The sequence below is a fragment of the Raphanus sativus genome, chromosome 5 (genome assembly GCF_000801105.2).
Source record: "Raphanus sativus cultivar WK10039 chromosome 5, ASM80110v3, whole genome shotgun sequence".
NCBI classification, from domain to species: domain Eukaryota; kingdom Viridiplantae; phylum Streptophyta; class Magnoliopsida; order Brassicales; family Brassicaceae; genus Raphanus; species Raphanus sativus.
The window spans coordinates 7,151,842-7,217,520 of NC_079515.1; the positions used below are offsets into that span (position 1 = coordinate 7,151,842).

Consider the following 65,679-nt stretch of genomic DNA (forward strand, 5'->3'; position numbering starts at 1 on the left):
TCTATTACACACTTCCAACAACTTTGAAAGAAAATGAAAAAAATATATAGAAGAACTTCTAAAAGCACTTTTATCAAAAAAAAAAAAAAAAAAACTTCTAAAAGCATACTAATAATCATCAGTTTGCAGATTACAATTTCGAGTGGCATAATGAGCATATAGATAGTAACACCTAAAGAAAATGCAAGATATAAAAGCAGTTGAAAAGCCCATGGGCTTTTTTCTTGGTTTAAATTTGTGAGAGATTTCCAGGCTAGAAAAGCCTTTCGAGTGATTTGAATGTTGACTAACCAGTGACTGATTAACCAGTGTTCAAAACTAAATCTCACATTGAAGAATTAGAAAATGAGTGTCTAATATACAAAAAGGTGTCTAATTCTAATTAATATAAAATCTTTTGGGAAAAAAACTAAAAATAAATTCATGTGAACTTGCTATTAAGACACAAAATAGATAATATCGTACTAATAATCGGATAATAAAAATCGGACACAGGGTTTCACAATCCCAACAACAACTGGTTTCAAACCAGCTTCTAAATAATATAACTTGCTTCCGTGTAAAATTATTTTTATGAATTTTGTTTTGTTTATAAGTTTTTCTTAAGATTTCTCCCTCATAAATCTCATAGCATAAAGATTTATTTTACTTAAACTTACTATTTTTTTGTGCAAGTATAATGGGTTTCTAACACTGTCTTCAAGTACAGTAAAAAACCATAACAAACATATGCATCCATAACAGTTTGAACTTTGAATCCATAAGCTCGTAAAACTCAAAATCAATATTTGAACGAATTTATGTCAAAAAAAAAATATATTTGAACGAATTTAAATAATAATATTACATATCAAAATATGTTTAATCATGTTTGAATATATCCAGACCACACAAAAATTAACGACTATACACGAACAAAACTCCGTAATAACATTCAGTATCAGTATCCATGAATATAAAACTTTCTTTTCTTCAGTAAACGAGAACGTACAATTCAGTAGTCAAAGCTTATCTAATCTTAAAAAAGAAAACCGGCTCAGAAATATATGTTTTAAAATCAAAAGGAAAGTGGGAATGGGAGAAAAAGAGAAAGTCAAAGTTTGGGAGGCACCGGAAATTCGTACAAGTCACCTAATCTACGGACCGACCAAACCGCAACTCTCTTTTCATCAGTCAATAAGGCAAACAAACAAACAAACTATCTAAGCTTCCTGTTTGGTACTTCTTCTTTTTTGCTAAAAGGTAAATATCATATATGAATAAAAGATTTTACAAGAAGATCTAATGTCTGAGCAATCTTGGCAAAAAGAAAATAAAAAACAAGATTGATCAAAATGGAAACCACCAAGAACAGATCAACTAAGCCAAATAGCCATAAGATCACGGTAAGCTTTCTTATGTCTTCTAGCCGAGATGATGTTCTTAACATCTCTATCAATAGCATGAAACACAATGGGAGCAGGAATAGAAATCTTGTTGTGTATCAGATTGTTCCTCTGCTTCCATATGTGAGAGATAACCACTTGAGCTGCAATCTTTTTAAGAAAGGAGAGCTTGGCTGTTGCGGAGGTTCTGATCCATGACAAAAGCTCGGACCAGTTTAAGATGACAGTGGCAGACTGTGAGCATCTTATAAATACTTCCTTCCACACCAGAAGGCTGTAGTTGCACTCCAGGAACAAATGATCACGAGTTTCTGGGTAACTGGAATAGAGAGGACAGAGAGGCGAGATAGGAACCCCCCATGACGCCAGCCTTGCCCTCGTTGGGAGCCTGTCATAATTAGCCACCCACATCGTAAATGACAGCTTCGGTACTGCGCCTTTGAACCAGACCACATCGAACCAGTCCTTGATCTCTTCTCTTGGTCTCAACACCTCCCAAGTGTTTTTGTACTTCTTCACTCTTTAGATTTGCCTTTTTAATTTCTTATTCGCTTATAACAGTGTTTTTGAATCTGACCGACCTAACATTTTTGAGAAAAGATAGCTACTCTATAAGGTCAAAACTAGAACCATCCATACGCTGCATGGTATACCATTCGGTTTATTTGCATCACCATTCAAAGCTCTTGTATATTTTCTAGATATAAAAAATTGTAAATGAAATAACCCCATGTAATCATCATGATTCTAATTCTGCGAACTGCAGGAATTTGTCTTGTTTTTCTTTAAGTTATCATAACGAATTTTAAAATGGGATACAGAAGATATTAGTAAAGATAACCAGGTGGTGGCAGCCTAATGGCAATCACTTGGAAGTTGGTGTATACCCACATCAGTTTTGAGTTCGATTCTCTCTGGAAACTAAATTATCATCATTTGGTCAGTATGGACTTGGGCTTTGGCCCAAATGGTTTACATGGTGGATCGTAACAGATGATCGGTTCACCCCCTGACATTAGTTGGAAGGTATTCCAAACTCGGGTTAGGCAGTGTGGTAGCCAGTCCACTCTGTAGCACTAAGTGCGTTCTTCTCGGGGCCGACCGGATCAGGGTTTATCAAAAAAAAATATATATTAGTAAAGAAAAGAAACCACATCTATAAGTTAAAACCAATTATACTAAGAGACCTTAGATTAATCCCCCTCCCAAAAGAAAATTTATAACCATAAATACGTCGTGTATTGAGGGTAACTCCGTGTGTGATCATAGTACCACGAACCAAATCATGTGTTCTACAATATTTATATATTTCCTTGGTGTTATACGATCAATTAAAAAGTTTGTGAGAAAGAGAAAAATAATTATGCACCAATGAGCTGAGTCTATTGGCTGGCATGCGGGAGAATATAAACAAAATAAAGGAAGTGAGTCTTTTTATATTTCTAGAAAAATAAAATATAAAATATAAGAGGTTTTATTTAAATAAAACGACAGACTCTATTGTAACGAGAAGATGATACATGCACTGACACTGTTCCTCTCATGCAAAAGATGCTTTTAATGCATTTTATTAATTTTAAAACCAAATATCAAAAAGAAGAAAATTGAAGCATTGCTTTTAAGCTACGTTAATTTTGCTATTCGGGTTACTTGAAGTAAACATAAATGTACTATGTATCGTACATATGAAAAAGAGATCTTGTAATTTGGTGCGTGCATACGGCTGAATTCAGAATGTTCATCCCATGCAAAAAATGTTCTCCAATCAATCTGAAAATCGATTAAATAAAAATAGTTTTCTTATATCTCAAACATGATTAAATTAAAAATTCGAATCAGTCGTATTCAAATTTAGATTAATTATTTTGTCATCAAAATGGCTAAGAATCTTATAAATAGAAAGAGCTTTATTAGATAGAAATAACGGGGAAGGCATCAGAATTTTGTTTTCTGTTTACCCAGTCCTACTATAATATAAGCTTTTGATATTAACTAATTAAAGATAAAATGTTTCATTATACGTTTACAACTGCATAAATTTAGACAAAGCTATCTAGGTTAATTTAAATTTTCACTTATTCTGTTAAAATTATTTATCGCTTAACGCTTTCAATTTAATTTACATGAAACCGAACTCATTTTATATATTACACTTTATATATACAAGTATACAATCAAATGAAATCAATGTTAAAACCTCCAAGTAAATTAATTGAAAAATAGTCAACAAAAGGTAATGGTCTAGATTATCAAGGAAACAAAAGCTTGAGTGAACACAAAGATGAGAACACCATTTTTATGATATGGGAAACTATTGATATATTTAAAATATTTAGTGGATAAATTATACACTGAGATATATATATATATATATATATATATATATATATATATATATATATATATATAACGAGTAGGAGAAATATTACATTTTCTCAAAAGGGGAAAATATTACATATATATATCGTGTTCAAAAAAATTTACATATATATACTATAAATTAAATACAAGATGTGTATGGAAAGAGGGTAAGAGATATAGAAGCAGAGGAACATGTGAAATCACATGGGCTATTGCTGATCAATCTGTGCCCACCTCAATCCTCTAATTCATTGGTCCTCCAAATTTTATACATTCTTACTGTTATCTAGCCACCTCAATCTTCTAACTCGTTGATACCAATTATTAAATTTATAACTGGTATCTACACATATTTATATAGGTTACATAATCAGTATAACCATCTTTATCCAATGTGTGCTTCACAAAATAGTAAGTTTATAACCCAAACCGTATACCTTATTACACACACGGTTATCGCTTGCTCGTGGTGAAATTATTCATTTGCTTGAAGAGCTACCAATGAAGATAGCAAAAAGAAAGAAATATATGTAAGGTGGACATGATAAATAAATAAAAAAGGGAGATGGGCACGTCTAATACAGTGGGGGAAGTGAATGAGAATGAGAAGGTGTAGTAAGCATTTGATGATTTAATTGTCAGTAGCAAGGAGTGGGAAAAGGTAAACTCTTGACTTCATCTGCTTCTCTCATATGTACTGATTTGGTTTGGCTCGGTTTGATCCGGTTTGGCTACATGATACTACACACAACCTGTTGATCTTGGATGTAAAAGGGAGAGATGGAAGATTTCACGTGGGGAAGCATGTGGGAGGGTAGGGAGAGGCCTAAACGAGGTTAAATGGATAACAAAAAGTTAAAAGAAAAAGAAAAAGAAACAAATTAATGTTTCTTGGAACCTCTCATTGCGGATCTTGCCTCTCTCTTCCCTTTGCTTTAGCATTACTAATCACTCTTTAGTTTATTAATTAGTAACTGTTACTCTAATATATTTTAAGAGAGAAGGTGCGTGTGTATAAATACACATAACAAGTCGTTCTCGAGCTCTCCCAATCCGAATCTCCGATTGGAAGAAGAAGCTTTCCTTTGTTTCAAGAATTGAGTAAACAGAATATTTTTTTAAAAAAAATGGTATCATGGAAAAAAACAATAGCAACACCATTCAAGAAGGCAGCAACATTCTTCAACCAACCGCAGCAATCACCAACAAAGGGTGGCCGCGGTGGAAGGATGGATGCAAAAGCGAGGGAAGAGCACGAGAGGAGGATGGTACAAGAGCTTCAAGGAGAAGTCATGGCTTGTGGTTACGATGATGTTCTCGTCATGTGGTCTATTCTCGACAAATCTAACTCGTCCAACAACCTCACTTCTTCTTAACCCCAAACCAAACACCAAACAAGAATGGTTTTCTTATCCGCTTTTTTGTATATATATTAAAAGCGGTACTAGCCCTCCATTGCAACCACCTCCTCTTCCTTCTTATCTTTTCTTCTTCTGCGGTCATGGCCTAAGGTCTGGTGAATTTTTTCTAGACGAATTATCGTCCAGAATTTGGAGATGTTACTCTCCTTTTTCTCTCTTTTGATAATCCACGTGATTATGTTACGGTGGGATTTTTTTTTTATTTTGTGGAGGAAAAACTTGTCTTTCTTGAGTTCTACATCAATTGTATGAGATGATTAGCATTAATTGTTTAAGAATTCAAGAACTAGTTCTCCATAATGTAAAAGCTATGTAATGACCGAAGTTGCCCATGTGTTAAATTATTAATCAGAAGACCAAAAAAGTCCATACATAGTATTGAGATTGATTATGAAATTGTGGCAATGTAAACAGTATTCAACTCACCGACAATTCTGTTTTTGTTTGGACCGACTAATTAGTCAAATATCAGGATGCAAATTATAAAAAAAAGTGTGTTAATTTTCAAAGGCAAGTAATCATCATTTTTGTTGCCAAGAGGTAAGTAATTATCATATTGTTCTATCATTCTCTTTGAAGCTAGTAATATTTTTGGCATTTTCGGCATACACACCCTATCCACTGAGTTGTTCCTAACTTCGGACAGACACATGGAGAGTTAAAGACTTAAAAGCTTCACGTACGCTCAAGTCAACCAAAAAAAAGAAATAACAAATCAGTCCCAAGTAAACCCATCTCTGTTATAACGACAAAGAGAAAAGAAACGGTAAGGTATGACCTAAATTTGGAGCTGGGCATTGGTTTAATTGGTTTCTTCAATTTCAGTTAGGTTTATTACCAGACAATTACCTATAACTAGAAGAAAAAAGGAAACACAAAAGTTCACTATAAGTTAAGTATGTATCCCTAATCAAAATAACAATATGTGTAGGTTATAGTATGATGATATGCCACACAACATAGAAGTTCAAAAAATAAATTCAAAATTCTTCCACTCATCAAATAGAATTCCATAATTTAATACATTGTGTTCTTAGTATTGCTCTACTCAAACTTCTGCTGATTCAAAAGAGTACAAGTACAACTCACAAATTATACACAACAGAAACTGATCAATAATCTTCACACAAGATTACAAAACTTCCATCAAAAACAAATAATATTAATTTCCGAATAGAAGTAAAAATAGTTAAGATGACAGCAGCTTGAGCTTAGAGGGGGGACCCAATCATTGAACAAGCAAATGCTAAAAAATAAAAATAGAAATGGGGAGAAGAGAATAGAAGCAAAGTACGACCGTATTATCGACAGTGGGTTTAATGGTTGATGATGAGATCTTGTTAAACTCTCTAGTGGGACACTTTAATTCTCACAACGTGCCTTGTCCTCTGAGTGAGTCTCTCCTAACTTTTCTATTATTTTCGCTTTTGTATTATACTCTTTCTCTCTAAAAATGCTCAAAGTTTGGGAAACATCTCAATCAAGAGATGGTCTCACTCAACTCTGCAAACCTAACATGTCCATTTGAGGTTAACTCCAACATCTAATATTCACCATTCAACACCAACTTGTGCTTCACCTAACCAAAGCTCAGACTTTATACACATGTCTTTGTTCTATCGGATCCGATCCACTGACTAATGTAGATGATTAAGTGTCTTATAAGATATGAGTCTATATAATTTGTTGTAAGAATGCTAAGTCGATCAATTCAAGAAAAGTTCCCCCTAAGATCATAAGATTCCAGTTAACCATAGTACAACATCATTTTGAGTTCGTGCTAATCTTCATTTTGAGTTATGTCCTAAGACATATACAATGTTCCACGAAGCTCTTCTTCACCTTGCATGCCTCTCTTCTCTGCCTTCAAGAGCATCGACTTCCTCATTTGTTAGCATATCCACCATTGGTTCATAAAAATCCAAGTCTTTCCTTTTCCTGTCAAGATCATTGACAAAACATTTGTTATAAAAAAAGAACTTGTTATCAAGTGGAGTTTATGAAAATCACTTACCGAACTACACTGGACTTAAAGCTGAATAATTTCACTAAGTCCATTGACAAGCCAGCCTTGCTGCACATAGAAGATGTATACTTATTAAAGAATTGTTTTGACGAAGCTCAACTATTACCAAAAGATATAACTTGGGGGTAGAGAGAATAGGAGCAACGTGTAAAGACCTCGCTGAACCATAATCAGATCCTCTGCGGCTTTTCTTGCTTAACCTACTCTCCCTAGCTGAAGTTACACTTTGAACTGCAATCTGGAAAGTAGAAACAACAATACGTCACCACCAAGTTTAGCATTCTTGTTGTACTGAAATCCACAAAAATTAAGGTTAATGAAACAACTAGATCTTTCACCTCGTAAAGTTGTTCTCTGATGGCAAAGGCAACAGCAGGCTTCAGGAGAGAGAGAGAGAGAGAAAAAAAAAGAGAGACAACCAAAGATCACTTGTATCAAACATTTGAAACTGAATTTGGTTTAACAAAATAATAATAAAAAAGTGAATAATTGAGAGCGGTTATCTTACGCCAACTTCAGGATCTTCAACACCTAAATCCTTACACAAGGTTCTTGCAAATTCCTCAGGATCACTCTCAAAATTGTTTAGGTCCTGCAAATGGCCAAGCCAAGCTACATTTTGGTTCCACGAATACACAAAACAAAAATGAAAAAATTCATGATCACCACATATTCTCTCACCCACAAAAACTGATCCTTGATGAGGGTATGGTTAACTCGGAGATCAAGCTGAGAAAGAAAAAAAGGAAAGATAGCTCATCAGCTTCTAGACATTACTCTTTGTCCGTCCAGCAAATCACACTCATGAACAAAAGAAAGAGAGAAAGAGGGCATAAAAACCTTGATTGGTATGATTTTTTCACCAGTGTACATATCTTGTCCTTCATATGCTCTAAAATCTGCGAGCTGAGACTGATAAAAAGCAGGACAATTTAACCAAAATGTGAGAGCATAAACGGAAGCAAAGAGTACATCACAAAAAGCAGTCTTCTATAAACCTAAAGAGTTGGAACAACCCATAAGCAACACGTGACTAGTGTTAAGACAACGTTGTAAGAAGAACCCCCACATTCAAATTATCTACGAGGTGTAAACATAAGTGGTTAAACAGAGAAGGTCCCCAACCTGAATAGATTGAGAAATCTGAGTGTTGAACGCCTGTGGAAGTTTCAAGTCTTTAACAGTCCTTCTGGCGAAGACAAGGATCTCACTATCCGGGTCTTAATAAAAAAAAAAAAAAAAAGAATCACCTTTTTAATCACATTCCAACAAAAGAAGATATAATAAACCAAAGCAAAGCAAAGCAAAGGTAGGGTTTTTAAACCTGAAGGGTTCCAAGTGAAAGCGTCTTTGTAACGCTGACCCTCGAATTGAATGTCCAATCGAATAGGTACCAAGTTCTCTGCAGTAGGCCTACCTCCCCCCCATCATCATCATTCACGAGGTTAGTTAGTTAGTAGTAAGCAGAGAAGACATTAACTAACATACGAACTCGATTCGAGTAAGAAGAAGAAGAGGAGGAGATGAAACTTACATCCTGAACTTGACGGGACCTTTCCAACCACTAGACCCTGAAGCCTTCATCCTTCTCAATTTTTTCACAGATTCGATTTTGCACAAAGGACGACGAGAGACGAAGAGAGTGGGGGAGTTTTCAATTTCTCTTGTTTTTCCGGCGATGCGGTAAATATTGTTTTAGTTTATTTCAGAAACACCCCTTATGTTTATGATCACTCCCACATTTCACCCCTACTTATTTTTGTGTATATACGAACTATGTGAAATTTAGGGCCGTACTATACGGGCTTTCTAGTCGGATATATGGGCCTTGAGACGGGCTTAGTCACTAAATATTGAATCAAGGAGAGTACAAGACAAAGAGAATCAATCCCTCTCTCTCTCTCTCTCTACATGTTCGTGCTACCAACAACGTTCGTGTGTTTCTTCACGGTCATGTACACATCCAAAGGTACACGATTGCAAACATGAAAAAAAAAAAAACTCTTGGATATTTTTTTTAATTTATATATAGAGGAAAAAAACACACTCATAGGTGTTAGATAAATATATGCATCAATCCTCCAAGTTCTTTAAGGCCTTTTGACTTTTGTTGCTAATATGCAGCAAGAGTTATGTCCCACATGTAGACTCTTCATCAATTCCTAAATCTCCCAAAACTGTGGAAAACAGAGTTTTAACACCTCTCCGGTCTTGTGATCTTCAGTCTTCTCACTGTTTCAAGAAACATACTGAACAAAAAAACATCGAACCAAAGTCAGAGATACATAACATACCAAATAGGGGAAGATTATGAATATGTCAGATTCAAGATTCTTACTCCCATGGAATATCACCGACCATCATCCAATCTCCATCTTTGTCTTGATATGTCAAGACATGGTGTTTTATATCTCGCTTACCGCCTGTATAGAACCAAAGACATTGTATGGACATTTCTTCAAAGTGTTCGGATTTAGTTAAATGTTTTGTTCCAGGACTTTTACTTACAGATAACTGAAGTATCGAACATGTGAGACAGATTTTCTAATAGACTCTCGTAGCTTGAGAATGTGGAAAGATCGAGCTTTCTCCCAATGGGGACTCCTTCCATATAAACCTTAACAAAGAGAGCTCTGTGGTAACCGCGTTGACGAAGACGAAGACCCTTTAGTGTGTCTCTTAAACGAGGTTTTATAGGTGGCCAATCTTGGCTTGTCTCTCTACAGAACAAACGCAAGAAACTTCAAATGTGAACTAAAAAAAACAGAGCAAAAAACAGAACAGAAAAACAGAGTTGTGATGTAAAGAATACCTTTGTGAAGAAGTAGAAGGAAAGGTGAGGCTAAGAGAGAGATTAACTGAAGATTCAGAAGGTGAGGGCTTAGTACTGTCGACAGAGGATGAGGAATAAGGAGAATAAGAGTTAGAATTCTCCATTGATGAGACCTTGAAGCTGTGTAACCTCTCTCACCTACAACTGTAACTGCATGATTCCTTATATTCTCCCTTGAGAGTGCTCTTCATGTCTCTCTCTTTTTTCTATATATCCATCTGTTTAGTAAACAATCAGAGACTAGCAGGTGTTGAGATTGGATAGGTTTATTTTAAAATGATTTTATTTAATTTTTATTTAATTTTAATCTAAATAAATATTAGTTAGAATCTAAGGAGTTCACCGCTTTAACTAAGAACTTTCAACATTTTCTATATATGAACACACATGAGTTTTGATAACCATTGTGATAATTACCTGATTAGATAACAAACTCACATGTTTAGTTCCTTAAAGCTTGTTAATAGTAAAACACAAGGTTATGGTTTTCACATTTGTTTACATGTAAGATTCGAAGTTTCCATAAAAAGGATGAATCCAAGGAAGGTTGTTCAGATGGTGTTGGAGCTAAAGTGTTAAGGCTTCGATTTAAATTTTCTCAACAGCTCAGATACTTTAATTAGGAGAGATAAAAGGGCCAAAAGGCTTTATTGTCTAGCCTTAAACAGAAACTGAGCATCACATCACTTTCACTTTCCTACATCAGTATTTGAAAACTGAGTCTATAGACTATGAACTTGTGTATCAATTTTAGACCATTCTGTTGATATGAAAACTCAATTGTCGCTGTGACACATTAATGTTACAGACCATAGAAAATTGCGGAACCAATAAAAATAAAGAAGACCTGAAGAGTTTTGTGTATGTTGTCATTGTGGAGCAGACAGATGTTCTTTTCTTTAACTATACGTTTTCTGTTAATGTCTCTTTAGGAGCCCAATCTTTTTACCTTTTGTTTTCAAAAAATACATTCATTAATTATAATAACTAAAAAAAATAATGTAGGCATTATACATTACATAGTGTTTATTGGCTGTTTGATAATAATATTACATCTTTGAATCATCATGGGAAATGTAATAATTAATTCTAATAGTTGCTTTGTTATAAAGCCTACCTTGAATGTTGGATCCTTAAGACTCCTATGAGTTATTTTGCGATCTGTCTTTGGACATGCATGTCTGTCTCTAGGGATCCTTCTTGTGAGAATTTCGATATAAATAACTTTATAATGTCTAGTAGTCTAATGATGAATGTCAAGTCCTCTTTATACTTGTAATTATTAGATAATATAAACAATTATTTAATTTTCATATACAACATGTCTAATGAGTATAATTAGTATTCATCTCGAGTTAGAAGAGTCTGGTTTAGTCGGTATAACTCATAAGTAAGAACAAAAACAAAACAAAATAATTGTTCTTTTACATTATTTTAAAGAGATCCAAAATGTTGCCATAACACTTATATATTATGACCTATCTCATGCATACATCTTTCATCTTTGCGACTATCGTAGTTTAACTTAATAATGTTAGAACAGGAAAAAAAATATCGTTTGTATCTTAATTACGTCTTTGTGACTATCGTAGATTAAACGTTTTATGGAAGTAATATATAGAGGCATGTAAGACGTTTTCTGGAAGTAATATATAGAGGCATGCAATAGAATTGTACCCAAAAGTTATAGCAAGAGAGATCATTATCATGAGATGTACTCCTAAATTAACGTGGCATGTTCATGCATAGACAAAGATGCAATCATATCTCCACGTTTGCATACAACTTCATATAATCAAATCCATCATATATATAGTCCTACAAACAAAATGAATGTCTGCTAGCTGCTGATGAAAATCAATCATTTGGATAGTACTTCGTCGAAAAGTGACTCAAATGATTTTAGTTGATTTTAAGGCACGGGGTCCCTTTGGGTGATACACATTACACATAGTCATGACTCATGAGTCATGATCCATTTTAAAGAAGAAAACGAATAAAATAGCACAAACAAAGGTCGGTAATGGGTCCAGGAAGATATATAGATCGGTCGACAGGCCGTAGATTTTTAATGTGTATTAGTCCTGAATCTTGAAAGTTAGTACGACAAAAGGTTTATGTATGTTAATTTTGTACTATATCTTGTAAGACTGCTAAAGAATATTATTTTAACCAAACCAACACGGCTGGTCCAGTGGATATTACTTGAGGGAGCTTCGGTTCCGGTACAAAAAATTACTTGAGTTCGATTCGTGCTGATCACCGGAGCATTCATATTTTCTCTCCGGGAAAATGAGGGATCACCCATACACTACCATAAGATTATTTTAACCAGCATTAATAAATCACCAACAGAGATATCAAACTGTGTTTTTCTTAAATGACAATCCAAAAATTTATTAAACACGCAAGAAGCTCCAAAATCCAACATTAGATCCAGCCATCTAGGGCTGGTTGTGGTCACAAGTCCGAGTCTCAATGTTAGCTTGTTGGGGAAGGGATTAGGTTATATGCTCTAGTTCAGGATCCACAATGGTTAAAGGCTCGAAATTTCTTGATATCCTAAGAAGAAAATTATTTAACCTGTTAGCTAAAATTATAGTACTAACATTTACGATCATAAAATCTTTAAAAATTATAACTGCTATAAAGCCTGAAAATTTGCTAATTCATTCTACCACTGTGTTAATTGCCAATAAAATTTATAACCAATAGGGTTGTGGTCTATGGTTTGTTTGTGTGCGTAGTTGACTCGCTCGTCATATGGATAATGACTAGGAACCGAGTTCCACAATTTACTAAGATGTTAGTGTACTTCACTTCGAGTGGCAAGTATAGCCGCACTTCTACAAGCCTTGGGAGTTGGGACTAGTTTGGTTTTGATCCGGAATCCATCCTATTATTAAAAATAATAGGAAATAAAGGTAATAGTAGAAATTAAGGAATAGAAACCAAACAAGGTTTATATCAGATTATCATCAATATATGGCTACATGATGAGTGTGATGTGCATGCCTTATACGCCATGCAAACAAATACACACACATAGTCTCTGACGTTGTTTTGAAGTACGTTTGAATTGTTCTAAACAGTAATTATGGTCTTAAAACCCACACGCTCTATTAATAAAGCTTTGTTTCCATAAGAAAATATCATGAACAAAGACTTTAAAAGCAAAAACAGAACAATCAGTTGTGGTCTCAATCAAAGACTTTAAAATATCAATCAGGTATAGTAAAAACGAATATACATTATATATGCGCTGCTGGTTTCGACCATTGGACTAAGAGAGACCCATGCACTTGTGGTCTTGCATTAACAGTAACAGACGTGTTCTTCTATAAAGCCAAACATAAGATTTTCAAGACTTTTACGTTAAAACGAGTTGCAGACTTGGAAGGTGTTTGATTGGTTTCAGATTTTGCAGTGGTCCCAAAGAAGGGAAAGAGAAGCCATTTCATTGGTTCGATATTCTCTTTAGCATCTTACTCTAGGTCTTCAGCAAAATCTGAAAAGACAAGTAAAAATACATTAATGTCTCTTCAACGAGCCAATGGGAACTCGAGTTCCTCTTCTTCCCCCAAGAAGCACAGAACTGGTAGTTGTTTATACTTATTTTTATGAAAAAATGTTTTTTTTTTTGCTATTTATTTTGTTTTCTTTTTTTTTAAATGGGTTTGTATAATTTTTAGACGAGAGTGACGAGGAGGAGTTGATGGTTCCTGACATGGAAGCAGCATGTGTTCTAAGCAGCAAAGCCGACGTCCGCGGAGTCAACAATCCGGATATTGACTAGACTCAAAACGGAACTTCAACCGCCAAGCGCGGCCTTGGACGAACCCCACTTGATAAAGAATACAGAAGCCACAAGAGGTCAAACGAATCGGTCATTTTACTAAAGTTGAAACGTGAAAAACATAAAGTGATAATGAACAACGTGTGTTGTTTTTGGGTATGAAATAAACAGATTTGTTGAGGAATAGAGTATCAGCACAAGAAGCGAGGGAGAGGATGAAAGTGTATGTGAGTGATATAGAATGAACAGCTAATTAGCTGCAGAACAACAACGATGAGATTGAAGGGAAGATCTCTACGTACTTTGATGAATGAGAAACACAATGCTTCGCAGAATGCTCATCAACACTAGGCCTAAAGCTGATGACACTCACTAAGAAAAGAAAGAATAAATCCTTTTGAACTAATCTAATCTAATGTTGTATATGTTTATCTTTTGTTTGTATACAAATAACATTCAAATTGAGCGTAAAATGTGATTTGAGATTTGCATAATCAACTAAATCAAGAAAGAAAAGGTTTTAGACTTATTAAAGGGAGTTTAACTAGACAAAAGGTGTTCTATGTGCCACGTGTAAAGAAGTGTCTGGAGAATTGTTTTCGTATAGACCAAACTGCTACATGTAATAAACGAGATTACTTTAGGAATCTGAGAGAGATTTTGAATAAGAAGATCAGAAGCAAAGAATCATCTCTAAACTTCAATGGCGCATTCTGTCGAAGGAAGAAGAAGAGCAAGCGGAGGGATGCTTCCTCTTCTGGCGCTCAGCACCGTCGCTGAGTACTACAGACTGCCGTGGAAACCTCCCGTGACGGCGGGTCTATTAGCCGCCAACACTCTCGTCTATCTCAGACCGGCGTTTATCGATCCGGTTATCCCTCACATCAACGACGTTCTGTTCAATCCAAACCTCATCCTCAAGGTAAAACCTCAAATTCGAATCCTCTCTAATTTAATTTTCTTGAGAATTTTGAGATTATAAGAATCCAAAGTTTGTAACCGTTTTGCTTGCAATAGCACAAGGACTTGAAACGATTCTTTCTATCACCGTTCTACCATCTAGACGAGCCTCACCTAGTCTACAACATGATGTCTCTCCTCTGGAAAGGGATCAAGCTAGAGACATCCATGGGAAGCACCGAGTTCGCTTCCATGGTCTTTACCCTTCTCGGTATCTCGCAAGGAGTCACGCTGCTTTTAGCCAAGTCCCTCCACGTCATCTTCGACTACGAAAGAGCCTTTTACAACGAGTACTCGGTGGGGTTCTCCGGCGTCCTGTTCGCTTTGAAAGTCGTTCTCAATGCTCGGGACGAGGATTATTACACCAGCGTGTACGGTATCCTCGTCCCGAGTAAGTACGCCGCCTGGGCGGAGCTGGTTCTAGTGCAGATGTTTATGCCCAGCGCTTCGTTTCTTGGGCATTTAGGTGGGATTCTTGCTGGTATTCTCTATTTGAAGCTGAAGAGGTCTTCTCACTCGGGTTTAGACCCTGTTAGTGTGGTGGTTAGAGGTGTTACTTGGCCATTGAAGTTTCTGAGCAGTTTGGTTAGGTCTGGAAGGAGGAGGGTTTCGGGGAGAGGAAGAGTGGGGAGAGGACCTGGGATCTGGAGATGCCAGTCGTGTACTTATGACAATTCTGGTCGGCAAAGTGTTTGTGAGATGTGTGGTTTGGGAAGGGGTAGAGGAAACGGATGGTCAGTGAACAACCAGGGACAGTTACATTCTTCTTCTAGTGATATTCCTTTAGATGAGCTGCGCCGTCGAAGAGTAGATAGGTTTAGTTAATTCTCTGGAGTGTGAATGAAAGCTTAAGCTGAACTATATTCATTGCATTATCATATGATTAGAGAGCTTTCTTCAATCTGTCTTCTCTTTTCATGTATTTCTTTATAGGTGGAGTTACGAATAGTGCTTATGAATCTGTAACTAGTTTCACTAACTAAACTATATGTTTGATCATCCATCAGTGAATCTCCAGCTTTCAAAATACATGAATAACTGTTGTTATTCAAATACCGATTGATTGACTTCAGTGCAATGTAAAAATGTATTGAGATAGAAAATCAAGTTTATATTTGCTTATCTCCATTATTAAATTCGTTTCTATAAAAATTTATGAATTTACTTGTTTTTCAAGTTTTACTTGTTTACCAAGATTGTTCTTGAATGTTACTAAGTTTCCAAAAAAAAGAGACTTTCTTGTTATATTCCTAAGGTAAAGTATATATTCGATTTTAGCAACTAAATCGAAGAAAAAAAAGAAGACCTAATGGCACCTCCGCAAGTTAGGCTTCCATGGGAACTGGAGGAAGAAATACTCACTCGTCTTCCACCTAAAGTTCTCGTTCGGTTCAGAACCGTATGCAAACAATGGAACTCTCTTTTCAACGACAGGAGTTTCATCTACAACCACTTGTCTCTCCCCCGTCCTCAGTTCATCCTCCTGACCGAAATCACGATTGTTTCGATAGACATCACCGATCCAACGATGGAGTTGCGTGAGATACACTCCCACCCCCTTGGTTTAAGTTTTCATAACGCAAACATCACTACATGCGATGAGTTCTTGGTTTGTAACTATCCACACCGTTGGGAGAAGGGGACAGCGCTCTTGAATCCGTTGTTGGGACATGTTAAGTGGATCAAGCCTTTGGTGGACGAACGCTTCGATGTTTTTGGGTTAGGATACGACAGTAGTGGACCTGAAAAGGTTCACAAGATGTTGGGGTATCTGAGAAGTCCATCCGAGGTCCAGACAAATAGCTACCTCCGGAGAGTTGCCATGAAGGTTGTGGGCAATGTTTACAAGATGGTGGATTATTTTAGAAGTCCACCCAAAGAAGACCAGAAAAATGTTAACGCGGAGAGAGTTGCAATCTACGAGTGTGCGTCTCAAACGTTGAGGTTTATTGATACACCTGACGAGGACATGAGGCCCATATGTGAAACAGCTAAACAATCACACGTGTCCTTGAATGGAAACTTGTATTGGATTGCTTGCAATCGCCAAACTCGTGAGTATTTCATCCAAAGCTTTGATTTCTCCAGGGAGGTTTTCAAACCTGTTTGTCCACTTCCGTTTCAAGAAAGGCATGATGAACATTTCCTTGCGGTTTTTAAGGGAGATCGCTTTTCCTTGTTAACGCAGTGCTATCTGACAAGGAAGATTGAGATTTGGGTAACGAAGAGGAAGATTGATGATGGAGAGGAAGTGGTGTGGATGAACTTGATGACTCTTACAGCAACTAACTTGCCAAAGTTGTTTAATAAGCTTTATGGTGTTAGTTATATCATCTATGATAAGAACCTAGTCATTTGTTGTGGCGACGATGAAACTGGAAAGCTTTCCTTCTATGTTATGAAGGGAAGAGATACGTGCAGTAAGATTCAACTAGACTCTCGCTTAGACGGAATTGCATCTTGGATCACTTGGTTTTCTCACTGTGCCTATGTTCCTAATTGGACCTCGGTTCCTTTAGAGTTTCAGATTGCGTGAATTGCAAGTCTAGTATATTATCAGGGTTTAATGTTCTTTAAGTTGTGCCCTGTCCTTTGTTTTATTTCAATCTTAATGTGCATTTTGGAAGCACTAAGTCTCAGTTTGATACAAAGATGCAACAAAAAAAATCCTATAAATTATCTTTCTGGATGATAGAGACTTATAAATGGATTGATCTCGAGATGAATGATAGAATATATGAGACTTGTTGGTTAAATAGTGTATAACCTTAGTCTATTACATGTATCTTCTTCACAGTCTATTACATGTATCTTCTTCACATCAAAGAATAATACTCCTTAAATATAGACATGGGTGCTCTAACTAAGTTATAACTAATAATTAGATGTTCTTGGACTTAATTTTCAACTTACAAGCATCCGAAACTTTAATGTTGTTAAAGTTAGTTAGAGCACAACTAATTGAAGTTTTAATGTTGTTATTATATGTGCTAGTTCAGTGAGTAGCCGAATTTCAAACAAATTTGTCAGTAACCAAAGTTCCAAACGACTTGAATCGTGTGCAGGCCTGTTCGTGTGTTATTACTTATTACTGCTTGGCAATTTTTATACCAAACAAATTCAACCAATACTGAATATAAAGTAAGGAAAATCAAATCAAATAAACCGAAATTTTGTTATTTTTTTGTAATTTTCTGATAACTTTAGTGTGAGGAAAAAAAAATCAATATTCTGTATATATAACAAAAACTGAATCGAACTTGACGTTCAGGATTAGATGAATCTGCTCCATCTTTGAGTTACCTCCTTTGAGGAGTTTTGATTGAATGCAAAAAGAGAACACAACCGCCAGTATCACCGACAAGAGTCGAAAGAGGCGTAATAAATTAACAAACACATTTTCTAACAAGAATCCATAACGTTAACATTCACTCACTATCACACACTCTCTCTGACTTCATTATTACCCTCCCCCACGCGCTATCCTCTTTCCCTCTCTTTAAATACAAAACATTCTCACCAAACTTCAAAGAGAAAAAAAGAAAAAGATAACTAAAAAAAACATCAAAACATGAACTACACTTTCTTCTTGCTTCTCCTCACTCTCGTCCACTCCACTTTCTCTTCCTTAGCTCCAACAGACCAAGTTGCTCTTGAATCAATCAGAAACTCATTAACTGACATGCCCGGTTCAGCCTTCTTCGCAACTTGGGACTTCACAACCCCTGACCCTTGCTCCACCTTCTCAGGCCTCACTTGCACTTCACTCGGCCGCGTCTCCGCCTTATCTCTTGGCCCTAACCTCTCCGGCTCCCTATCACCTTCCATCTCCAACCTAACCCATTTGACCCAACTCGTTCTCTACCCCGGTTTAGTCACCGGACCTCTCCCTCCTCGGTTCGATACCCTCCCTCTCCTTCGAGTCATTTCCTTAACCAGAAACCGCTTAACCGGTCCTATACCAAACTCTCTCTCATCTCTCTCATACCTCCACACTCTAGACCTCAGCTATAACCAACTCTCAGGCTCTCTCCCTCACTTTCTCACAACACTTCCTCGACTCAAAGTCCTCGTCTTAGCCTCGAACCGTTTCTCCGACAACGTGAAACCCGTCTCTAGCCCTTTGTTCCATCTAGACTTAAAGATGAACCAACTCTCCGGCCAACTCCCACCTGCTTTCCCGGTCTCTCTCCGGTACTTATCTCTCGCCGGAAACTCAATCTCCGGCACAATCATCCCCTTGGAGCCACTCACAGACCTTCAATACATCGATCTCAGCATGAACCAGTTCACCGGAGCAATCCCACAATCACTCTTTGGCTCCACAACCTCATCAATGTTCTTACAACGAAACAACTTCACATCCATCAACGCCACGTCGTCGTTAACGTTACCTCAAGGCTCCACTGTCGATCTGAGCCATAACTCAATCTCCGGAGAGTTACCTCCTTCCCTCGCCGGAGCAGAGTCTCTGTTCCTGAACAACAACCGTTTCACAGGAAACATCCCAGAGGAATACGTAGAGAGCTTGATCAACGGTACGACGAAAACGCTCTTCTTGCAGCATAACTACTTGACCAGATTCCCGTGGAACTCTGGTTTTGAACTGCCAGACTCTGTTTCGCTCTGTTTGTCGTATAACTGTATGGATACGGATCCAGTCGTCGGTTTGTCCACGTGTCCAATAGAAGTTGCACCTCTGCTCTCAAGGCCTGCGATACAATGTTCTCGTTTTTACAATCACAGCTCCACTGGTTAAAGATCAGTTTCTCTTTTTTTTTGTCTGTTTGTTTGGGAAGAAAATTGCCAAAAGTGACATTTTAGAAATTGAACCGTTGTGTCTGGTAGTGTTTTCTTATATAAAAATCTTAAGTGTGGTCCTCACTTGTAAATTAGATTGTAGTGTTTATGGAATTATATACTATTATTTTACAGATTGGTTGTTTTCTCTAGTTTTGTTTGTATTTTTCGTTTCATACTGAGTTGCATGTGCCATTTGGAAGAGGAAAATATAGACACCATTGGTTTTTCAGATATTGTTTTTTCTTATCTTCAGTTTTAGTATTATCCTGTAATAAGAAAACGGTTGAAACTTATTATTCACTTTGTGCCGTGTGGTCTAGACAGTTATCACTCTAGATACCGTTGTAAAAAAAAAATATCTATTAGTTCCAAGCTCGTTGGGTATTGGATGAGTTTTTTTTCTTAGAGGGGCCTAATGGTGGTGATTTTATAAAAAAATTAACAACTTAAATTCCAGACAAGTAATTGTTTACAGACATATGGACACAGAAATTTGGAAGTAGTAAAGCAGCATAAAGCTATTTGATTTGTCAGAAGAATGTTTACTTAGAGTTTTGCACTGACCTATTAAGCTCAGAAGAGAGGAGAAACTCAACTGAAAGGCAGACAATGAGGTTTTTGGTAGCTAGGGATTCCATTTCAGTCTCTTCCTCTGCTGCTTTGACCCTTCATTTTCTCCCAGCTTCTTCTCCTCCGATCATTAATTGTTTTCCTAATTAATCAAAAATAGAGAGAGAGAGAGAGGTTAGAGATGACGTGTCGTAGTCACAGATATAAAAGGGTACGAGAAAACGTCTCATCCTTCTCCTTCTCTCTCTCTTTGATCTTTCCCTCTTCTCTCCTTCAAATCCGTTCTTCCTTGAGATCATTTTCCTTTCTCTATTACAAACTTTTGTTTCATTTTTCAATTACTCCCTTCTCTCCCCTCTTGTCTCTTCTCTCATCAGAATGAACGGCAAGGCCTCTGTTTCCAAGGAGCTCAACGCCAAGCATTCCAAGGTAGGTTCCTTTTTTGTTTTCCTCCCATCTTTTCTTGTTTTCACCATTGAAAGGTGTTGTATGTGGGTTACTACAGATATTGGAAGCACTTTTAAAGCATCCAGACAATCGAGAATGTGCAGATTGTCGATCAAAGTAAGCGATGCATGATGATACTACGTACTCTTCTTCATTCAAAAGAATGATTAGAAACTTCTATGTGTTGTTTGATGATCTATCTCTATTTTTTTTTACAGGGCACCAAGATGGGCAAGTGTGAACCTTGGGATATTCATATGCATGCAATGTTCTGGAATCCATCGCAGCCTTGGTGTCCACATCTCTCAGGTTTCTTCACTTTTTTTTCTTATTCTCTCTGTTGAAACATTGCATCATACACATTATTTGATCTTGATGGGTTTGAAACAGGTAAGGTCTATAACCCTGGATACATGGCTTCCAGATCAGGTTGCTTTCATGCAATGTAAGCTCCCTCTTTTCTAGTTAAATATAATAAATTAACCCCATTCAGTAGTTGAACAATCATCATTCTTGTTCTCTCGCTCTAGCTACCGGTAATGCTAAGGCAAATCAGTACTGGGAATCAGAATTGCCTCTTCATTTCGAGAGAAGCTCAAGCGACGCATTTATAAGAGCCAAGTATATTGATTCTTTTCTATATATTTCTAAATAGTTTTTTTTCTTTTGCTGCATTCTTCATCTTGCTTTGCTTCTGTTTGTGTTCTGTTCGTGTTTTCATAGATACGATGAGAAGAAATGGGTTTCACCGGGAGGGATTCAACCGGCTCCTGTAGCTAACCAGCCAAGCTCCAAAGTTAGTCACTTGGTAGAGAGAGGACATAAGCCAGAAACTCCAACGAAAACAAGAACTCGTTCCCTTGATGAAGAGTTCCTTCTTAAGCATGTTCTTGAAGTTACACCACCAGAAACAAGAATCCGTGCGGTATGGTAGTATCTCACCAGATTGACTTAAAAAAATATCTTTGTTTAACTGTGTCTCTCTGCAATGCATTCAGGGTTCGGTGGATATGAAGATGAAGGAGAATTTATATGTTCTACCTCTACCAGTGGGGATAGATGTTAAGAAACCAAATCAAAAGAATGATATTTTCTCCGGAGATTTGTATCAGAATAGAAGGACCACCATAGCACCACCCTCCAGCTGGGCTACTTTCGACTGTAAGGCTTAAAAGACTTTTGACTCTTTTCCTTTTTTATCTTACTGTACGTGAATTTGAGGTTTTGATTCTTAAATCATTAAATGTGAATGAAACAGGAAGAAGAGAACAAATCATCATTTGGACTTTTAATTATAGTCGACAGGTTGTCAAAGATGGGGTTACGATGAACTCAAATCAACGACATAAGTTTGTTCTGTTTTCTATGTTTTTTTTGGTCTTTCTATATATATTTTCTATATACAATTTTGGTTGCTTGTAACTAAATCATTGAAGTACAATGGTAGAGTGAGAGAGAGAGAGATCTTGGACCAAAAGAAAAAGCAATATACAAAAGTCACCAAAGTGTATTACTTTGAATTGTTGTACAAGCAACGTCAATTGATTTGGTCCATAATGATTGCAACAGTCAGTTTTCTAAATGTCTCATCTAATGATTGCTTCTTATTTTCTACTCCATTGGTTATGTACGATTCAAGGGAGGACTAATTACGTGGATATGTAAATGCTTCCGAGAGGAGCGTGGCTCAAATACCTCTTGTAACTCCGATACTTGAGAAGTTCTTAAGTTTTTTTTCAAGGTGTTTGGTCACAGGTGCAGGAGCTGTGGAGGTAGTGGATTATGTGACTGCTCTTGCTTGTCTTGGCACTGGAGAGTACAAATGCATTATGGGTTTCTGCTTCTTAAACCAACACAATAATATCGATCCACAATTATGATTTGATGATATCTCCTTACCTGCTTTTAGTATATGTTCAGTGATGGATAGTGAGGAGTTTAGTATGTTATATACATGGTTGCTCATGACTCGTATGGTTTTTTTCTTCAGTCTTCATGGTTATCATGTTGCACACGAAGAGAAATTGCCACACCCACATATTGTGTCATCTCAGTCTACTAGTACTTTAGGAAGACACGTTAATGCAACTTGTGTTGCTGTTAGTTTCTATATAATACACACTTCTGAAGTTTCTTGGTTTTGGTTCCATCGGATACCGAATATTCGGTATTTAAACCAAAATTAACCTGACTAAACCGGATTAAATATTCGGTTTGTCTCAGGCGCGCATCTTTAACCGAATAAAAAAACTCTTCTCTCGCCCGCTATACTCTCTCTTTCTTATCCGTTATGGCTTCCGTCGCTTTACCGGCGCTCACCTGCCGGAGCTCATCAGAACCGACGAAGGAGCTCCGCGTCTGCACCAACCGCACCTGCCGGAAACAAGGCTCCTTCCAGATCCTCGAGACGCTAACCTCCCTCGCGCCTCCCCAGCTCCGAGTCAATCCCTGCGGCTGCCTCGGCCGGTGCGGCTCGGGTCCGAACCTCGTCGCTCTACCCCAAGGCCTCTTCCTTCGTCACTGCGCCACGCCTTCTCGAGCTGCTGAGATCCTGTTCACCCTATGCGACGGCGGCCGCGAAGCTTCCTCTTCCTCCTCCTCCTCCTCCGCCGCCGTCGCTGAGGCTCTCGCCGCTTTAGCGTTAACCAACAATGCTCTCTCTCAGATCGAATCTGAAAACTTCGGAGATGCAGAATCACTTCTCACAAAGGTTTATAGAGTGTATGTATATACTTAGTCTCAGATTCACTCTCTCCGTGAGCTTTGACCATGGATTGCGTTTATTGTTTCGCAGGCTTTAGAGATGAAACCATACGGTGGCTTGCATAGAATCTTCAAACACAGGTAAGGAGGGAAGGTACAAATTTTGTTTATCTTGGATACTGTTTTGATTGTTGTAATTTGGGGATTGCAGAGCAGTAGCGAAACTAGGAATGCTTGATTACTCTGGTGCTCTTGAAGATATAAGCCAAGCTCTAGCTTTAGCTCCCAACTATCCTGAGGTGATGATACTCAAGAGATGTGGTGGCTCTTTTGAAGTTCTCTGTGTTCATATTTGTAAGCTTACTGTTTGGTTCTGTTTTTTATATATATATCAGCCCTACGTTTGCCAAGGTGATGTTTACGTTGCACAAGGTCAATATGATCTCGCTGAGAAGTCATACTTGAAATGTTTGGAGATTGATCCTACCCTTCGCAGATCAAAATCATTCAAGGTCCAAAATTTTATTTAGCATTTTAAGCATAGTGGTGTCTTCAGTTTCTTCTTAATCTTATTTGAAACCTATGTTCGAGAGGGGTTTCATACATTGGTTTGGTGTTTTTAAAACTATCCTTGCAGGCGCGGATTGCAAACCTTCAAAAGAAAGCTGTTGAAGCAGATGTATCCTGACATTTGGAGTTGTGTTGGATGGATATAGCTCACTGCATGTCTGTCACTTTAAGGGTAATTTCTTTTGTCTCTGTCAAGACCGTTACAGTAATGTCTCTTTCTTTGGGTAGAGGGGTTTTCAAGAGTTCCAAAGTATGTTGTATAGGTTATTAGTATATTATCAAGTGGTAATGAGATTACCCTTTCTATATTATTCAAGCTCATGATATATAATTATTCAAGTAAATGACATTATTTTTGGTACTAGAGAGAGACGACCCAAACAACAAGCTGCCTATCTTTGAAAATTACTCATCAACAGTAACTCAAGGAGCTACATTAATACTTAGCTTCTGGCCATTCTCACAGTGATCGTACATTGCACAGATGAAACAGTGCTCTCCGACCTCTGACATAATGATCGAGTCGTTGCCTTTGGTGAAGAGAGAGATGTAATTGTCTCTTCCACAGTCTGCGTATGCCGTGGAGTTAACTTGCATAACGTTATGCTGGTCCACGTTGTAGTTGAAAACTGTTGAAGAAGAGAGACAGATTTAGCGAGTATGGGGTTGGTCAAACAACTGATCATATTTTCTTGGAAAATGGTATGGAACAGAGGACTACTAGAGAAGAGTAATAGGAATCCTTGTGTAGGAGTTGGGGAAATTACCTAAGACATCACCGACATGAAATTCTCTTCCCTGCGTCCAGTTGGTATAGTTTGTCATGAGGTCCCAACCAGAGCTGTCGCCAACTGTATGGTTTGTTCCTTCAGATTTTAGCATGAGAGACGATAACGAGCAAATGGCAGAGAATATCATCAAGCTGGAGAACCAGCTTCCCTGCTGAACTGTTATCAGTCTAAGCATTGTTAAAGAGAGTATCTCTTTGCCTTTGTTTTCTCTATTTTTTTCTGAAGCTCAGTCTAGGTTTATAGCAGTAAGCATGTATTGGGTAGGAAGGTCATGACATTGTTGTGTTTGCTAGATTAGTTAAGTCATGTGAACCCTACATTGGTGGATTGAGGAGTCACATATAGTTTGTAGTGTGGAACAAACTGTGCATCAGGACGATGCACTAAATAGCATTAAAACGTAACAAGGCCGTAGAACATACACAGTAATGTATGCATTGTTCATAGTTTACTAATACAACAAAGGATAGATTAATTAGGCAAGTTGAGAAGTGCAGCATGATGGAGCAGCTGATGGGTTAAGGCTGGACTTTGTGAAGAGGTTAATGTTGTTCAGCTTCTTCAACCACTTGAATCCAGTCTTGTCTTCGGTTTTGTTCTCCTTCTTCTTCTTGGTCTTGTACTTATCCAGGCCAAAGCAGCCGGTTGAGACCTTATCATAGACAGGCTCGGAGTTCTGCGATGCCTGAAGTGAATAGATGCGGTTCTGGAGGATGCAGACCTTGTGGAAGTGGTCATCTCTCATCTTAAGCACACACCTAGCGAGCCCAACAGCTTCGTTCTTCATGAACAAGGCCTCAGTGGCTAGCTCTCTGTTCTCCTCCAAGAGAGACGTGACTTTGTATCCAAGATTAGCGTTTTCCTCCATAGCAACTTCCTTCTCCATCTCCAGCAACATGACGAACTTCTTCAACAGCTCTATGGTCTTGGCGGCTTCACAAAACTGCTGCTCCTTGTTGAGTAACTCGTGTTGCAGAATTTCCTTGTCCAAGTTTGCAGCCACGAGTTGGGACACAAGCTCATCGACTTTCTCTGAGACCGCAGCAGGATCTTCCATCTGTTGAAAGGATAAGGTGCTCTCCGAACTTATCTCGCTACCGGAATCAACCTCTGAAACGCAGTCTTCTTCGTCGTGGAGGAGATGATTGGGATGAGAAGCCGTGGGTTTAAGCTGCTGGTTCGGTTTGCTTTGATGAGAACGGCCCAAGAGAGTGACGTAGCCGTTGTAAAGGTCAAGACAAAGGGAGAGAAGGAGAGGTCTTCTCTGGTAAAACCATTCAGCACGTTGAGCAAATGTATCATCATCTCCTTGGCTTTCTTCAAAGGCAGATTCACGCATGAGTTGCATCCGAGCTTCAAGGTCTGTTGTTTCCAATATTTTCAGACACGAAAGTGATGAGAGAGAAAGAAGACAAGCAAAAGAAGAGAGTGAGAGAGAGAAAGTGGGGTCCAACAGTAGTATGCTTTTGTTTTTTGAAAATTTGAAATTGAGGAAAGCTCCAAAAAGAAAGGAACAGTACCGGAGAGAGATGGCAAATGGGGAGGAAGATGAGTCACGACGTCCATGGAACCTTTGCTCTTCATCTTCTTCAAACCTGAAAGATACATGTTCTTGTTAGTTAATTTTATAAAGAAAAAATGTAAATATGCATAGATCCAGAGAAAGAGAGATGATATAGACGTTGATGGCTTTTCCAATAACGTAATAAATGTATAGAAAGAGATCTTACGATCAAGGAGATTATTAATTAAGATTTTTTAGTAGGAAGAAGAAGAAAGATACAAACCTTGAAACAGAGAGAGTGATGAGAGCTGACACGTCTGGTCATTTGCTTCAGTGCAGAGCATATAACAGGCAAAATCCGCCAAAGCAACAAGCATTTGATTTTGTACCACTAATTTGTTAACACGTGGCTAGACATACTTGGATTTAGCCGTTGCGGCCCATTGAATACTATTGGGCTTAAAGGCTTTCATCATTTGAATTTTGAGATTCAAATGGGTAGCAAAAGCAGAAAGAGGGTACTGTAGATAGCATGTGTAGCAGTTGGTGGCGATGAAATTTTAATTTTGAATTCAGATCAGTAATGTCAATTATTGATCTTATGGCAGACTTATATAAACGAATAAATGTCCCTTTTTGAAAAAGGAAAAGTAACACGTTATTAGTATTATCTATTCTACTAAACGAAGAAAAGAAGGCATGATGACCTTCAAGGACCTGACAGGACAAGAGGGTAAGTAAAGACATAAATGTCAGACACGCGACCAGTTTATTCACTCTTAAATTCTTAATTACTTGTTGCGCAAAAATTTTTTTATTAATTATTTGTTATGTCAAAAGTTATATACTTGTTAAAACCTAGTAAACTGCATTGGAAAAAGCTAAACCGTGAGTTGGTGAGAATTCCAGTCTAATTCCTTTTAAAAGTAAGCTCAAATTTGACACTTCCATTCTATTTGTTATATAAAATAGTTACACGATTTAATCATTTAGTAAAGTATAGAAATAAAAATGTGAAAAGTTGAATTAACATAAATTAGGAAACTTCTTGAGGTTTTCCTTCTTCCAACCTTTTTGATTTACTTACTAACTAAACGAAATACTTTTTGAAGTTTCGTCGATGCATACGTGCTCAACAAAAGATCCAGTATGTAAACATTTCATTTTTGTTTTCATTTTGACTCATAAATATTCCTTCAACGTTAGATGTTTTTCTTTTCCTCATAAAACTATATAATATTTCATTCTTGACGGGCTAAACTCCATATACACAAGTCTCTGTCATCATCGCCGTCTTCTTCTTTCTTTCATCGTTTTGTACCTTTTTCCAGCTAACCCTAGGCTCTTTGGGGCACCATCTTCTCGTCCAAGAACATGGCTTCCCCTAACGAGAACGACGAGTTCCCTATTCTTGTTCCAATTCCAGAAGCAAGATCTCGTGCTAACACCAGGGCTTTCAACTCAAGGAACCGTAGCGTTTCCTTCTCTAATTCAACCTACTCCACTAACAGAGTTGACAACTCAATCGTTCCTTTAGGCTACACAGGCCCTCTTCGAACACAGAGAAGACCACCTCCCTCACTGCAAATGAGCGGTCCTCTTTACTCTACTCGTAGACCTGATCACTCTTTCTTCCCTCCCTCTCCTGCTCAACCTCTTGACTCCTCCCTCTCCTCCTCCTCTACCGTTGATGTTCCTTCTGAAGAAGATGAATTCGTCTTGAAAAACGCAAATCTATTGAAATCTGGACAGCTAGGGATGTGTAATGATCCTTACTGTACCACTTGTCCTTCTTACTACAACCGCCAAGCTGCTCAGTTTCACACTTACAGAGTAATTTCTGACTCTAGGGTAAGTTTGCTTTTACTTAGCTTGAGACCCAAGTAAACATTGACAGAAAAAAAAAAGAATCTTTGTTTTCTTTTTTTTTTTATTGTGTAGTTCCACAGTGCACTTTATGATGATGCTAGAGGTTGGGCTAAGCGATTTGCTTCCTCTGTTCGTAGATGCGTACCTAGAATCATGAATCCTCATTCCAAATTTGTCCAAATGTGGACTCGTTTCTTAGCCTTTTCATGCTTGTTGGCTATCTTTATAGATCCTGCCTTTGTTTTCCTCTTATTAATCCGACATGTACGTCTCCTTCTCTTGCTCTATCACTCCCTTGTCTTTTTCATGAGTTGTTGAGACTATTACAGGACAACAAATGCATAGAGATTGATTGGCTTAGGACAAAAGTATTTGTGTCTCTGAGAAGTATGTCGGATCTTATATTCTTCATCAACATTCTGCTTCAGGTTCGTCTCCTTTTTCTCTCGTCTCCTATGTATAGAAACCTTTTTTTTTGGCTTTAATGTGTTTCTTTCTTGTCTGTTATCTTTCTTGTCATATTTATCGCAGTTTCGGTTGGCTTATGTAGCTCCTGAGTCTAGAATAGTTGGTGCTGGCCAGTTAGTTGATCATCCAAGAAAAATTGCTCGCAATTACTTGCGAGGAAAGTTTTTTCTTGACATGTTGATAGTGTTACCTATGCCACAGGTTTGTAGTATTAAGCTTTTGAATAATGTTAACTAGCTCTCGAAGATGATTCTTTTGACCATAAGATATCTCTCTCCTGTGTGTTGCAGATAATGATATTGTCGATGCTACCAGAACACTTAGGCACACCCAGGTCAAAATTCGAGAGGAATAGTATACGTGCCGTATTTCTATTCCAGTACATTCCAAAGCTATATAGGCTTCTTCCACTTATTGCTGGACAAACACCGACAGGGTTCATCTTTGAGTCGGCTTGGGCTAATTTTATTATTAATCTTCTCACCTTCATTCTTGCTGGACATGTTGTTGGTTCTTGCTGGTATCTTGCAGGGCTTCAGGTAAGCGCCTGCCACTTCCTGTAATGTTTTTTCACAATTCCTTTATTGATTATATTTGTATTATGATGTTTGTATTTGTTTCTTTTCAGAGAGTTAAGAGATGCTTGTTACATGCTGGAAATTATACGGTGGAACGTAGGAATCTTATAGACTGTGCTCGTGGGGATATCTATGCACCGGAGCCACTACGAGCTCTATGGAGAGACAGTGACAGTGTCAATGCTTGTTTTCAAGACGGTGGTTTCTCGTATGGGATCTATATGAAGGCAGTTAATCTTACTACTCAACATGATATCTTCACAAGATTCAGTTACTCTCTGTTTTGGGGATTCCAGGTAAACTACGGCTCTGTTAGTTTTTTTTTTAAGTCACTCTTTACTAATGTGAACTTGTCTTTTTTTTTTTTGAATATCTGAAAGCAAATAAGCACACTTGCTGGAAACCAAATGCCAAGTTACTCAGTAGGGGAGGTTTACTTTACAATGGGTATCATTGGTCTAGGGCTTTTGCTTTTTGCTCGGCTTATCGGTAACATGCACAACTTCCTTCAAGCTCTTGATAGAAGGTATAATACACTTCAATAATGTTTCAAGAGAGAAAATACTTATAACAAATGGCGACTCTTTTTTTTTGTTTTGACTGTGATGATGATGATTTATGCTTGCAGGAGGATGGAAATGATGTTGAGACGCCGTGACGTGGAGCAGTGGATGAGCCATAGACTGTTGCCAGAGGATATAAGAAAGTATGTTCACTTCATAGCTTCTTAAACTTTTGCTTATCACTTGAATTGGGCTGAACTAACTCGGTGCTTTTTGTTCAACAAACGCAGGAGAGTGCGAGAGGCTGAGCGGTTCAATTGGGCTGCTACTAGAGGAGTAAACGAGGAACTCCTTTTTGAGAATATGCCTGATGATCTTCAAAGAGATATAAAACGCCATCTCTTCAAGTTTCTCAAGAAGGTAATAAGCATCAGCAGCACAATGAATACATTAATTGCACCATAAATCTCTTTCTGCATAGTGTACTTTCCAGATAGATAATTCTCAACCATAATGTTCTGAACTGTTATTGGTTTAGCAGGTGAGAATATTTTCGTTAATGGATGAATCAATCTTAGATGCCATCCGTGAGAGGCTGAAACAAAGGACGTACATAAGGAGTAGCACGGTGTTGCATCGCAAAGGTCTAGTTGAAAAAATGGTATTCATTGTGAGAGGTGAGATGGAGAGCATTGGAGAAGACGGTTCTGTTCTGCCATTGTCAGAGGGAGACGTTTGTGGTGAAGAACTTCTCACTTGGTGCCTCGAACGCTCTTCTGTAAACCCTGGTACGTACCCTTATGCTAATATCTTTGTGGTCTATATGTTTGAAATTCTCAAAGATTGGAACTGAATAGGTTAATGAAACTTGCCAGATGGGACAAGGATAAAGATGCCGACAAAGGGATTGGTTAGCAACAGAAATGTTAGGTGTGTGACAAATGTGGAGGCGTTTTCGCTGAGTGTAGCAGATCTTGAAGACGTAACAAGCTTGTTCTCAAGATTCCTAAGAAGCCATAAGGTGCAAGGAGCCATAAGGTATGAGTCTCCTTATTGGAGGCTACGAGCAGCAATGCAGATTCAAGTGGCTTGGAGATACCGAAAGAAACGACTTGAGAGGTTATTGTTACAGGATAACAGAGTGATGAAAGAGATGAGTGATGTGCCTAAAGGTTATCGGTTAGGTTGGTCAGGTGTTGTCGAAGGAAGTGGGAAACAACTTACACGTGGAAGCAGCTAAGTGGAGGATAATACTTTATAGTGGACCGTTTTTATTGTGTGCAATGTCGATGGTGTTCCAGTAACGAGATTTCCACTAGAAAAAACGGTAACATAGACCAGCATCAATATAGTGTTTATCAGCATTGAATTAGACACTCTCCCGTTTTGTTAATATTGGTTATAGGAAGCACCATATTGATGCTGAATTGCTGATAGCCAAAGCTTTGAGTTTAAGTTAACATCACTTACACAACCACACAATCACGGTCAAATGGTATAACATACTTGGAAAGATGATAAGTGTTGCAGGTTTAAAACCTACAATCTTAAATATATATGTTGTTGTGGTCATGAGATATAAATATTTAAAATTCTGCAAACAATTGGGTTTACCTAGCCTGGTGTATATACCATCAAAAGACTTAGTGGGTTGGGTTTAGCCCACCAAATATGATATCCAAAAGAAAAAGAAAATCTTCTGTTAGGCATAAAATACAATTGTATACAAAACAAAGCTTGTTTGGCATCTAAACATTTTAGTTATTGTTTTCCACATATTTGGTTAGTTCTGCAAAAAGTATATACATAACTAAAAATTTTGAAATTTGATTTTTATATTATTTGGTGTGTATAAAATATGTTCTATAAAATCTAAATATAGTTTAGATATAATTTTATTAAATTTTAGCAGAATATATAAAAGTGTAAGAAAATATAGATATAATTATATTGTAAATTTAAAGAAAACAATACAACTGTTTGTTTGTACTTATGTATAGTGTATATGTATACAAATTGTTAATTTATAATTTTAAGTTGACAACTATTACATAGTATTTCTTAAAAATAATTATCTCATTGATCTTTGACATATTTTGATAATAATATAATTTGGGAACAAATATTAACAAAAGTCAAAGTCAAATTTTCTTAGTATCGATAATTTGGGAACAAATATTAACAAAAAGAAAGTCAAAGTTCCTTTTTGATATTAGATTTGCTTATACATAAAATGAAAGTCAAATAAAATAAGATGATAATAAGATAATTTGGAAACAAATATTAGCAAAAAAAGAAAGTTACATAAAATATATTAATAATGCTATTTTAATAATTAAACTAATTCATTAAGATAATCATTATAATTATGAAAGATATTGTCTTTTTTAATAATAAGGTGATTTGGAAACAAATACTAACAAAAAGAAGTAATGATATTTTAATAATTAGTTAATTGTTATCATCGTAATTAATCATTCTAATAATTAACACAAGAAATACACATATGAAACTGATTTTTCGAATTATATTACATAAATATTTAGATGGAACAATTTTTTTTTAAGAACTCTAAAAGTAATTTTATTAATTATATATATTTTTAAGAATTCTTAAGAGTAATTCACATGTTATCACGGTTTTCTATTCATTAAGATGTTTTTCATTTTCACTATAAAACTGTATAATACTTCATTCTTGACGGACTAACTCCAAAAACACAAGTCTCTGTCATCTGTCTTCTTCTCTCTTTCATCGTTTTGTATCCTTTCTCCAGCTAATAACCTTAGGCTTTTGGGGCACCATCTTCTCGTCCAGAACATGGCTCCCCCGAGTGAAAACGACGAGCTCCCCATACTTCTTCCAGTTCCAGAAGCAACATCTCGTGATCAAACTAGGGCTTTACACTCGAGGAATCGTAGCGTTTCCTTCTCTAGTTCAACTTCGTACTCCACTAACAGAGTTGACAACTCAAATGTTTTTGGTAGTGGTCCTCTTTACTCTACTCGTAGACCTGATCAGTCTTTATCCCTTCCCTCTCATGTTCAACCTCCTGAATCCTCCCTCTCCTCCTCTACCGTTGATGTTCCTTCTGAAGAAGATGAGTGCGTCTTGAAAAACGCAAACCTATTGAAATCTGGAGAGCTAGGGATGTGTAATGATCCTTACTGTACTACTTGTCCTTCTTACTACAACAGCCAGACTGCTAAGTTTCACACTTACAAAGTACTTTCTGACTCTAGGGTATGTTTTCTTCTACCTAACTTGAGACCCAAGTAATATTATTCACAACTGACAGAAGCATCTTTGTTTTTCTTGTTTAGACTCACAGTGCTCTATATGATGATGCTAAAGGCTGGGCTAAGCGGTTTGCTTCCTGTTTTCGTAGATTCGTACCTGGAATCATTAATCCTCATTCCAAATACGTTCAAATGTGGAATCGTTTCTTAGCCTATTCATGCTTGTTGTCTATCTTTATAGATCCTGCCTTTGTATTCCTCTTATATATGAGTAGTGTACGTCTCCTTCTCTTGCTCCATCACTCTCTTGTTTGACTGTATATGTTAAACTCATGAGTTTTGAGACTATTACAGGACAAAAAATGCACAGAGATTGATTGGCCTAAGGCAAGAATATTTGTATTGCTGAGAAGTATGTCGGATCTCATATTCTTCATCAACATGATGCTTCAGGTTCGTGCTCCTTTTGCTCTCTCTTTCTCCTACCTAAAAGAAACTTATTTTGGCTTTAATGCTTTCATATTTTTTCGCAGTTTCGGTTGGCCTATGTAGCTCCTGAGTCTACGGTTGTTGGTGCTGGCCAATTGGTTGTTCATCCAGGGAAAATTGCCTGCAATTACTTAATAGGAAAGTTTCCTATTGACGTGTTGATAGTCTTACCTCTGCCACAGGTTTGTAGTAATAACACTTGAAATGTTTTTTTTTTTTGAATAACTTGAAGATGTTTCTTTTTACCATACGATCTCTCTATTGTTTGCAGAGAATGATATTTTCGATACTACCAGCAAGCTTAGGCACACCCAAGTCAGAGTTTGAGCAGAACATGATCATTACCGTATTTGTACTCCAGTACATTCCAAAGCTTATTAGGCTTCTTCCACTTATTGTTGGACAATCACCAACCGGGTTCATATTTGAGTCAGCTTGGGCTAACTTTATCATTAATATTCTCACCTTCATGTTTGCTGGTCATGCTGTTGGTTCTTTCTGGTATCTTGGGGGGCTTCTGGTAAGTACCACTTTCTCTGTAAGGTTTTTCACAACTCCTAATTGATTCTTTCTCATGTTTGCAATGTTCGTTTCAGAGAGTTAAGAAATGCTTGTTCCAAGCTGGGAATTTTACAATGGATGATCGTATAAATCTTATAGACTGTACTAATGAGGTTAGCTATCCACGAGCTGTCTGGAGTGATAGTGAGAGTGTTAATGCTTGTTTTCAAGAGGATGGCTTTTCATTTGGGATCTATTTGAAGGCAGTCAATCTTACCACTGAACCTAATATCTTCACAAGATTCAGTTTCTCTCTGTTTTGGGGCTTCCAGGTAGTTTAGGCTCTACAAAGTTGATTGTTATTAAAACTATATAAATCCTTAAAATCACTCTTACCTAATGTAAAACTGTTTTTTTTTGTTTTTTTTTGAATTCTGAAAGCAAATAAGCACACTTGCCGGAAACCAAACCCCAAGTTACTCACTGGGGGAGGTTTACTTAACGATGGGCATCATTGGACTAGGGCTTTTGCTTTTTGCATGGCTTATCGGTAACATGCATAACTTCCTTCAAGCTCTTGATAGAAGGTATACACTACACTTCATCAATAATATCTCAAGAGAGAAAAATAATTATAAAAAAATGGTGACTTGACCAATGATATGATGATGATGATGATTTGTGATTGTCATTAGGAGGACGGAAATGATGCTGAGACAGCGTGATGTGAAGCAGTGGATGAGCCATAGACTGTTGCCACAGGATATAAGGAAGTATGTTCATCACTTCATAGCCTTCTTAAACTTTGCTTCTCATTTGAATTGGGATGAACTAACTCAGTGCTTTTGTTCAACAAACAAACGCAGGAGGGTGCGAGAGGCTGAGCGGTTCAACTGGGCTGCTACTAGAGGAGTTAACGAAGAATTGCTGTTTAAGAATATGCCTGATGATCTTCAAAGAGATATAAGACGACATCTTTTCATATTTCTTAAGAAGGTAAACTTGAGAGTTCACTTCTCTTTCTGAAACGTTAGTGGATTGAACAAATGTTAATGGTTTTTTTGCAGGTGAGGATTTTTTCAGTGATGGATGAAGCAGTCTTAGATGCTATACGTGAGAGGCTGAAACAAAGGACTTACATAAGGAGTAGCATGGTCTTGCACCGAGGAGGTCTTGTTGAGAAAATGGTATTCATTGTGAGAGGTGAGATGGAGAGCATTGGAGAAGACGGTTCTGTTCTGCCATTGTCAGAAGGAGACGTTTGTGGTGAAGAGCTGCTCACTTGGTGCCTCGAACGTTCTTCTGTACACCCCGGTACATCCTTTGTTGACTCTATGTGCTCATAACACTGGGACATAAAAAACTTAGATGGCACTGCATATTGGAACTGAATTAATATACTTTAAAATTATCAGATGGGACGAGGATAAAGATGCCGACAAAAGGTTGCGTTAGCAACAGAAACGTTAGGTGTGTGACAAACGTGGAGGCGTTTTCGCTGAGTGTAGCAGATCTTGAAGATGTAACGAGCTTGTTCTCTAGATTCCTAAGAAGCAATAGAGTGCAAGGAGCCATAAGGTACGAGTCTCCTTATTGGAGGCTACGAGCAGCTATGCAGATTCAAGTGACTTGGAGATACCTAAAGAGAAGATTTGAGAGACAAGAAAAAAAAGTGAGACGAGAAAATGATGGACATTTTTGGATAGACATGTGTAGTTATCTAGATTCATATGAATCTCCTAATGCTTAGGAGCTATTTCCTTGTATAAATACTTTGCTTTTACATGAATATACACAACCTTTTAGATCTATTTCATGGTATCAGAGCAGATACGATGGCCTAATTTTTTCGATTCCGCATTACTCTTCATCTACAGCCTTTGATCTGCGTCTCTGTTGATCATGGCATCTACTACTGCTTCTTCTACCTCTGCGACTCTCACGTCCTCTACTTATTCTTCTAATACTTCTACTTCTGCCGAGAGCATCATGCCCAATACTCCTTACTATTTCCATCCTTCTTATAATCCTGGCACGTTGATCACCTCTGTAATTCTCAAAGGTGATAATTATTCTGAATGGGCAACAGAGTTCTGGAATTCTCTTCAAGCAAAGCAGAAGATAGGCTTCATCGACGGCTCTATTCCTAAACCTTCTACGAACCCTAATCTTGCTTCCTGGACTTCTGCAAACTCGATGATCGTTGGATGGATACGAACTTCCATAGATCCTACTGTTTGTTCTACTATCTCACATGTTGCTGACACTTCTAAGCTTTGGGAATCACTCCGCTTGCGTTTCTCTATCAAGAACAGTGTTCGTAAGCATCTTGTGGAAGATGAAATTACGAATTGCAAACAAAACGGCATGACTGTTTTTGATTACTTTGGCCGTTTGTCTAAGCTATGGAGGAACAACAAACTTTCAAAACCATTACTCCGTGTACGTGTGCTGCTGCAACCGAACTCGAGAAAGAATGTGAAGATGCCAAGATTCACAAATTTCTTTTCGGACTTGATGACTCGCGTTTCAGTGTGATACGCTCTCAAATCATCGATGAGGATCCACTTCCTCATCTCGAAGTGGTTTATTCACGAGTCATACGAGCTGAACAACACCTCAACAATATGCGCACTGAGATCAAATAAGACGCCATCGGTTTTTCTGCTAAAACAGAGTCGGCTTCTTCGTTACCTTCTTCTCAAGTTACTCCATCTTCTACCTTTCGAAACTGTGATTGCTCATGTACTCATTGCAAGCGTACTAGTCACGATACTTCTGAGTGTTTCCTTCTACACGGGTTTCCCGACTGGTATCTCGAACAAGAGCAGCAACGATCGGCTTCTAGAGGTTCCACCGGTTCTTCTAATAGAGGACGCGGTGGTCGTAATTCCAACTCTCTCGGAAGAGGACGTGGACGATCAAACTCTGCTTCTGCTGCTACTACATCCGCCCTACCTACAGATCAGATTGCAACACTGATTAACCTTCTTCAGAGTCAAAAAACTCAGCTCTCTTCTGAACGCTTATTGGGTATTCCTAACACTTCTGACGTTATTATAGATACCGGGGCATCTCATCATATGACAGGAGATTTTTCATTACTTCGAGATGTTGTTTCTATTACTACATTTTCTGTTACTCTCCTGATGGCACTGCTTCTCGAGCCACAAAGATGGGAACTTTGTCGTTGAGCAAAGACTACTTTCTTAGCAATGTTTTATATATACCTCAGTTCAACTGCACGTTCATTTCGGTGTCTCGTCTTTTGAAACAGACTGGTTGCATTGCTAATTTTACTGATACTTTGTGTTTACTGCAAGACCGTTTTACGAGGACCCTGATTGGAGCCGGTGAAGAGAGAGAGGGGGTGTACTACTACAAAGGAGTCACAGTTGCATGGTCTCATCATACTAGTCAGAAAGCTTTGTCTCCTATAGTGTTATGGCATCGGCGACTTGGGCATTTTTCTTCTAAAGTGCTTTCTTCTTTACCAGTGTTTTCTAGTTTAAAATTCGATTTGAACACTACACATTCATGTGATATTTGTTTTCGTTCTAAACAAACGCTATCTGTTTTTCATGAGAGTTTTAATAAAGCTTTGGAACCTTTTGCTTTGATTCATTGTGATGTCTGGGGTCCATATCGTACTCCTTCCTCTTGTGGGGCTGCTTATTTTCTTACTATCGTGGATGATTTTTCACGAGCTGTTTGGACGTATCTCATGCTTGAAAAATCAGAAGTTCAAGATCTCCTCAAAAACTTTTGTGCTATGGCCGAGAAACAGTTCAACAAGTCAGTCCGCGCTTTAGATCGGACAATGGTTCCGAGTTCATGGTTTTGTCTTCTTACTTTCGCCAACATGGTATTGCACATCAAACTTCATGTGTCGATACACCACAACAAAACGGCAGAGTGGAATGCACACATCGACATATACTTAATGTGGCTCGCGCTCTGTTATTTCAAGCAAATTTGCCGGTCATGTTTTGGGGTGAAAGTATTCTCACGGTGGCTCACGTTATTAACCGAACACCATCGCCGTTACTCCATGGACAGACTCCTTATGCTCTTCTACATGGCTCTGCTCCTTCTTATGATGGACCAAAATGGATGTCCACAATGCTTTCTTACATGGGGATCTTAAGGAAGAAGTCTACATGAAGTTTCCTCCAGCTTTCAAGCATCCGGATCCTACTAAAGTCTGTCGGTTACGGAAATCGATTTATGGTCTCAAACAGTCTCCTCGTTGTTGGTTCGACAAGCTTAGTACTATTCTCACAGACTACGGTTTCACGCAGAGCAAAGCTGATTACTCTCATTTCACTTTCATCACTAGCAAGATTTGTCTACATATCTTAGTCTATGTTGCTGATTTTATTATTGCCGCCAATAACATTTCTAGTCTACAATGTTTCAAGAATTATTTGTGTGAGTGTTTTCACATGAAGGATCTAGGCAAGCTCAAATATTTCTTGGGTATTGAAGTAGCTCGCAGCAGTGAAGGGATCTTTCTCTCTCAGCGAAAGTATGCTTTAGACATCATCAGTGAAGCTGGTTTGTTAGGCGCTAAACTGTGCTCTTCGCCTATTGAACTTAATCACAAGTTATCTCTTGCTGTTAGCCCAACGTTTGCTCAACCGGAGGCTTATAGGCGTCTGGTGGGTCTTCTAATCTACATATCCTTCACGCGTCCTAAGCTTTGCTACACTGTCCACATTCTCTTCTAGTTTATGCAGTATCTGCTTCAAGTTCATTGGAATGCAGCTCTTCGTGCAGTCCGGTATCTTAAGGGAACACCAGCTCAGGGAATTCTTCTACGTGCCGACTCGGACCTTACTGTCAATGCTTACTGCGATGCTAACTGGAACCCATGTCCTCTCACACGCCGTTCTCTCAGCGCCTATGTTGTTCTTCTTGGCTCCTCTCCGATTTCATGGAAAACGAAGAAACAAGACACAGTCTCGATCGGCTGAGGATGAGTATAGATCCATAGCCTATGCTTTAAAAGAACTCAAATGGATCAAGAAACTTCTAGTTGCTTTTGGCGTCGATCATCCTTCTCCTATGTGTCTTCACTGTGACAGCAAATCAGCCATATACATTGCGGTTAACCCTGTGTCTCATGAGCGTACAAAACATATCGAGTCTGACTGTCATGCTGTTCGAGACGCTGTCCTGGCGAAGTTAATCACGACCGAACACATTTCTACTAAAGAGCAACCATCTGATATTCTCACTAAGGCCTTACCTTCTACTACTTTCTCCTATCTTCTTTCCAAGTTGGTTATTCAAGATCTTTCACCACCAATTTAAGGGGGAGTATAGAGATAATGATGGATATATTAAGATAATGATGTGTAGTTATCTAGATTTATATGAATCTCCTAATGTTTAGGAGCTATTTCCTTGTATAAATACTTTGTCTTGTAAATGAATATACACAACCTTTTACGAACTATTCCAATAGATGGGTGATGTGCCTGAAGGGTATCGTTAAATTGGTCATTTCTTCCAGTGAGGAAACAACTTGATACATGTGGAAAACAACTAGTTGGAGAAAAATAGTTTACATTGGATTCATTAGAATAGTTGTTGTGTAAATTCTAATGTGCAATGTTTGTGGTGTTCCAATAACAAACATCAATATAGTTTTTATTAGCATTGAATTAGATACTCTCCCATCTATACTATTATTTGTGAAGTGATTTTTCACAACGGAGTTCTCACGTTAAAAGTTAGAGCGGTTAATATCGATATTACCCTTAATGAATGATTAAATTTATTTATTAGATTAGATTATTGATTATAAATTAATATTATAAAGTTTAGCCATAAATAAAAACTAGTAATTCAATAAACTGTCATAATAAAAGTTATTCAGAAATTAAAATATATTTTAAAAATAAAAAGATAATTCTTATATATTCTGTGTTGTTAGCAGAAAAAAAATATTTTTTAATGTATTTTGAAAATAAAAAAATAAGATCTAATATTTTTGGAGAACTTAAAAATAAACTGAAAAAGTATCTCAAATTATATTATAAATATTATCTCAAAAAATTATATGAAAACGTGTTTGAAAAAAATACAATTCCATGTATTTATATTTATGTTTATCTATATTTTTTCTTTCTTATTTGTTAATTTTTATAATTATTAATATATATACACATATAATAATTGGATTTATCATTAAACTAAAATATTTAAAATAGTTTAATAAAAAATAAAAAAATATATTTCTATTTTTATAAATGTAATCTGTCATTGAATATTTTTTTAAGTTATTAAATTTATTAGCGATGTATATAAGCAAGAACAATAAATTTATTTATATTTTTTGTTAAAGTAATTTTTGGGGTATTTTGTTTTTTATTATTCAGTTGCAAAAAAATTATTAGTCATTTAAGTAGAAAAGTTAACATTTATTTGTCTTTATTTTTTCAAAATATTTTATTAGGAATGAAAATTATATTTTAAATATATTTTCAAAATATCTACCTCCAAAAGAAAATATTTTGAAATTATTAATTTTTTATTTACGACAAGTACTTCATATTTGTATTTTCTTTTCCAAACACGTTTTCAAGAGTTCCACGGAATTATGATTTTTTTAAAATTAAATTCTTTTAAAAGACTATTATGTAAAGAAAAATGTGATTCTATTTTTATATAAAAAATTAATTTCCAAAAGTGCATTTTAGCTATAATTGACAAAGTTTTAAAGTTAAAGACCATTATAATTATGATTTTAATAATAAAAAATAATATTTTATAAGAAAACAGAATTTCTGCTTTTAGAAATGAAAATAACAATAGATAGAAAATGTTCTTATCTTATACATTATACATTAATGTTTTGTTTGTCAACAAAGTTTTTCTGTTTGAATGTTTGTTTAGTTATTATCCTTAATATCGATACTATATTTAATGAATTTGTATATATAATTAAAACGAATTTATATTAATCATATTTTTTTTTAATAAAATAAGATAACTTATATACTGTATTTTTATCTTAAAATAATTATTTCTATTATAAAGGTTAAAAATAAGATATAAAATAGTTTAAAAATAAGATAATTCTTATGTGTTGTGTTGTTATCTAAAATAATTCTTTCGCTCTCACGTTTAAATTTAGAGCGTTTAAAATCTTTATTATTCTTAATAAATAATTAGATTATATTTGTTAATATATAATTATCCATAAATTAAAAAATCATTAGTTTGGTATTCCTCATTATCTACAAGATTTTATATTATATTATCTAAAATATTTAACATCATATATTTTAAAAATAAATATAATTTATGTATATATAGATATTTTAAGTTTATTTTACGTAACAAAGGATATTTTATTAGAATAAAATATATTGAATATCAAATTAATATTTTGTTAGTTATTAAATATTTTAAAAACATGAGAAAAATTATTTTAAGGTTTTCGAATTTATAGTATATTTGTTTATATTTTTCTAAAAACTATTAAGCCGCAGGTGCGGGCAAAATACCTAGTTAATATTGGTCATAAGAAATCATATGAAACACCATAATATTGATGCTGATTAACAAAGCTTTGGGCATACATCCCAAGATCGCTGAACGTCCATGCAGACTCATGCTAAAGGGGAAAATTACGTGTATTGGGGTCTTCACTCGTCAACTGTTTTACACCAAGTTGGCTAGCTCCTCACACTGGCCATTAATGGTCAAGAGGTTACTAACTAGTTCTTTAAATTTTATTTTCAATGCCGAAAAAAGCTTTGGGTTTAACATCACTTAATTTGTGTTTAAAAGAAAAGAAATAGAAAATTACCAAAACGGAACAAAAATTCAGTATGATTGTCCTCTATAACCGTATTCTACAGCTCCCAGAATATGAAATTTAGACATTTCTCTGACGACTACATGAAGTAGAACCTATTTATGAGATTTTTGTCTTCGTTTTACGCAATGTAGAAAGTGTTCCAAGTATAAGAAAACTTGATTTTTGCCAAAATTTAGAAAATTTCAATTAGAAAAATATTTTAAAAATATTTTAAATTTTCAAACTTCCTAAAACGTGTATATATGCTCATAAAAATATTTGTAATCTTTGTACTTGCCTAAAACATTACAAACATATATTTTTGTTTTTTTGATATATTTACAAACATATACTGACTAAAAATTATATATGTATAATTATTTTTATTAATATATTTATTTATAAAATTATTTGAAATTCAATTGTGTATATCAAAGATATATATATAAATATTATTGTCCATGCTATACATGAGAATTTTTTTAATTAGCATTATATATTAAAAATAATAATTGAATTTAAATATATAAGTACCTTGAAAATATTAGTATATAACTGTTACTTACTATAACTGTTTTAAAGTATACAATATTTATCAAAAATGATTAAAAATTTAAATATTTAATAAATTTTAAGATATTTATATAATTTATAAAACAGTTAACATACACTAAATTTGTGGAATATCGACTAAAAACTTTTAGTCGATATTTGGAAATATCTGTTTCTTAATTTAGATGTATAATTTATAAAAAAAATATTTAACTTTTTGTGTGCTTTTTATGTTAATTAAAATTTTATTAATATATTTATTAAATTTTATTAATGTATTTATTTATATAAATATTTTTAATTAACTTTTAATTCAATTTTTGATATTTAAATTAATCAAGGGTTAGTACTGAGATTATAAAAAAAATTATACTAAGAGCATCTCCAATGTATTACTCCAAAATGATGCAACTCCAAAATGGAGTGATGTTTTACTCCAATGTATTACTCCATTTTTTACTCCAATGTATTACTCCATTTTTTACTCCAAAAATAATTAATAATTGTTAATAATATCCTATACTTATAAAAATTTACCAATTCACCCGACTATTTTATATTTGCAAAAGTGCATTAAAATATAATTTATTTAAATTAAACATTTATTATTAAAAGGTTCACGAAATTATAAAAATATAATAAAACATAATATATAAGTTGGTTCAATAATAAGCATTAAAATATTTTTTCCACAAATGATCAACTAATGCATTTTGTAATGAAAAATGAGCATCTTTATATTTGGTATTCCTAAATCGAGCAAGAAATTTTTGAAATCGTACATTTTCATCTTGTGCAATTTCTATCTCTCGAGGTGGAGCTTTTTTGCAACTTTAATTGGTGCATCGAGTTCACGTTCGTCCTCAATTATCATGTTGTGTAAAATTATACATGTAGTCATGATGTCATGTAATACAATCTTTTTTTTCAAAAACGAATATATCCTTTCACAATAGCGAAGCGCATATGTCAAATATTAAATAATGAAATCTTGTTTTTCATATTATTATATCATTTTAAAATTATTATTTAATTAAGAAATAAGAACATTAAAAATTTAAAAGACTATTTCATAAATAAAAAAGTTCAACTCCAAAATGGAGTAATGTGTAAGATTACTCTATAAATGGAGTAACCCTAGCCATTACTTCATTTTGGAGTTGAAAATGGAGTGAAGTTAGAGATGCTTTTACTCCAAAATGATGTTTGAAGTAGAAAATGAAATAGGGTTGGAGATGCCCTAAATATATTATATCAAAATGACAATTATGTTGAATTTTTGTTTCGCTTGGTCAATTTTCCCTCAAAAAAAAACAGCACTTAACTTTTGTTAAGACATAAAATGCAAATGTGTGCAAAATAAAGATTGGTTGGGCATGTAAACATTTTTAGTTTTTGCTTCCACATATTTAATGTAGTACTGCAAAAAAAGATATGCACCACCATATAGCAACATTAACTCTGGCCATAAATGATACATGGAAAAAGTATCCTTCCATTTAAATTGAAAGTAGGATAAAGAAAGAAAAGTGGTTAACGGCAAATCTGCCTCCAGTTAATTAGTGACAGTTGGTAATGGATAAACGAATAGGATAGTCCCAATATTTGAATAGTAACGTCCATTTATTTCCATAAATAAAATAATAAATCTAAAAATGAGAAAAATGATATAAGTCCAATTATCTTTTGATGGATTGTTTTTGGATTTAGTGCAATGGGCGTATAGTTTGGGTTATAACATTTTCAACATTTTATTTCATTTTAGAAGTTAAATAATTTTACAATTGAGTAATATTTTATTCTAACTATTTATTAACAATTTTTTAGAAAAAAATCAGACGACGTGGCTTTTCTTTTCGTATTATTTAAGTCCACACACTATTCGTTTTTTAATTCGTGGAATCAATTATAATAAATACACTCGCTTGACCCAACAAAAGACCCCGACTCAGTCAGTCATCATCTCCTTCCTTTCTTTTTTTCTTAATTTCCCAAAACTCTTCAAAAAGTCTCTGCTTTCATTTTCCTCCTACCCGTAACTCTCAACCCCAAATGCCCTAGCTTTCTTGCTGGGTCTCTTCATTTTCTTCTTGAAACCTTTCTCAAAAGCAAAGATTTTACACTGGAAATGGAGAAAGATGATGTTCCCATGCTTCCAGTTTCAGACTCATCATCAGCATCCCGTAGTACTACTAGGCCTTTCACTTCCAGGTCACGTAGCGTTTCCCACGCAAACACTTCTTCAACCATCGACGGTTTCGATAGCTCGACTGTTGTTTTGGGCTACACAGGTCCTCTTCGAACACAGAGGAGGCCTCCTCCTCCTTTAGTTCAGATGAGTGGCCCTCTTTCATCTACTCGCAGTCCTGACCCACTCTTTCTTCCTCCTCCTACTGGTGATGTCCCCTCCTCTCAAACTGAGAGGTACCCTTCTTTCCCTCCTCTCGAACACAAAAACTCAGAGGAAGAGTTTGTGTTGAAACACGCACATCTCCTGAGATCTGGACAGTTGGGGATGTGTAATGATCCGTACTGTACCACTTGCCCTTCTTACTATAACCGGAAAGCTGCCCAAATCCCTACTTCTAGAGTTTCTGCTATTTTTGATTCCACTGTGCGTTTCTCTTACTTCACAATTTAGTTTTAAGACTCTTTTAAGTAAGATGTTGCTAAAAACAATTTTTTTGTTTTATTTTTTTTATAGTTCCATAATCATCTGTACGATGATGCCAAAGGTTGGGCTAGGCGGTTTGCAACATCTGTTAATAGATACTTACCAGGAATCATGAATCCTCACTCCAAGTTCGTTCAGAGTTGGACTAAGTTCTTTGCCCTTTCATGCTTGTTGGCTATTTTTATAGATCCTCTCTTCTTCTTCCTCATATTAGTCAAACAGGTATTGTTTTTTTTTCTCTCTATATATTTTTGCTTCTCATGTTTTTGTATTCTTGCAGTTTACAAACAATCTTTTGGTAGTACTGCAGAAAGACAAATGCATTGTGATCGACTGGCCGATGGCTACAGCCTTTGTAGCTGTTAGAAGTGTAACAGATGTTTTATTCTCTGTAAACATTCTTCTTCAGGTCTGTGTTTTTCTTTTGCCTCCATTTTGTTATAAGAGTAAGAGAATCTGTTGGCTTTTTTTAATACTTCTTTCTTGCAGTTCCGATTAGCCTATGTAGCTCCTGAGTCTACGGTTGTTGGTGCTGGCCAGTTGGTTGACCATCCAAGAAAAATTGCTAGACATTATTTCCGAGGAAAGTTTTTACTTGACTTGTTCATAGTCATGCCAATTCCACAGGTACACACTGTGTAACTTTAGAGCTACAACTGTTTTTTTTATGTTTATTTTACCTTTGACTTACCATTTTGCCGTTTTGTCTTTTGGTGACAGATATTGATATTATGGATCATACCAGCACACTTGGGCATATCTGGGGCAAACTATGCAAAGAACCTTTTACGCGCTGCGGTTCTCTTCCAATACATTCCAAAGTTATATAGGCTGCTGCCACTACTTGCTGGACAAACACCGACTGGCTTCATCTTTGAGTCGGCTTGGGCTAATTTTGTTATTAACCTTCTCACTTTCATGCTTGCTGGTCATGTCGTTGGCTCTTGTTGGTATCTTTTTGGTCTGCAGGTACCGCAAGTGTTCTCAAAAACTTGTATCAGTTTCTTGTTGATTCTTCTCATTGCATGCCTCCTTTTTTTTGTCTCTTTCAGAGAGTTAATCAATGCCTTCGAGATGCTTGCGGTAATTCTGATCATGAATGTAGAGCTCTTATAGATTGTCGTCCTGGAAATAGCGGTGGATCGTTAGCTGCGTGGAGAAGTAACGCGAGTGCCGTTGCTTGTTTTCAAGAAGATGGTTTTCCTTATGGAATCTATTTGAAGGCAGTCAATCTCACCGGTCATTCTAGCCTCTTCACAAGATATAGTTACTCTCTTTTCTGGGGGTTCCAGGTATTCAAAGTTCTTCTTTTCAGATGTATTGAACAACTATTCAACTAGCTTACATTTGGTTTAGCATATCTGGAACACTCTTAATGGAATGTACATTTGTTTTAAAACTCTCAAAAAGCAAATCAGCACGCTTGCTGGAAACCAAGTCCCAAGTTACTTTCTTGGGGAAGTCTTCTTCACCATGGGCATTATTGGTCTGGGGCTTTTGCTTTTCGCTCTTCTTATTGGCAATATGCAGAACTTCCTTCAATCTCTCGGTCGAAGGTAAATAACTCCCATCATTACACAAAACAAGATCTCTCAAGACATGGTTGGGGTTGTCTCTGAATCACAAAGTACTTACGTTGATTGTGTTTTTGTCCATCTTAGGAATTTGGAAATGACTCTGAGACGGCGTGATGTAGAGCAATGGATGAGCCATAGACGGTTGCCAGAAGATATAAGAAAGTATGTGCACTTTAAACTTTGCTTTTTATCAAGTTGAGTTCTGAAGAGTTACATCGTCTCATGTTCTGCAGTGTCACTAACTGAATGGTTGTTGTTTCTACTTTTTCAGGAGGGTGCGAGAGGCTGAACGGTTCAACTGGGCTGCTACTAGAGGAGTTAACGAAGAATTGCTATTTAAGAACATGCCTGATGATCTTCAAAGAGATATAAGACGACATCTCTTTATATTTCTTAAGAAGGTAAACTTCAGAGTTCATTTCTCTCTCTGAAACTTTAGTGGACTGAAAAATATTGTTAATGGGTTTTTGCAGGTGAGGATTTTTTCGTTGATGGATAAAGCAGTCTTAGATGCTATACGTGAGAGGCTGAAACAAAGGACTTACATAAGGAGTAGCATGGTCTTGCACCGAGGAGGTTTAGTTGAGAAAATGGTATTCATTGTGAGAGGTGAGATGGAGAGCATTGGAGAAGACGGTTCTGTTCTGCCATTGTCAGAAGGAGACGTTTGTGGTGAAGAACTTCTCACTTGGTGCCTCGAACGCTCTTCTGTAAACCCTGGTACATCCTTTGTTGACTCTTATGTGCTCATAATACTGTGACTGCATCTTGGAACTGAATATGTGAATGAAACTTGCAGATGGGACAAGGATAAAGATGCTGACAAAAGGTTGCGTTAGCTACAGAAATGTTAGGTGTGTGACAAACGCAGAGGCGTTCTCGCTGAGTGTAGCAGATCTTGAAGATGTAACGAGCTTGTTCTCAAGAGTCCTAAGGAGCAATCGAGTGCAAGGAGCCATAAGGTATGAGTCTCCTTATTGGAGGCTAAGAGCAGCTAGGCAGATTCAAGTGGCTTGGAGATATCGTAGGAGACGGCTTCAGAGATTGTACACTGATCAGTCCAGTTACAGTCTTTAGATTGTAATCTTCATGCTAGATGATGGTGGTTATCATATAGGTGGTGTTATGTATTACATGATATGATGATATAAGCTTTACTTAAATTCATCTTTTCACTATAAAAATATGACATCAATGCAGTTGCTTTAATCAGATCACTTTCTCCCAATTATCCGTAGCTACCTTTTAAATTTCAAAATAAAAATTTTATATCCTTTGATCAAAGAAAAAAAATTATATTCAAGATCAAATAAAAACAAGGTTTAATTTGCTGTATATTCATATACACACCACAAATTAAAGTAAAGCTATAAATAATGATGAAGAAAGTAACAAGTTCAGAATTGAGAAGATGCTTGTAACGGTAAGGTATTTACAAATAAAACTTCTATGTTGTTTTATTAAACTATATAATTTCAATAGTATTTCCACACACACACAATACACATATATATATATATATATATATATATATATAGATATAATACTAAATTGGTTTTCCATCAGACAGTTTAATAGAATTTGCTTTCACAGTATATAAAGCTACATGTATTCTTTTGCATCTCAATACATAAAATAAGAACTCTATGTGATTGTATTTTATATAGAACTTTCATTTGTATTTTAATACTACATATTAAGTTTTCATAAAAATATATAGAAATGTAAGTTCGTCTTAAAATTTCACAGAAAACTTTATTTTACAAGTAAAATCATAAACTTGGATAGTTAATTTTAAGGGAGAATTGCCAAGTGTGACTCAAAACTTGGAATCAAACCCAAAAGAATACCCCAACTTGGGTCAAAGGCAAAAGTAACCTAAAAGGCTATTGAAATTACAACTATTTCCTTGTAAACAAACAAAAAAAACGGATTTTTTTTTACGTTTCTACCCCTCGCAAGTCGTCTGTTTAGACGACTTGAAAATAAGTCGTCCAGACGACTTAACTTAAAGTCGTCCAGACGACTTAACTTAAAGTCGTCTGGACAGTTATTCTTAAACATAATTTAAAAATTTTGTAAAAAATATTTTGATAAGTGAAAAATTGGAATTATGTATCAAAGGCGATATCAAAGGCGATTCTCTCTCACCGGCGATATCAAAGGCGAAATTCAGAAACCCTAACAGTTCTCTCTCACCGGCGATATCAAAGGCGATTCGAATTCCCACTATATCCGAACAAACCATCGTTCTCAACGTCGGCTATCTATCTCACTTCATTCTCACCGTTGTCGCCGCAACTTCTTCTAACCCTAGCGCCGCCGATTCCTCTAAACCCTAGCGCCCCCGCTTCCACTATTTCCGAACAAACCGTCGCCCTCGCCACCGTGCTCACCAACGTTCTCACCGCCGCTTCCTCTAAACACTAGCTAGCACCGCCGCTTCTTCTAAACCCTAGCGCCGCCGCTTCTTCTCTGTAAACCGTAGCGCCGTTTCTCTGTAAACCCTAACGCCGGTAAGTCATCAATCTCGAGGAAAAGATGAACATAAAACGTTGTCTCTATCAATTTACTCATTCTCACCGTTTCACGTTTATTTTTTCAGATCTATAACCACAATGACGAGTACTCCAACTCCTTCTGCGACTAATCAGGTCCGCTTGAAATTTTTCTACTGGAAGACTTATAAGTAAGTCGTCTGGAAAGTCTTCCAACTGGACGACTTAGTAGACGACTTAAATATAAGTCGTCCATTTGGAAGACTTTTCAGACGACTTAAATATAAGTCGTCAACTAAGTCGTCCAGTTGGACGACTTTCCAGACGACTTATATTAAAGTCGTCTACTAAGTCGTCTGGAGTAACAATTAAGGCGTGATTGATTTAGCTTGTGTTCTGACTTCTATTGTTGTCTTTGATTATTTTGCAGACAAAAAGGATGGATATTCCAGAACTCCTCCGTAGGTTATACACATTAGGGGAAGAGCCAGAACCCTAGCATAGCATTTCGTATCATTCGGATAACAACAGGTTGCATGCTGCTCTTAAGGGAGCTCTCACTGAGAAAGAATTTGAAGAGCTCAAGGAGTCGAGATTGGGAGTTTTCATCAAGTTCAAGGAGCAGGGATTTGGTTGGGCTTCAAGGCTGGTTCACCACATGCTCTGTTTAAAGCTGGACATTAAGAAGAAGTACGAGATGTGGTGTCTCGTTGGTCCAGAACCTTTGAGGTTTTCACTGTTAGAGTTTGAAATGATCACTGGTCTAAACTGCGAGTACATCGAGGACTTTGACACACCAAAATGTGATGTTACCCAGAGATGGTTTCTTTCTGGGGGATGATGGGAGTTCATCTGGAAGCTGGGCCAACTACTGATCAGATAATAGATGCACTGAAGAGATGCGGAGATTGGTCCACGGAAGATCGCAAGCGGCTCGCGTACCTTTCCATCTTCACTGGATTCATTGAAGGGAGAAAGTTTTCAACCGCTACACGAGCTACTCTGGCAAGGCTAGTGATGGATTTAGAACGGTTTGAGAATTATCCATGGGGGAGAGTCTCATTTAAGGTGCTGATGGACTCTTTGTGGAACAAAGAGATTACTGGCTGTTACACCGTGGATGGGTTTATACAAGTTCTTCAGGTCTGGGCGTACACAGCTCTGCCGGGAATGGGTGCTAGTATTGGTAGTCCCAGATTAAACAGTTCGCTTCCACCGCTTCCACCGATTCTGGCTTACGATGGCAGCAGAGGCCGCAGATTCATGAAAGCTGCTATCTTGAGTCAGGTACCTTTCCATCTTCACTTAATTAAGTCGTCTGGAAGGTCTTCCAGCTGGACGACTTAGTAGACGACTTATTATAAGTCGTCTGGAAGGTCTGGGACAGCATACCTTCATGTACCATACCAGAAGCATGGGATGAGATAATGGAGCCTTTTCTCGAGATGGTCCCTTATCTGCTTGTTGTCAACGCAAACACCGACGAAGGAAGGGCCAAATACGGGTTGGAGCGATACACATATGAGAGACGGCTGAAAGATGTACCCACGGCCAACAATGGTGATTGTGGTCTGTACGCTCTAAAGTACATTGAATGTCATGCTCTTGGGGTCCCCTTTAGCCCTAAAGACTTTGCTAGGTCCAATGTGAAGAGTATGAGGGATAATATGGCGGTGGTTATATGGACGGAGTTTGTTGATCAACATTTGAAAGAGAATGAGGATGGTGATAAGTTCGTGGGCATGTATGATTAGATTTGTGTATGGCTTTGAACTTGTCTTTGTATAGATTTATGTATGGCTTTGAGCTTGTCTTTGTATAGAGAATGAGGATGGTGATAACTTGTGTATGATTTTCTAACTTGTGTATGATTTGTGTATTTGTATTTGAACTTGTCGTTGTATAGATTTTCTAACTTGTGTATGATTTATTTGAACTTGTCGTTGTATAGATTTTCTAACTTGTGTAAATATATAAGTCGTCTGGATCCAGCTGGACGACTTACAAATAAGTCGTCTGGAAGGTTTTCCAGCTGGACGACTTACAAATAAGTCTTCTGGATCCAGCTGGACGACTTACAAATAAGTCGTCTGGAAGGTTTTCCAGCTGGACGACTTACAAATAAGTCGTCTGGTAGGTTTGGACGACTTACAAATAAGGTAGTCTAAAAATAGTAGAAGGTAGTCTAAAAATAAAATACACTGGACGACTTAGTAAAAGGTCGTCTAAAAAAAATATACTTGAAGGGATAGTAGAAGGTAGTCTAAAATAAAATACACTGGACGACTTAGTAAAAGGTCGTCTAAAAAAAATACACTTGAAGGGATAGTAGAAGGTCTTCTGGACGACTTAAGATTTAGTCGTCTTGAAGGTTATCTGGTAGACGAAACACTGGACGACTTAAGAATTAGTCGTCTGGACGGGTAAGACGACTTAAATTTAGGTCGTCTGGACAACTAGTCAACTGGTTGTGTACATTGTGGTTTCGTATGGCCAGTTTCCTTTCAGTTTGAGCATCTCCGTGCCCTGTGTTTCTTCCTGGGTTTGTGTCCTCTCATCCTAGATAGCTCCAACCAAGATTGCCATCTTGATTTCTTCTGTCTCCCCGGACCACGCTTTACGTTTGGAGGAAAGCATTCTCGTTCCTCAATATGTTGTGACACGATAGGATATATATTCTCTGAGTATCCTGTATACAGATGATTCTTTGAGTAAAGTGGACATACAAGTGTGGAGATATGCAAACCAGCATGTGTTCCAGCAGCTATAGCATGAGAGTAGGGTATTTTCTCCACTCCATAGACACCACAATCACACTTTACATGTTCCAAATCAACCACACAGTCCATTTTGCCACCTTTGACAAAGAAACGCCATCCATCAATTGGTTCGACCGTCATCGTATCCGCTATCTCTGATCGAACAGCAAGCAAGTATTCAACACCCCGGCTATGTTCAGTTGGGAGACTTAAAGCATCTTGTCTCCTTTTCCAATACCATTTTCCTAACTTCTGCCTTATGAACTCCAGCAGGAACGGAATCGGAAATCCTCTTGCTCGCTTCAGTGCGGAATTAATAGATTCAGCGATGTTGCTTGTTTTTATGTTGAACCTGTTCCCCTTACAATAAACCCTTGACCATAGTCTGACGTCGGCATTCTCCAAATACGTTGCAAGTTCCGGGTTTGCACTCCGTATCTCAGCCATGTACCGGTCAAAATCGTAAACCGTGTGCGCATAAGCAGCCCCTTTCACCAAGTACATGAGATGTTTCCCTTTAAACTTTTTGACAATGTTATCTTGAAGGTGATAATAACATATTCCTCGGGTTGCCCAAGGAAACACCTTCTCACACGCACTTTTAATGGCCGCGTGCCGGTCGGAGACTATCACCAGAGGCTTGTCATGAGATATACAACTAGCCAATTTTGTGAAAAACCATTCCCAAGAAGGTTCATCTTCAGCATCCACGATCCCAAAAGCCAATGGGAATATCTGAAAATTGCCATCTTGTGCGGCTGCAACTAACATAACACCTCCATACTTTCCACTTAGGTGAGTTCCATCCACCACAATGACCCTTCTCTGATACTTAAAACCTTTGATAGAAGCTCCAAAAGAGAGAAATAGATACTTAAATCTTTTCATAGAATCAAGTTCTATAGCCGTGATAGAATCAGGATTTGCAATGGAGATTTGCTCGAGATATGAAGGCAGACGCGAATACCCTTCTTCTGCTGATCCTCTCACCAATTTTTGTGCATATAACAGTACTCTGTATGAAGTGGTGTAATCAAGCTTCATGCCAAACATGTTCCTCATTGCATCAGTGATATGCTGTGGAGTTATCCCATCAATGATTCCAACACGATCAATGAAAAGACTACCAACATACTTTGGAGTACAGTGTCTCCGCTGAGCGATTCGGTCTCCAATTGAGCATAAATGTTTTTCCACATACTTTGTTACCCAAAACGTGTTTGGCCCATGTTTCACACTCGCTCTGATCTTCCATCCACAACCGCTAACCCGACATGTTGCCACAAGGAGAGTTTTTGATGATTTGTATATTCTGAAAGAAAACCTACCCTTCACTGCTGTCAACCACAGCTCTGAAAGCAGTGCATCCTTGCTAACAAAACTCTGGTTGACATAGATGCTGGTACAATCCGATTTTCCTCCTTCAATAGCATTTGTCTTAGCATATGTCTTTTGAATTTCTTCAAAACAAATATTATCATCATCTTCCTCGTCCTCATCTTGAACCTTTCCATAAAGACTGTAATCCCCACCATTCTGATCCGTTTCACCAACAATAGTGTTATCAGCATCCTCCTCCCCATTTTCCTCCTCCCCATTTTCCTCCTCCCCATCTTGATTTTCATCTTCAACAGACTCATTATCACCAACATCTTCAAAACATTCATCAGCTTCATCATTATCACCAACATCTTCTTCCCATTCACCAGCTTCATCATTATCACCAACATCTTCTTCCCATTCACCAGCTTCTTCTCTTTTCTCTGAAACCGTTTCCACCTTGCTGCGGCTTGATACACAAAGACATACTCTATGCGTTTTGAGTATCTCGAGCAAGTTTCGAACTTGTCTATCACTTGTAACATGAATGGGAGGACTGCCTGGAGTCATCATCATTTCTGCTGGTAATGAGTAGCTAATCTCCACAGTCACTGATCTCATGTCCAGGTTATAATCTTCTTGAGCCATTGCAACAAGTTCAGCATGTGTTGAATCTTCATTCAATAAAAACAATCTTGCTCCTTTGAGATCATCAACCACAAAATCCCAATGGAAATCTCTCAACAACCATTCTCCATACACTGCATGTAACTTAAAAATCATCTGCAAATATTCAAAATAAAACACATTAGTAAACATAGAGAAAATGAAGAAGTTCAATAAACATTATCGCAGACAACTTAGAATTAAGTCGTCCAGAAGACTTAAAGGTAAGTCGTCTAAAGAGGTCACTTTTGCAATTGAAAATTAAAAGGGACGACTTAATTCTAAGTCGTCGGTTTTGTTTGTTAAAAAAAAAATTCAGACGATTTATATATAAGTCGTCTACGAGAAACGGGCTAGTTTTGCATTTGACCGAATCGTGTCAGATCTTTGACTATTTCTGGACGACTTATAATTCAGTCGTCTCTGGAAAGTAAAAATTTCAATATTTTATTCAAACTAGACGACTTACATGTAAGTCGTCCTCGGTTAGTTTTGTAATTGAAAAATAAAACTTGAAATTTAACTTTCTCCAGACGACTTAACTAAAAGTCGTCCAGCTAGACGACTTAATTTAAGGTCGTCCGGGATAAGCAAGGTTTGACCAGAAAATTGGGAAAAATTCTGGACGACTTTGCTTTTCCCGGACGACTTTAAATTAAGTCTTCTGACGGGACGACTTTATATTATGTCGTCTGGTAAAAGTTAAATTATGAAGTTTTATTTTTCAATTACAAAACTAACCTAAGATGACTTACACGTAAGTCGTCTAGTTTAATAAAATATTGAAATTTTAACTTTCCCAGAGACGACTGAATTATAAGTCGTCCAGAAATAGTCAAAGATCTGACACGATTCGGTCAAATGCAAAACTAGCATGTTTCTCGTAGACGACTTATATCTGGAGTGTTTTTTTTCAACAAACAAAGCTGGACGACTTAGTTTAAGTCGTCCGTTTGACCAGAAGACTCATTAGTAAGTCTTCTACATACAGATGACTTACTTGTAAGTCTTCTACGCGAACAGATTTTGAAAAAAATTCAAATTCGTACCTTAAACTAGGTGAGATGACTTCGTTTGCACACAGGGTCTTCTCCAACCACCAAGAACCTCAAACGAAAGCAACCGTAAGTCAAAACGAAAGAAATATGGCTCTGTCAACCATCGCCCATATTTTGAATCAAAAGCTTGAGTTTTTTTGGATGAATATGGAGAGAAAGTGAAAGAAATGTTATTTTTAGTTCATAACAATTGAAACAGAGAGAGTGTAAAGAGATTTACGTGCATTAAAGGGCATTAAAAGCTCCAAACAGTTCGTACAAGGTTGTTCCCACTATTCATGGCAGTGGCAATATTGTAAATACTTGAAGAATATGAGGTTTAGACAGTAAAGAAGCCATTTTCGAAAAACAAAAAAAATAAAAAGTTAATGGCATTTTCGTAGATTAAATGGAGGTGTGGGGTTAAAAACTCAAAAAAAAATAAGTCAAAAGAAAAGGTTAGTTTTCTGTTTGACTTCAAGTTTTGAGTCACTTTTGCAAAAAAACCCTACTTTTAAAAGATGCAAAGCAATTAAAAATGAATAGGGTAAAAAGATAAAAATTGATAAAAAGTGATTGAAAAAAAACTGACTCTCAGAAAAAATGAGTGAATTAGGTTACAACCTCAAATAGTAACGAAAATATAAGAAATATGATAGCCAATTTTCTGATTATTTCATTAAAATTTATGGTTGTTATCCTTAGTTCCCAATAAGAAAAGAAAAATAAATCAGATAAGTTAAATATATACTTACAATTTTTATAAAGTTTAGAGTATATAATCAAATTAATCCAATTATAAGTTCTTCCTGGTACAAGCTTAATTAGGGCAGGCAAATAAACCAAATCTGAAAACTCGATCCATATCTGGGCAAAAACTTGAATTAGATTTTTATAGTATTTAAATATTGAGTTGGTCTTGTTTTATAGTATTTCAGATAATTATTGGATTTTTCCAAGCCGAACCCCAAAGAATTTGTAAAACCTCCAAAAATTTTAATATCCAAAAAATTCATACTAAATCTGAGTATCTAAAGTAGTATTACATTAATAATTAATTCAAATATTTAATTTAATATATTTTTTGGTATTTGATGAAATATTAAAGATTTTATGTTTTAACAGTTGTATTTGAAGTTCAATTTGGTTTGCTTCTAAAGTTTAAACAATTTTTTTTATTTTGAAGTTTAAATAATGTGTCTTACGTTTATAGAATGGTTAGTTGGTAGTTTTAACTTTTTGTGTTTTTTGCCTCTTAAATGACCACTTTTGAGTCATTCCACCAAGTTTCTTTTAGAGAAAATTGTTCAGATTTTCCAAGTTTGTGAAGTAAAATATGTACTTTTGAATCACATACAAGTATTTGGGTAACTGAAATCTGATGTAGAACTCAGCTCAAAGTTAAACGGATTTTACCAGATTTGCGATATGTTACTATATCCGAACCAGATTTGAGGAGATCCAACTGGATCCGGACTGAACTTTAGAAATATTTAAACATGTTCAAATTTAAAACTTCCGAAGAACCAAAACCCGATTTAATCTAAATCGAATCCGATTAGACACACGAATACTCATGCCTAAACAAGCTCTTTTCTAGCGCTACACATTTGGATTTCTGGTTCGGATCAAGTCAGATTATATTATTTGGGTTATTCGGGTATACAGAACCCATTGAAGAACCAAACATTTTTTGGATCGGATTAATTTTGGTAATGTAGGGTTTGGGATCGAGTAATGTCGGCTTGGGGTCAGATCTCTATTTTTGTAAAACCCAAAACAGAACCAAGTAGAAATGGTTTTGATTTGATTCAGGTTTAAAACCAAAAATAAAAATGGAAACCCGAGTTAAATCGGTAAAAATCGAAAATATATTTGGTAATTCATGATTTTAAATAAATTTGATTTATAAATAGTACTTTTATATCTAGTTATTTTATTTTATCTAAGATATTTGGTATCCGTTCGGTTCTCGATTCGAATCGGGTTTGGCTTTAGATTTTTCAGGTTTAAAAAAATAGGAACCAGTCGGGTTTTTGTAAATTTCTATCTGGTTTCGAATTTTATTTTTTGATTCAGTTTTGGTTTGGATTTCAGATAGCATGCCTAGGACTAGTCTTGTCGGTTGTGTAATTGAGCAAATATTCCACCGGTATAGCTCACCCGTACTTCAACTGTATTTCAATAAACTAAAGTGAAGAAGATATGGAAGCGTAACACTATAAAGGGTTGGTTATTCAGATTAGTATTATTAGCATAATGTTATTTATAAATTAAGACTAAAATCGCCTGAGACGTTATTTACTTCATAACAAGGAGGAGATTTAAAACAAGATATCAAGAACATAAAATATATATACATGTAACATGCTAATAACGCGATCAAAATCGAACCCTTTTTCTACAAAGAAGGAAGCACAAGGAGCTTGCGAGTAACGTTTGCCACGAATCTCCGCAAAAGATAAAGCGAAAGATGAAAAAACAAAAAGAAAGGAATGGAGATATATATAATAACAATATAAGAAAAGAAAAACTATGAGATTAATCAAGTGAGTACCATAAAGTCTGTGTATATATATGAAGAGAAGAGAAACGTGGTGTACTCCAAAGAACCGATCTTGTAAGTTGTCTGTGAGTGAGAGTTATATATGGCTCCTGTCGGATTACCTCCAGGCTTCAGATTTCATCCGACAGACGAAGAACTAGTAAACTATTATCTGAAAAGAAAGATCAGTGGTCAAGAAATCGAGCTTGATATAATCCCTGAGGTTGATCTCTACAAATGTGAGCCATGGGACCTCGCAGGTACGTTATCTTACGTACATTCTTACCTAAGAAGTTCATGGCCATTGGGCTCATTATATTGTTATTAGTATTTTTTTTTAAATGTCTATATGTTTAAACCAAATTTTCGTTAGAAATATTATATCGAAACTTTATATCTATATGATCATCTTTGGTTTACATGGAAAATAACTACAGCTCTTATTCTAAATTTCTTAGGTAATTAGTTACTATCTAGTTTTAGTTGAACTGTCAATTATGTGCTTTTTAGAAAAGCAATTTATGTTACATTTTCTCTTTCATCCTAACTATAGTAAGTTTAAATCTTTGGACCTTATATAGTCTTATCATATAGTCTTTTTATATGATTTTAATCTTTTATATGCAACTTTCAAAAATGTAGAGAAGTCGTTTCTACCAAGTAGAGATCCAGAATGGTATTTTTTCGGGCCACGTGACCGGAAATATCCGAACGGGTTCAGGACGAACCGAGCAACAAGAGGTGGATACTGGAAATCGACTGGGAAAGATCGGAGAGTGACGAGTCAAAGCAGAGCCATTGGGATGAAGAAGACTTTGGTTTACTATAGAGGAAGAGCTCCTCAAGGGATTCGTACGGATTGGGTCATGCATGAGTATCGTCTCGATGACAAAGATTGTGATGATCCTTCTTCGCTCCAGGTGATTTCTCAATCGTTCATCACTCCACTTATACACAGGATAAGAGTAGAAGTTACTAATACTATATACGTGTGTTTTTCATACATACAAAGATAATTACGTAGACAAGCATGGCTAATCCAATTATTTAGAAAAAGTAGAAAGAAAGTGAAATAATACTAATGAACATATTTATCCATTTCTGCTCATTAATATAATTATCGAGATTGTGATTTGAATACAGATTAATTAAGATGTTTAATCTGATATAAAATAACAGTATTGGTTTCTTGCTGCAAGCTGACAAAAGCTTAGGGTTTCGCTTTGGCTTTACTGCGACGAAGACAAAAGCCACATTTAATACTTACTCATATAAGACAAATACTTTTATCCTTCTCTTTTGTAATTACACTCGCAGATTCGAATTCTATTATAGATATACAAAAAATATTAAGGCTACATTGTAAATATTTAATTAGTTTAACTGATTTCGTGGTGCAGGATTCCTATGCATTATGTCGGGTGTTCAAGAAGAACGGAATATGTTCGGAGTTGGAAACAGAACCACAGTTACAAACGGGACAATGTAGCTTCACGACGGTGTCAATGGAGATCAATTCCAATAATATTAATTATAGTAATGATTACGAGACAATGTCGCCGGAGGTTGGAGTTTCTTCCGCCTGCTTAGAAGATGTCGTCGACGATAAGGATGACTCGTGGATGCAATTCATCACAGATGATGCATGGGACACGTCTTCAAACGCTGCAGCTATGGGACATGGTCAAGGGGTTTATTGACTATTAAAGAACAAAGAGTTTGCTGTGGGAAAGGGAGATTATAGAATTGTTGAGTACACTTTTGTTGTACTTTTTCTATATAATCGTTGAAATAAAAACCTCCGGGGGTAAGTGGTATTTTGGAAAACCTATAACTAATTTTTCTAATTGTGGAGGGAAATCATGTGATTTGATTGGATATTATTTTGTTTTATATATTTTTATTTCTTTTCTTTTACTGCTTATGAGTGTAACCAGATCAAGTTAATGGACGATGATATATGGGATCTTCTTTTTCTTTCACTCTATAGAGTTCATATAATAGCGTGAACATTAAGTCACAGACAACTTTTTAGGTCAAATATTTATTGTAAAACAAATTTTGCAGCTGACCCATGAGACTAAGATCTTTCATCATATTAAAACATTCTACAGAGATCTCCAACAGATATCCAATGTTTCTGACTATGATTTACGATATTAGAAATAAATATTAAAACTATAGATGATTTATTCTTCGGTAAGAATAAAAAAAGTAGTGAATAATATTGCGAAAAAACCCTTTAATCATATATTTTTGGATTGTTCTATATTCTAGTATTAATCAAGAAAACAGAACAAAGAAAAGCGCAAAGTAGCGATTGATGAAGTGTAAATCTAAGATTCTGATCTTACTCTCTTCCAAAAAGAAAGATCCCTTGCCTTCCGATCAAGAAGACTTGCCTTTCTTTTCTCACACGCATCTCAAATACTTTCGATCCTTTCTCTCTTTCCTCATCCTACATTTTGTAAATTCTCAATAAACAGAATATAACAACACTCTATGTACATAATTCATATCCTTGCAGCAAAGTGTTATATATACATAAGTTTAGCTTCATACCAATTTTATATATCTCCTAGTATAAAAGAAACTTGAAAAACGAATTTTATACAGATATTTGTGGATACGTTTAAAGCAGTTTATGTTGCTAACAGTGAAACCCCGAGAAGTGATATAATGGCTTGTTGTTGTAGATAATCTTACAATTTTAATGGCTTGTTCGATGTTGTAGACCTCTTGTACAAGAAATAACAGTGTGTCTAAACTAATTCTTATCTGCATTAGTCTACCTTTTGCTCTCTTTATCTTGTCTGTGCCTAAACCCAAGTCTCCTTAATCTTTGTTTCATAACAGTTTTCTATTGTTTAAGTTGTACAGTATTTAGATTGATAAAACATTCAGAGAAAATATAAAGCTTCATATTGTGAGTTTCAATGGGACATAAATGATATATAAGACATCTAGACCATTCTTCAATTGATTTTAAGTTAGAAAACCAAAAATTTTAATATAGTATCAGAATCCGAAAAGATACTTTTCAACTGAAACGAAATTGATCTGGTCCATCAAAAGAGGCCCGAACAATTTTAAATTGGCATGACCTGAATTTGTACAACTGGTCTGACTATATGGATATAAAACAAAGGTTAATTGGATATTGTGTTAGGCTAGTGGCTGACCATTGTCTCGAAATTATTTCGAAGGAGCGTGTGAGAATATTAAACTTTCATATCATGAGTTTCAATCATGAATAATATTATAATGGATTTATGCTACTTCAATTACAGCTAATTGGTTTTATTTGGAAACACGAGAAAACATAAGAGTAAGTTAGTATCCAATTTAAGAAAAGTCAAGAAAGCACATCTGTGCTTGATACTATCGTTTGTTTCAAGATCAATCCACAAAGATACAGCAAGATATTCAAACAGAATGACCAACAACAATGAGCCAGCTAATACTATGAAGAAAATCCCTTCTGAATCGAAATTGATGACACTATTATCGGACTAAGATTTGTAAAAATCAAATAAAAGCCAAACTTTAAACTGGTAGTGATCAAAATTGTAAGGGAACCGAGATAAAATTTGGAAGATAGACACAGTGAGAAAATTGAACAGCTCCAGAATCTATCTGAATCTTCTTGCACATATCTTACCTCAAAATATAGATGCAAGCAGCTCCAGTTTTTTCGTCGCCGCAACACATGATCAGAGTCTTGTCAAAGATGAAGGAACTAATCCCACAAAGCTTATTAATCAACTTCGGTGAGTTACTTGTTGGCAAAGTCATCAAATTTATCCACACCACCACTTCCACTGCATCAATCTTCTCCTTAGTCACCACACACTAATCTCCGCTGTTACATAGCATTGCTTCAACAATGAAAAACACATCTACTTTGTAAACCGCAAGTACAAGTTGGTCGCGAGAATGGTTCTTCTGACACGGAAGGAGACAAAACGTTTTGAACATCTCACTCGAGAAGTCAAAGCTTCTGATGAAACACTCATGAGTGTCTTGATCACTAGTAACCCAATAGAGATTCCCGTTCAAGCACATGGGATCCATGGTGGGCCAGTTCTTGAAAGGAGCATCAAGAAACTCCAACGCACGAGACGAACACTCGTAAACCGCAACTCTTTTGTAACTGACTTGGTACGTGTCGCTTACGTTATGGAAACAGTTCAAATAACCTAAGATCTTGTAACGCTTCTCGGGTACGTTGCTGTCGTAACCTACACCGCAGAAGTGGAAGCTTTTGTCGACGTACTCGACCCAACCCACCTGTCTTAACCACGGATTCCAAAACGCAACGCCTAGCTTCCAAAAGTGGCGAAAAAGAAACCCATCGCAAGAAGTGATGGTGGTATGCGTCAAGTCTATAGCCTGATAAGGAAAGTCAGAAGGTACCTCATGCACTTCTACCCTTGGATCAGCACGGAGATCGATGTTGATAGAGTAAGCCTTGGATTCGGTGAGGAAAATGAATTGGGGATGGACACGAGACAAGTGCTTGTTTAGGAAACTCTTGTCGTTTAAAAGAGTGTTCCAGTGTTGACGACATACGGTTTCTGGATCGCACAAGAGAGAGAGGCGGAAGTCGAGAGAGTATCTCTTCCTCTAGATCACATGAAAGCTTCACCGGAGCCATTACACCTCTTTCTTTCTTTTCTTTTTTTTAATTTTAGCGTTCGTGACTGTGGCTCTCGTGAATAAGATATGAGAAACTTTATCTTTGAATAAAGAAAGATAAGGTATGCGTCCTTGTATGATTTAAAATGGTGTTGTGATAAAAAAAGAAGAAAAAAATGGTGTTGTGATAACTTGTATGATTTGAAATTTTCTTATTTGGTACATTTTTTTTTTTCAACATTTGGCACATCTTTTGATGTTGAGAAATTTCAGTTGGAAAGGATAACTGCTTTTCCTTTTTTTTTTGACAACAATCCAATTTCCTTTTTTGACCACAAAAAAAGGAAATGAAGTGTGCTAGAATGATTAGTATTTAAAAAATTAGCATTAATAATTGGGTTGAAAGGTAGTTGATTTTTAATCCTCCTATACATTAAAAGAGAAGTCACTTTAGTGATTTTTGCTTACGTGGCACTCATACAAGCCACTATCGAATTAATTCTCTTAATTCTATTGGTTCATTTTTTCTAATTTCTTTTTGATTTATTTTAAAATCGGCAGAGAAGAATAAACCTAGAACCACTTAATCTAGGCTTCCAAACACTCTCATTCTAGAATTAACCTAAAACCTATTAAATCTAAGCTTTCAAACACTTTCATTCTTAGAAGTAGTACGAATATATATATATATTATACTCTTTAGAACATTATTATAATATATATACTAACTCTTTAAAACATTAGTACATATATAATATATATATATATATATATATTTAAATTAGTATAAAATATAAATTTGGTTTTCAACCTGCGAATGAGAATGGTAAGAAATAGAGTTAAAAATTAGTGTCTTATCATTTATATAATTATTGATAGAAAAACACACATACATATTATACTAAACTATGTTTAAAATTAGTAATTATTTCTTATCCTTTATATAAAATATTTAAATACATTATCGCAGATCGCCAACAGAAAATGTATTTTTTAAAAATACTACATAAAGGCTATTTAAGAATTGAAGGATTAATAAATTATTGTGTGTATGTATAATTGTGAAATCCGCATAAATATTATATAAATGTATTAAAGAAAAATATATTAAATATTTACCCACCAAAAAAAGAAGGATTAAATATTTACCGACCAAAAATCTAGCGATTCTATTCACACATGGCGCTCATACAGAGCTTCTCACGAAAAATCTAGCGATTCTATTGGTTGAATTTTTGTATTTTTCTTTTTGATTTATTTTTGTAATCGAGCTACTAATTGGAAAGTCACATAATTGTTAATCGCACTAATTATTTCTTGCGCTAGAATCTTAATAAATGTCGACCATTAATTATAACTTGCAGAACAATTTTAATAAATGTCGACCAATCATTAAATGTCTTAATGGCATAATACGTTTTATATCTAATTAGGAAACTTATTATTATTAACATACCTTATTTATACTGATTACTTGCGCAAGTCTCGCATCATATAATATGCATAATCGTTTTTAACACTACAAATTTAATATGTTTCATTTAATCAAACGTAATTTAATTTACATACCTTAGTATAACCAATTACTTTCACAAATCTAGCAAGTAATATTCTTGGCGTCATTAATACTTTTCACCATCACTTTATATATATAGAGTTCAATGTCGAGTTCAAGCAACACAACCATTCTTTAGTCTCACGCATCTATTGTTTAAGCTTTTTTTATATGTTTTTGATCGTTCTAATTTAAATTATATTTTGTGATCCTGAGCAGGTTTATGATCCAAGGGATGATAATCAATACTTAGCTCACAGACGAACATCATTACTGGTAATTTATTCGAGACTTTTCTTCTCCAATTATTTTGTTCTCTTGTTCTCCACATTGTCTCTCTATCAATCTTTGAGACGAAAAAGTTTTTTTTGTCACCAAAAAGACCACAAAACTTCCTCCATCCATTCATGATGCATCTCATCGGGTTTGTTCTATCAACTATACAATTTTGTTTTTGTTTCGGGATTGTATACATCTTCAAATCTTTTTGTTATAATCAATGTCACTAATTTGGTGAAACTGATCTTGCAGAGCTGGAGCCTTGGATTTGAGTCTAAGTTTTGGGGTTGAATCTATATGTATTTTATAATATATTTTTTCTTTGTTTTCTTATATGCAGAATTACAATAAACACCATCATTGACGTTTCGTCACAATTCATTGTTGGAACCTCATCAATGTAATTTCTTTTTTTGTTGATTTTTTGTAGTTTCTTTTTTGATTTATTGGTTCTATTGGTTGATTTTTTGGTTGATTTTTTGTAATAACCTCATCAACCAATTTCATGAATGTAATAACCTCATCAACCAAGCGATTCTATGGGCTGATTTTTTGTAATTTCTTTTTTGATTTATTTTTATAATCAAGCTACTAATCGGAAAGTTACATTAATTGTTAATCTCATTAATCATAACTTGCGTAAGAATCTTAATAAATGTCGACCATTTAAATTAATTCCTAATCTCATTAATCATAACTTGCGCAAGAATATTAATAAATGTCGACCATTTATTAAATGTATTAATGGCATAATACGTGTAATATTATAACTTTCTCCAAAAACGTTTTTATTATGTTTATATTTATTAATAAAAACTTGATAATATTAATTAAATTCAGTCATTCACTATATATATATATATATATAGTATAAAAATGAGTCAAATGAAGGCAAAACAATCAAATATATAATTATAAAAATACCAATCTTTTCCAATGAAAATGTGATATCATATATGTGTTATTACTTTTAGAAATTATTATATTTTATATTTTAAGAATAATTCTCTTAATCTTATTAGTTGATTTTTTTTAATCATCGACTTAGTATAAAAAGAAAGTAACAAATGTATTAATTAGTTTCCTTATTAAAATAGGTATCAAAGTTTTTATGAGAATACAAATATAATAATTACCTTATTATGTATTACTTGCGCATGAATATTAATTATTTGCCTGAATCAAAGAAACGTGATAAGTTTCCTTATTACAAATACGGTAAACCATACACTCTTAATATCATATTGATTACATTGCTTATTGCACAAGTTAATATGAGAACATATTAGGTAGTTTTGTTTTTATTAACTTACCTTCCTAATATTAATTACTTGCGCAAGTTAAAATCATCTTATATGTATATCAATTTATGACAATAAAAAATATAAAATCTTTCCTTAAAAGATATCAATATTTATTATATGAAATATTAATTCTTTGCGTCATTAAATATGAGTGATATCAATGTTAATCTTTATATATTAAAAAATTTAAAGTTTTAAATTTGATCATAGAAATATAGTGATATCAATGTTAAGAGAGACATTGATGATCCTAGGCTCGATGAACTCTTAGTAGAAATAGATGAGGCTGAGTGTGAAAATTAATTTTAATTTAATATCATATTTTTTATACAAAATTAATTTTTACAGCTCCTTGAATGATCTCAGATTTTGATATGGGTGACGGAGAAAATGATCTTTATATAAGAAAATTCAAAGCTTAAAATTTGATAGGAGAAAATAGTGATATAATTTGAAAAGATGTTTATGATCCGAGGCTCAATGGACTCTTATAAAAAAAACTTCAAACATGATGCGACCATCCCTCATGCGAGAGAGACATTGAAAAACAAATTTAGTTTTCAGATCTCTTAAACTAATTGAGCATAGTTTTGAGTATATACATGATAAAGGAAAAAATATTTCTCTGATGATTTTGTGGCATTT

At 35.8% G+C, this 65,679-nt stretch overlaps 16 protein-coding genes and 1 pseudogene across 18 annotated transcripts; 11 read left to right on the forward strand and 6 right to left on the reverse strand.

The window, feature by feature from the left end:
* Window positions 1-1,355: 1,355 nt before the first annotated feature.
* LOC108858078 (uncharacterized) lies at window positions 1,356-1,796 on the reverse strand. The gene has a single exon (XM_018632059.1). It carries the CDS (start codon window positions 1,794-1,796, stop codon window positions 1,356-1,358), a length of 441 nt encoding a protein of 146 aa, XP_018487561.1.
* Window positions 1,797-4,660: 2,864 nt separating this feature from the next.
* Window positions 4,661-5,599, forward strand: LOC108860396 (uncharacterized). Its single transcript, XM_018634281.2, has one exon. The coding sequence runs from the start codon at window positions 4,874-4,876 to the stop codon at window positions 5,120-5,122; it is 249 nt and encodes an 82-aa protein (XP_018489783.1). The 5' UTR covers window positions 4,661-4,873; the 3' UTR covers window positions 5,123-5,599.
* Window positions 5,600-6,822: 1,223 nt separating this feature from the next.
* On the reverse strand, window positions 6,823-8,887 carry LOC108859231 (chromatin structure-remodeling complex protein BSH). Of its 2 annotated transcripts, none has more exons than XM_018633113.2 (10): window positions 8,728-8,887; window positions 8,518-8,606; window positions 8,319-8,413; window positions 8,034-8,105; window positions 7,875-7,922; window positions 7,702-7,785; window positions 7,532-7,570; window positions 7,349-7,431; window positions 7,182-7,241; window positions 6,823-7,105 (listed from the first exon to the last, which is right to left on the reverse strand). In XM_018633113.2, the coding sequence occupies exons 1-10, from the start codon at window positions 8,775-8,777 to the stop codon at window positions 7,006-7,008; spliced, it is 720 nt and encodes a 239-aa protein (XP_018488615.2). In that variant the 5' UTR covers window positions 8,778-8,887; the 3' UTR covers window positions 6,823-7,005. The 2 variants fall into 2 exon arrangements, with proteins under 2 accessions (XP_018488615.2, XP_018488616.2); XM_018633114.2 differs by having other exon boundaries at window positions 7,339-7,431.
* Window positions 8,888-8,991: 104 nt separating this feature from the next.
* Window positions 8,992-10,234, reverse strand: LOC108860956 (auxin-responsive protein IAA31). Its single transcript, XM_018634789.2, has 4 exons — window positions 10,006-10,234; window positions 9,702-9,913; window positions 9,532-9,616; window positions 8,992-9,442 (listed from the first exon to the last, which is right to left on the reverse strand). The coding sequence occupies exons 1-4, from the start codon at window positions 10,128-10,130 to the stop codon at window positions 9,388-9,390; spliced, it is 477 nt and encodes a 158-aa protein (XP_018490291.1). The 5' UTR covers window positions 10,131-10,234; the 3' UTR covers window positions 8,992-9,387.
* A 3,227-nt stretch (window positions 10,235-13,461) lies between these two features.
* Window positions 13,462-14,198, forward strand: LOC108858079 (transcription factor HY5-like). Its single transcript, XM_057011264.1, is given in 4 exon segments — window positions 13,462-13,624; window positions 13,719-13,926; window positions 14,004-14,133; window positions 14,136-14,198. Coding segments are annotated over 4 exon segments (465 nt in total). The 5' UTR covers window positions 13,462-13,560.
* A 248-nt stretch (window positions 14,199-14,446) lies between these two features.
* On the forward strand, window positions 14,447-15,793 carry LOC108859493 (rhomboid-like protein 14, mitochondrial). Its single transcript, XM_018633398.2, has 2 exons — window positions 14,447-14,744; window positions 14,840-15,793. The coding sequence occupies exons 1-2, from the start codon at window positions 14,526-14,528 to the stop codon at window positions 15,605-15,607; spliced, it is 987 nt and encodes a 328-aa protein (XP_018488900.2). The 5' UTR covers window positions 14,447-14,525; the 3' UTR covers window positions 15,608-15,793.
* A 289-nt stretch (window positions 15,794-16,082) lies between these two features.
* LOC108858080 (protein SUPPRESSOR OF NIM1 1-like) lies at window positions 16,083-17,495 on the forward strand. The gene has a single exon (XM_057010943.1). It carries the CDS (start codon window positions 16,092-16,094, stop codon window positions 17,316-17,318), a length of 1,227 nt encoding a protein of 408 aa, XP_056866923.1. The 5' UTR covers window positions 16,083-16,091; the 3' UTR covers window positions 17,319-17,495.
* A 690-nt stretch (window positions 17,496-18,185) lies between these two features.
* Window positions 18,186-19,712, forward strand: LOC108856593 (leucine-rich repeat receptor-like serine/threonine-protein kinase BAM1). The gene has a single exon (XM_018630436.2). It carries the CDS (start codon window positions 18,354-18,356, stop codon window positions 19,539-19,541), a length of 1,188 nt encoding a protein of 395 aa, XP_018485938.2. The 5' UTR covers window positions 18,186-18,353; the 3' UTR covers window positions 19,542-19,712.
* Window positions 19,713-20,106: 394 nt separating this feature from the next.
* On the forward strand, window positions 20,107-21,774 carry LOC108860429 (probable ADP-ribosylation factor GTPase-activating protein AGD15). Its single transcript, XM_018634311.2, has 7 exons — window positions 20,107-20,584; window positions 20,661-20,719; window positions 20,821-20,911; window positions 20,993-21,047; window positions 21,133-21,223; window positions 21,326-21,527; window positions 21,601-21,774. The coding sequence occupies exons 1-7, from the start codon at window positions 20,534-20,536 to the stop codon at window positions 21,772-21,774; spliced, it is 723 nt and encodes a 240-aa protein (XP_018489813.1). The 5' UTR covers window positions 20,107-20,533.
* Window positions 21,775-22,317: 543 nt separating this feature from the next.
* Window positions 22,318-24,239, forward strand: LOC108805254 (uncharacterized). The gene is made up of 5 exons (XM_018577251.2): window positions 22,318-23,312; window positions 23,397-23,446; window positions 23,517-23,604; window positions 23,701-23,817; window positions 23,943-24,239. Exons 1-5 carry the CDS (start codon window positions 22,893-22,895, stop codon window positions 23,991-23,993), a joined length of 726 nt encoding a protein of 241 aa, XP_018432753.1. The 5' UTR covers window positions 22,318-22,892; the 3' UTR covers window positions 23,994-24,239.
* Window positions 24,184-24,871, reverse strand: LOC108805256 (mavicyanin). The gene is made up of 2 exons (XM_018577252.2): window positions 24,643-24,871; window positions 24,184-24,504 (listed from the first exon to the last, which is right to left on the reverse strand). Exons 1-2 carry the CDS (start codon window positions 24,839-24,841, stop codon window positions 24,299-24,301), a joined length of 405 nt encoding a protein of 134 aa, XP_018432754.1. The 5' UTR covers window positions 24,842-24,871; the 3' UTR covers window positions 24,184-24,298.
* A 140-nt stretch (window positions 24,872-25,011) lies between these two features.
* On the reverse strand, window positions 25,012-26,600 carry LOC108805253 (kinase-interacting family protein). The gene is made up of 3 exons (XM_018577250.2): window positions 26,454-26,600; window positions 26,187-26,261; window positions 25,012-26,028 (listed from the first exon to the last, which is right to left on the reverse strand). The coding sequence occupies exons 1-3, from the start codon at window positions 26,545-26,547 to the stop codon at window positions 25,142-25,144; spliced, it is 1,056 nt and encodes a 351-aa protein (XP_018432752.1). The 5' UTR covers window positions 26,548-26,600; the 3' UTR covers window positions 25,012-25,141.
* A 750-nt stretch (window positions 26,601-27,350) lies between these two features.
* Window positions 27,351-30,957, forward strand: LOC108856944 (putative cyclic nucleotide-gated ion channel 19). Of its 2 annotated transcripts, none has more exons than XM_057010404.1 (11): window positions 27,351-28,003; window positions 28,112-28,303; window positions 28,369-28,467; window positions 28,571-28,708; window positions 28,798-29,046; window positions 29,136-29,381; window positions 29,466-29,611; window positions 29,714-29,791; window positions 29,879-30,008; window positions 30,130-30,376; window positions 30,464-30,957. In XM_057010404.1, exons 1-11 carry the CDS (start codon window positions 27,545-27,547, stop codon window positions 30,826-30,828), a joined length of 2,349 nt encoding a protein of 782 aa, XP_056866384.1. In that variant the 5' UTR covers window positions 27,351-27,544; the 3' UTR covers window positions 30,829-30,957. The 2 variants fall into 2 exon arrangements, with proteins under 2 accessions (XP_056866384.1, XP_018486353.1); XM_018630851.2 differs by having other exon boundaries at window positions 27,360-28,021.
* A 1,373-nt stretch (window positions 30,958-32,330) lies between these two features.
* Window positions 32,331-35,163, forward strand: LOC108858081 (putative cyclic nucleotide-gated ion channel 19). The gene is made up of 10 exons (XM_018632060.2): window positions 32,331-32,831; window positions 32,912-33,103; window positions 33,182-33,280; window positions 33,361-33,498; window positions 33,588-33,836; window positions 33,913-34,149; window positions 34,259-34,404; window positions 34,513-34,590; window positions 34,684-34,813; window positions 34,885-35,163. The coding sequence occupies exons 1-10, from the start codon at window positions 32,409-32,411 to the stop codon at window positions 35,161-35,163; spliced, it is 1,971 nt and encodes a 656-aa protein (XP_018487562.2). The 5' UTR covers window positions 32,331-32,408.
* Window positions 35,164-44,127: 8,964 nt separating this feature from the next.
* LOC108837608 (probable cyclic nucleotide-gated ion channel 20, chloroplastic) lies at window positions 44,128-47,645 on the forward strand. The gene is made up of 11 exons (XM_018610639.2): window positions 44,128-44,796; window positions 44,887-45,078; window positions 45,167-45,265; window positions 45,346-45,483; window positions 45,577-45,825; window positions 45,909-46,148; window positions 46,267-46,412; window positions 46,518-46,595; window positions 46,705-46,834; window positions 46,907-47,153; window positions 47,233-47,645. The coding sequence occupies exons 1-11, from the start codon at window positions 44,311-44,313 to the stop codon at window positions 47,508-47,510; spliced, it is 2,283 nt and encodes a 760-aa protein (XP_018466141.2). The 5' UTR covers window positions 44,128-44,310; the 3' UTR covers window positions 47,511-47,645.
* A 9,632-nt stretch (window positions 47,646-57,277) lies between these two features.
* On the forward strand, window positions 57,278-59,170 carry LOC108859883 (NAC domain-containing protein 54). The gene is made up of 3 exons (XM_018633785.2): window positions 57,278-57,518; window positions 57,901-58,178; window positions 58,659-59,170. The coding sequence occupies exons 1-3, from the start codon at window positions 57,362-57,364 to the stop codon at window positions 58,956-58,958; spliced, it is 735 nt and encodes a 244-aa protein (XP_018489287.2). The 5' UTR covers window positions 57,278-57,361; the 3' UTR covers window positions 58,959-59,170.
* Window positions 59,171-60,650: 1,480 nt separating this feature from the next.
* Window positions 60,651-61,977, reverse strand: LOC108857025 (F-box protein At3g17710-like; annotated as a pseudogene).
* Between the last annotated feature and the right edge of the window lie 3,702 nt (window positions 61,978-65,679).

What these genes read in the sequence shown, in the direction of transcription:
- LOC108858078 (XM_018632059.1), bottom strand. Translation starts at nt 1,796, where the DNA reads ATGTGGGTGGCTAATTATGACAGGCTCCCAACGAGGGCAAGGCTGGCG.
- LOC108860396 (XM_018634281.2), top strand. Translation starts at nt 4,874, where the DNA reads ATGGTATCATGGAAAAAAACAATAGCAACACCATTCAAGAAGGCAGCA.
- LOC108859231 (XM_018633113.2), bottom strand. Translation starts at nt 8,777, where the DNA reads ATGAAGGCTTCAGGGTCTAGTGGTTGGAAAGGTCCCGTCAAGTTCAGG. An exon ending in GGTCCCGTCAAGTTCAGGAT is followed by an intron (nt 8,607 to 8,727) that starts GTAAGTTTCATC and finishes GGGGGGAGGTAG; the next exon opens with GCCTACTGCAGAGAACTTGG. An exon ending in TTTAAGTCCAGTGTAGTTCG is followed by an intron (nt 7,106 to 7,181) that starts GTAAGTGATTTT and finishes TGATCTTGACAG; the next exon opens with GAAAAGGAAAGACTTGGATT.
- LOC108860956 (XM_018634789.2), bottom strand. Translation starts at nt 10,130, where the DNA reads ATGGAGAATTCTAACTCTTATTCTCCTTATTCCTCATCCTCTGTCGAC. An exon ending in GTTCGATACTTCAGTTATCT is followed by an intron (nt 9,617 to 9,701) that starts GTAAGTAAAAGT and finishes GGTTCTATACAG; the next exon opens with GCGGTAAGCGAGATATAAAA. An exon ending in GTCGGTGATATTCCATGGGA is followed by an intron (nt 9,443 to 9,531) that starts GTAAGAATCTTG and finishes TTTTTTGTTCAG; the next exon opens with TATGTTTCTTGAAACAGTGA.
- LOC108859493 (XM_018633398.2), top strand. Translation starts at nt 14,526, where the DNA reads ATGGCGCATTCTGTCGAAGGAAGAAGAAGAGCAAGCGGAGGGATGCTT. An exon ending in ATCCAAACCTCATCCTCAAG is followed by an intron (nt 14,745 to 14,839) that starts GTAAAACCTCAA and finishes TGCTTGCAATAG; the next exon opens with CACAAGGACTTGAAACGATT.
- LOC108858080 (XM_057010943.1), top strand. Translation starts at nt 16,092, where the DNA reads ATGGCACCTCCGCAAGTTAGGCTTCCATGGGAACTGGAGGAAGAAATA.
- LOC108856593 (XM_018630436.2), top strand. Translation starts at nt 18,354, where the DNA reads ATGAACTACACTTTCTTCTTGCTTCTCCTCACTCTCGTCCACTCCACT.
- LOC108860429 (XM_018634311.2), top strand. Translation starts at nt 20,534, where the DNA reads ATGAACGGCAAGGCCTCTGTTTCCAAGGAGCTCAACGCCAAGCATTCC. An exon ending in TCAACGCCAAGCATTCCAAG is followed by an intron (nt 20,585 to 20,660) that starts GTAGGTTCCTTT and finishes GGGTTACTACAG; the next exon opens with ATATTGGAAGCACTTTTAAA. An exon ending in CAGAAACAAGAATCCGTGCG is followed by an intron (nt 21,528 to 21,600) that starts GTATGGTAGTAT and finishes CAATGCATTCAG; the next exon opens with GGTTCGGTGGATATGAAGAT.
- LOC108805254 (XM_018577251.2), top strand. Translation starts at nt 22,893, where the DNA reads ATGGCTTCCGTCGCTTTACCGGCGCTCACCTGCCGGAGCTCATCAGAA. An exon ending in CATAGAATCTTCAAACACAG is followed by an intron (nt 23,447 to 23,516) that starts GTAAGGAGGGAA and finishes TGGGGATTGCAG; the next exon opens with AGCAGTAGCGAAACTAGGAA. An exon ending in GCAGATCAAAATCATTCAAG is followed by an intron (nt 23,818 to 23,942) that starts GTCCAAAATTTT and finishes CTATCCTTGCAG; the next exon opens with GCGCGGATTGCAAACCTTCA.
- LOC108805256 (XM_018577252.2), bottom strand. Translation starts at nt 24,841, where the DNA reads ATGCTTAGACTGATAACAGTTCAGCAGGGAAGCTGGTTCTCCAGCTTG. An exon ending in TCATGTCGGTGATGTCTTAG is followed by an intron (nt 24,505 to 24,642) that starts GTAATTTCCCCA and finishes CTTCTTCAACAG; the next exon opens with TTTTCAACTACAACGTGGAC.
- LOC108805253 (XM_018577250.2), bottom strand. Translation starts at nt 26,547, where the DNA reads ATGCTTGTTGCTTTGGCGGATTTTGCCTGTTATATGCTCTGCACTGAA. An exon ending in ATCACTCTCTCTGTTTCAAG is followed by an intron (nt 26,262 to 26,453) that starts GTTTGTATCTTT and finishes TGTATCTTTCAG; the next exon opens with GTTTGAAGAAGATGAAGAGC. An exon ending in CCATTTGCCATCTCTCTCCG is followed by an intron (nt 26,029 to 26,186) that starts GTACTGTTCCTT and finishes TGGAAACAACAG; the next exon opens with ACCTTGAAGCTCGGATGCAA.
- LOC108856944 (XM_018630851.2), top strand. Translation starts at nt 27,545, where the DNA reads ATGGCTTCCCCTAACGAGAACGACGAGTTCCCTATTCTTGTTCCAATT. An exon ending in CTCTGTTTTGGGGATTCCAG is followed by an intron (nt 29,382 to 29,465) that starts GTAAACTACGGC and finishes AATATCTGAAAG; the next exon opens with CAAATAAGCACACTTGCTGG. An exon ending in ACGCTCTTCTGTAAACCCTG is followed by an intron (nt 30,377 to 30,463) that starts GTACGTACCCTT and finishes GAAACTTGCCAG; the next exon opens with ATGGGACAAGGATAAAGATG.
- LOC108858081 (XM_018632060.2), top strand. Translation starts at nt 32,409, where the DNA reads ATGGCTCCCCCGAGTGAAAACGACGAGCTCCCCATACTTCTTCCAGTT. An exon ending in TAGTCTTACCTCTGCCACAG is followed by an intron (nt 33,499 to 33,587) that starts GTTTGTAGTAAT and finishes TATTGTTTGCAG; the next exon opens with AGAATGATATTTTCGATACT. An exon ending in GGTATCTTGGGGGGCTTCTG is followed by an intron (nt 33,837 to 33,912) that starts GTAAGTACCACT and finishes TGTTCGTTTCAG; the next exon opens with AGAGTTAAGAAATGCTTGTT.
- LOC108837608 (XM_018610639.2), top strand. Translation starts at nt 44,311, where the DNA reads ATGGAGAAAGATGATGTTCCCATGCTTCCAGTTTCAGACTCATCATCA. An exon ending in TCTTTATATTTCTTAAGAAG is followed by an intron (nt 46,835 to 46,906) that starts GTAAACTTCAGA and finishes GGGTTTTTGCAG; the next exon opens with GTGAGGATTTTTTCGTTGAT. An exon ending in ACGCTCTTCTGTAAACCCTG is followed by an intron (nt 47,154 to 47,232) that starts GTACATCCTTTG and finishes TGAAACTTGCAG; the next exon opens with ATGGGACAAGGATAAAGATG.
- LOC108859883 (XM_018633785.2), top strand. Translation starts at nt 57,362, where the DNA reads ATGGCTCCTGTCGGATTACCTCCAGGCTTCAGATTTCATCCGACAGAC. An exon ending in TGAGCCATGGGACCTCGCAG is followed by an intron (nt 57,519 to 57,900) that starts GTACGTTATCTT and finishes TCAAAAATGTAG; the next exon opens with AGAAGTCGTTTCTACCAAGT. An exon ending in ATGATCCTTCTTCGCTCCAG is followed by an intron (nt 58,179 to 58,658) that starts GTGATTTCTCAA and finishes TTCGTGGTGCAG; the next exon opens with GATTCCTATGCATTATGTCG.